This window comes from Dermacentor andersoni, chromosome 2 (genome assembly GCF_023375885.2).
Source record: "Dermacentor andersoni chromosome 2, qqDerAnde1_hic_scaffold, whole genome shotgun sequence".
NCBI classification, from domain to species: domain Eukaryota; kingdom Metazoa; phylum Arthropoda; class Arachnida; order Ixodida; family Ixodidae; genus Dermacentor; species Dermacentor andersoni.
In genome coordinates, this window is record NC_092815.1 from 56373554 (window position 1) to 56445642 (window position 72089).

A 72089-nucleotide genomic window follows, 5' to 3' on the forward strand; every position below is an offset into this window, starting at 1 on the left:
TGAATAGGCCGCGTCGGAGTTGGGCCCGAGCTAAAGCTTCCTCTTAAGCTTCACCTTTACGAGTGGAACGCGAGATCATTCGAAGATCCTTTACTGCTTCTCACGTTTCCCGCCTACTGCACATTATATAACCGTAATGTTTACTGGGAAACGCTGGCGGTGAGGGCTACGCACGAAGGCGACCTTTCAAGTAGAAACATGACCTCTTGCATGGTCCGCGGATACGCGCAGGCGAGCGCCATCTGGATGGCGTTGCAACGAACCGGGTGGGCCGCTCTATGAACGTTAGGAACGTCGGAAAAGGGTTTCATGTTTGAGTTTACGCGTAACAGGATGATGTTTCCTCGTACATTCAAATTACAATCCGACCCTATGATGTCTGTAGGTTGTGTGTCAGCCGTACTTTACGATTTATCTGTTGCATTTTACTTTAAGAAATTCAGCTACTTCAGTAATGTCTCAGCGCTACACGGAGGGCCTGCGTGATTGGGTATGAGTGGTTCGGAATCATCTTCACTGACAAGATAGTCGACGATGGACGTGGGACGCCGACACCGGATCTTCTTCTACGCGGGGCTCCTAACGCTTCGCGTCAGTGAGGGAACTTTTACACACGATGGTGTGCTTTGACGTTTTTACAGCTCCGCTGGTAGCCCACATTCACATAGTGGATAAGCTGCGACTTCTTTTCTTAAAAAAAATAAATTATGGGGCTGTCAATGCCAAAAGCCATAGTCCAATTATGAGGCCTGCCTTAGTGAGAAAGATCGGAGTAGTTTTGACCACCTGGGGTTCTTCAACGTGCAGATAATCGAAGTATACGAGCAACCTTCATTTCGCCCCAGTAGAAACGCGGGCCCCATGACTGTCTTTTCGCTTGCATCTTTGCTGGCTGAATATTAGGACTGCCTCGTAAAATGTGACGTCAAAACACAACCGGTGTGCCATGAGGCATTGCGGCATGTAGCACTCGCGTTTCGTCGACGTTGTCACACTTTTATCATTCATTTTTATTGTAAAAAATGTGGAAGCACACTAGGAAAATGAGGCTATACGGCAAAGTTGACATGGTTCTGTCTCTATACTTACATCAACGAGCCTGATATTGACTGCGTGGATTCATGACGAAATACTTTTCGATGTTTGGTATTTGCCTTTCTTGAGTTTGAGTTTTTTTTTATTTTAAACATGGCCTAATTTTTTCATCTATTGACGTTTCGCAGTGTTGTTGTACTGGTATAAATAGTATTACCGCGGCAGCAATTAAAGGGCTTGGAAAGTTGCTTTTGTGGGTCCATGCGTCCGTTCTATTTCATGCTTTATAACGTAAGTCGATAGCCACTGTTTCGGTTGTCTAGAACCGAAACTGCACATGTTACGTGTTGCGCCAGACGTGCCGAAAGGGTCAGACAAGTGTCGGGTGAACGACGTTTATTAACCCATGCTTGTGAGTTAATGGCTCGGGCAAGAAAGGGCAACGCTAGCCAGCGGCAGTTTGCTTTTAACACTTAGTGGCGCATGCGCACTTCGCAGAGTGCTCTTATCAACATGAGCGCCAGCCGACACAACAGTACACAAATAAAAAAAAAAACATTCATTGTGTCATTACCCAACATAAAAGGCAAGCTGAACAAAAAGTGACCTGTGTCAATGAAAATATTAAGTCTAGAGGCATCCCCACACTGAGACATTGTTGGTAAAACCAGCCCAGGGCTCCTTAAAAATAAGAATTATTAGACTGCATCATTGTCTTGGTAAATAAGTGCTTGCTCAGTGGAAAATTGATGCATGCTGCAATTGTAACATGTTAAATATTGGACTAAAACTGCACCAAGTGCGAAGTAATTCATTAGACTTCTTTAAAGGAAAACGATGACTTAAAATCACGACACCAAGGGACAAAACAGAAATATAATTTCAAAAGGAACCAGAACGAACCAACTAACGCGATATATTGCTCTGTTGAACTTGGTTTGACCTTGGCGTAACAGCATACCTTTGAAGCGGCCCGTACGCAATAGACGGCAACAATTCATGCATGCCCCTTAAGAACATCCCTTTAATAATTGTAACTCTGTATATATTAGTCCAGAACAGAATGAAAATACTGGGGTTCTAGGTACCACAAGCACGATATGATATGAGGCTTGCCGTAAGGGCTCAGGATTAATTTTGACCGATTGAGTGCTCTTTAACGTGCACTCTGTGCACGGCAAAGGCATGATTTAATGCGAAAGTATTAGATGTCCCACGAGACTGGAACTGTGGCGTGATCAAGTGATGGTTGGGAAAATATCGCTGATGGCGCTAAGAGTAAAAACACGTCAAAAATGCTCAGATTGACGTCCAATTTCTCAAAGAGGTTCCTTTAAACAAAGAAAATTATAGGCTCTGAAAATGAGATTAGGCACATTTGGGTCTGGGTGGGGAATTAAACCTGGATCGCCAAGGCAGCTCCACAGTTCTGGCTAACTAAGGGTGTGCCTAGTACATTCGTCGTTGCAGACGTCACATCCGGCTGCGACGTTAGAGTGGGTTAAGGTGTATTAAGGTTGGTACAAAATTAGAGCGAGGTGGATTAACGTGAATTAAGGGGGATAAAAGTGGATTGCGGAGAATTAAGGTTGCTACAAATTAGAGAAAGGTGGATTAAGGTTTGTAGAAATTAGAGTAATGTGGATTGAGGTAGAGCTGTGAAGGACACGTGACAATTTTATGACGTCACGCATCATGGACGTAGCAAATTAATTAAGTCATAATGCTTTCGCATTCAAATCACGTAAAAATAATAACGTGTTTGTCAATTTTTTTAGCAATTTACCCCCATCGAAATGCGGCCGCCACGGCCGGGACTCGCACCCGCCCCCTCGGGCTTAGTAGCGCAACGCCATAGCGACTACGCCACCTCGGCGAGAGTGGTGGTTCAGAACAGAATACTCGAGTGAAGGGACTTTGAACTTTCGTATAGTGTAATACTTTGACACGTAAATATTCGATTCATATTGGAATATTAGAATAATAGATAGTCTCAAATACTCACGCTCATCAATAAATGAATACGCGGTGATTCGTGTCCGTGTTAACAAGAATGCTTTGCAAAGCATCTGCTCGAACAATCGAAGGTAGCGATCCTGCCAGTCAGGTTCGTAAGTTTGACGTATTTAGTTAGCGCTGGCATGAGCCTGATGTCTAATGAATGCATTAATCGCAAGTTTCAATAAAGCCTTCTAAGCATTTCAGCATATTGGCAAAAAAGTCTTTTATGGAAGCAAAATTTAAAAACGCGTATGCGTTCAAAATTGATCCAGGATCGCGAAATATACGATGTCCGTCATAGATAACATGCTGCTTTCGCATACGTAAAGCTGCCGCCAGTTATTTTTGGCACCTGTACGACTCCTTAACCTAAAGAAAGAGCAAGCTAGGAACGTACCTTGCGTTAGGTAGCATAAATAAAACATTGACGAGAGGCAACAGGTGATGTACCGCCCTCTTGAAACACGCCGGAACCACGGCACGTGCCCGTACAGAGCAGCAAGAGGGCTCCATAATAACCTCGTCTTGCAGCGCATTGCGCCCTAATTAAGCTCGGCGCGCATAGCCCACGCGGAAGTTTGATCGAGCACGTGCGCTTAAAGCTACTGCCGTCGACCATGGATGATGGCACCTTTATTGCATTAAGCTAACCTTTAGCGCAATCTGGGACCTAGCGGTGACTTTTGTGATGTTTTTTTCCTTTCTTTTGCCTTCCTGCGATGTTATCACAGATAACATGTCTAACGAAAGTCTGCTATAAGAAGGCGTTTGCCGACCAAACACAGCGGTGTTCTCCCCGAATCGTTGCGCTGGTGGGTATCGTAGTCACCTCGGTGCTGTATGTGATGGTGCGTCGTTGCCACAGCGTACGTCTGGAGCTTGAAAGAACGTTTATGGGCCTTGCCGGATCCCGGCGTGTTTTCGGTGAGTGCAAGCTTCCAAACTACGATTGTGTGTCCTCGAAATAACCCGTTGAAAGCTGCTTTCAAGGCACCAGCACCGGTAGAAAGAGTGGTTTCTTTCTGAGGCGGAAGCCTTAAGTGGCTCATACCACCGATCGCCTTGAAAAAAAAAATAATAACGCGTCCTCTTCTCCGTTGGTACAAAAACAATCAGCATCACCAATGGCTCATAAGAAAAAAATGCAATGGCTCATCGCTTTCGTGATGCAGAGGCTACAAGCACTCAGCACAGCCAAGCGAACAGTGCATAGATTCATTGAAGTCGCCCATACAACACGCAGAACAGGATACGTTTTAGTACCCTGCTGAGAGGATGCAACGTAAGGTTGAAGAGAAAACGCGTTGGCGCGAGTATGATCCCGCTATACGAGCGCGCGAAGCCGCAGCTAAGCGTCGAAAACGAGCTGAAGAAGCTGAACTGCGAAAACAGCCACGCTATGATGCGAGACGGGGCATTACCAAAGTATGCAGCAGGCTTTCCCCTTCACGTGTTACGATAGCGTAACATGCTGCTGAACATTTATTTAGACTTTCCGTGATCCACGAGATGAAATAGGTGTAGCCTTCGCAAACATATTTTGCCCAGCACCCCGTTTCCGAGAAAAAAATAATAAAATGAACCATACGGACTTGGTCGCTTGAAAGGAGTTTAGAGCAGAAGTGGTCGTTTTTACTTCTACGCCAAGTGGTAATGGTGCACAGGGTTGCATCTCAGAGATGCTCGAGGTTGCACGAATGTTCAGCTCAGCTTAAAAACGAGCCGAAATGAATGTCTTGGGCGTGGTCAGTTGTCGAACTTCTTCCAATCATTGTTCGATGCCATCAAATGGTGGGTGGCAGTTGCGGCGGTTGTAATAATAATAGTTACAATTATATGCCTCTAGATATCCGTGCACAAGTAACTATAAAATTCTGCTGTGCATGCGGTCAACGTCTCCAGCCACTAATGTTTCAGTGTTCTCTTCGCTGGTCGAAGCTGCAGCATTTCTTAGGCTGTTGCATTGGTTTTGAGCCACCCTGCCATTGCACCCCCAAATCGTCAAGTGTTTCACGGTGCGCGGAGCGACGAAGCATTAAGGTACTGAAACTGTTTAACGTCTTGAACACACGTAAATGCCATTGCACACTCGCAATGGCAGCAACTAAGGCAAGTATTCCGGAATATTATTCGATGATTATAGGTGATCACTGTCATATTCTCGAGGGGTTCGCGACGCCGATGCAAAAAAAAAAAAAAAACGCACGCACTTTCCACCGGTGCGGTGCAAAACGCGGTGCCCCACAGGCAGGTGCAGCCCGTTGCGCACGCTTTTCGATCGATCGATGGCAGTAAAAGTCAAGTCGTCTGTTTGATCGAATAGCTGAGGGACCTGGGGCGTGCGGCCCTTCTACTGCAATATCGAGGCGTCGACGTTATCAGGCTCGAGAGTGCACGCTCGGCCCGCGCACGGAGGCTTAGAGCGCGGGTCTTCAGAGACGCGGAGTGTGTTTGGCTGCGAAAATGACGAAGCGAATGAAACGCACCGCAGAATCAAGCGTCTCTCCTTTCTTTAGGTCACTATCACCGCCAGTGCTTAGCTCAGTCGTCTCGGTGGCGGAGCTAGAACAAACTATCGCCTAAATTCAAGCGCGCGGCTTTGTGACATTCTAAACTGACAGCAGCGTTCCTGTAGAACTACCGTTTGTACATGCACTGGTAAGTAGAGTGGGCAGTAAACATCGTGCTAACGTTATCTCGTATTTCACGTGGAGCTGACAAACGCTGACAGTTTCCTGGTAATCTCGTCTCGGGTACTGTCGAGCTGCTGCGCATCACGCCAGCGTTGTGAGATGCCTGGTAGCTGCCAGGCAGACGGGCCTTGTTTGCCTGTTGCGTCACTCCGATATGTTGCATATGCGCATAGTTAGACCACCGCCGAGTGCTTGTGATGCCCATTCTACGTCCCCGTGCTTATTATTTTGTGCTGCCTTCAGTGTATGATGGAACCGTCAGAGGGGTTCAAGTGCGACGCTGCTGGAAAGCCAGTCAAGACGCAAACACAAAAGGCGGGCGGTGACGGACCTTTTCGGTTCCTGTGCGAGCTCGTCGTGACGCCATGTGCGTATTTTAAGTACGCGGGCGTAGTTAATTTTTTATCAGTAAAGATAGGCAACGTTGTGTTTAAAAGAAAGCTAAAGCCTGGTCTTGACAAGTTTCAGGAGCCTTTACGTAGCCACAATGACCTAAATAAAAAATTTGGAGCACGCTTAAGCCTCACATTTAAGAGTGGAACGCGATCAATCAATCAATCAATTTTATTTACCAGAAGCAAAAGGAACCGGAGGGACACTTGGGCAAGAAGCTGTCACAGCAGCTTGATGTAGGCCCAGGGTCCCTTACGTGGCAGTAGCACTCACATGATATATACACGGAAGGCTTTATATACAACAAACTTTACACATCGCACGTATGCGTAAAAAAATGACATTTTACAATTGAATGCAATATACTAAAGCGTCGTTTTAAAGAAAGTAATCACGCAAACTATTTTTATTTAGCGTAGCTGTGGGCTTATATTTTAGTACAGTCGGTATATTATGTGTTAAGACTGTAGGCGGTAATTGTTTCGAAACCATGGTACCTTCCATACCTCGGGGTTTCGTGTAGTATGTTTTGTGTGAGTGCAGAGTTCTAGCTTAGCAAATGGATGTCAAATAATTAACATATTCGGATGAGAAGTAAATTGTTTCTAGTAATCTATGTTCGTATAATTTATCTACATGGTTTAGTCTGTATTTGAGAAATATATCTGTTGGTGAAAGCTGATTAACGTTCTTTATATACCGAACGATCTTGTTTTGAACTATTCCCAGCTTTGCAAGTTAGATTTAGATATTGTAGCCCAGACAAGGTAATAGTAACTTATATACGATAAGAAGAGACTATAGTATATTTGAAGTTTGGTCTCGTAGGTAGAAATGTGCGGCAACGTGCCATAGCACCGGTAACCACAGAGTTTGCAGCAGAGATGTTTGCTATAGGCACCCCACGTAAATGAGAAGAAATACATACTCCAGGAATTTTAAACTCTACAACCAGTTAAATCCGTTGGCTCTGAAAATAAATAGCATGAGTAATGTTAATTGGTTTATTTCTTGCACGAAATATTACAACTTTAATTTTCTTTGAATTTACTTTAAGCTTATTTGTCCGCGCCCAATTGGACAAACTTGTCATAATTTTATTACATTTTTGCACAAGTATATTCGCATCAGGACCTGAGACACACAATTTGCAATTATCCTCGTACATAATGAATTGAACGTCACTGTTTATGGTTACGATATAGTTTATGAAAATTTTAAACAAAAGTGGCCCAAGAATGCTTCCTTGAGGCACACCCCATACAATAGGTAAGATGGATGAATTATGTTTATTAATAGAACCGTACTGACGTCGATGTTTGAGATATGATTTGAGTAATTCTAGCGGTTTCTCACGAATTCCGTACAAACGAAGCTTCCGAATAAGGATATCGTGATTGAGGCTGTCCAAAGCTTTACTAAAGTCTATAAAAATGCCACCTATGTAGTAGTTATTTTGTACATTTTGGAACGTACGCGATCGAGCAACCGCGGCTACGTTGGAAGTACGATGATTCAAGCATAAATAGTGGCGCCACAATCGACCCGCGGATGACATTTCGGCGAATGTTTAATTAAATTCTGGGGTTCGCGTGTCAAAACCACGATCTCATTATGAGGCACGACGTAATGACGGACTCCGAATTGTTTTGAGTCCTTGCGACTTTTCAACGTTCACCTACATATAAATGCACGGGTGCTTTAGCATTTCGTCTCCATCGAAATGCGGCCGCCGGGGCCGAGGTCGAACTTGCGAATTCGAGCTTAGCAGCGCAATGCCACAGCCACTAGCCTATAACTCCGGGTGCACCAACGACTGTGCTGGATGCTGTCGCTGTGCTTTGAGTCACATGCATTTCCTGGGCAGAATGCTCTTCCAATGAAGAGTTACATTCGCGACCGAACGTTTTGGTACTTTGTGGTTCTGTCCCGTCCTACAGCGTGAAAACTCATCTTCACTAGTTTGTCAGCTACCTCCCTTGGCGACCCCTCCCCCCCTTTACCGCAGGTTAGCAAACCGGTTATTAGAACCTGGTTAACCTCCCTGCCTTTGCCTTTATCCGTATCTCCAGTTTGCTCTGATTCACATTTACAGTGTTGATGCAGATGTAATAAACTTATTGCTTTCATTTATTTACCGGTACAAAGTGGAAAGTTTGGCTTCTGATGAATGTACACTATTGCAATATCGTAACAACGCTAAAGAGAGCTTTAAAAACCTTTTAAAAACAATTAAGAAACAATTACCTTCAAAGAACCCTGTATCCGCCCAAACGTAAAAAGGCTGTGATCAGGGTGGATCAGTTGCCGGCATTCTTTTGAATACTCGGCCAGCCTGCACGCTAAAAGCTTTTTATTGCGAAAGCAATACTGCTCGCACTTTCGGCCCATCGGTGGTCGTGACGCCTCCTTACACAGCTGCGCGTCACGTGACCGTGTGACGTCACGCCAGACCGAAAGACGGGGCCCCAGCTCGCGGTATCGATGGTGGAGGCGAAGCCTTACGCGCCGCAGCTGCGGCGCTACCGAGACAGGGCGCTCGCTGGTGTGGCGTCACGCTAGGAGGATAAATGGGGCTACAGCTCTGCTCCTCGCAGTGGTCGGCGCGCTGCCTTGCGCTATGTCGGATGATGTATAGCCATAAGTTTAACAAAGGGCAACCATGTCCACACCATCAACCGAACCAAGGCGCAGCCAAGGGTATTGCTTTCGCACTCTTCCAGGCTTAACCAAGCTAAGCCTTCAGCCAATTTTTTTCTTCTGCTCGTTATATACTTGCGAATAACTTTCTGTGGCTATGAAGGGAAAGCTGCGGAGGCAAAGCGTGCGCAAATGAGAGCGCTTCTGAAAAGAATCCCATGTTTCAATCCATTATCGTTTAGCCTGGGGAGACAGAACATAAACACCTCATTATGCAAAAAAGAGGTGAGGCGTGCAGACAGGGCACAAGAGTCTAGAAGTGGACAACACGAACGCAGACTATCAAATGAAGGGAGCACTGAGGCGAAAAAAGACACAACACTCATCTGCGCAAGCTCTGGAATGGTATCACCACGTGTCAGTCGGGTACATGTGCCGGTCTACGTAAAAGGTAACTGTTAAGGCACTTAATCTCTTCCTTATGTAAAGTAATCGAAGGCTGACTCACGCACGCACTTCCACCATTATAGATATGCCATGCCTCTACCATAAGACGCGTATCTTCATTCTTATGCCTGTACAATACCGCGCATTCATCTAACTTTGGCGTGCAGTTACAATCTTGGCAATATAGGGAAAGATTAGAAGGCGATTCACCGGTTAACGACCTTTTATGTTCCATTAGCCTCTGATTGATACACCGTCCCGTTTGCCCTACGTAGAACTGGCCACAGCTAAGGGGAATTTTAGAAACCACACCAATCCGCCAGTCAGTAAAACTGTTGTTCTTATTGTGTTTCACTGGACAAATATCTGTTCTTTTTTGCCTTTTACCTGCTTCTTTTTCCTCTGCACGGCCGTGCATATCTTACTTAGCTTATTGGGAGCAGTGAAAGCCACATTAACATCATGTCTACTTGCAACTTTTTTACGACTGTGCGACACTGAATGAATGTACGAAATAGCCACTACTCTTTTTATTATTTTTTTTGCTATTACTGCTTTCTGTAATCACGTCCATCTCCCTCGAAACCGACTTCTTTAGGCGTTCAGCCGCAGTGGCCACTGCTACATGTAGGATTACCTGCTTCTAATAGGCGCCGGACCTGCACATTAAAACTGGCGGTCATTTTGTGCATGCAGGATCTGGTGAGAGAACACTTAAGACACGACATGGCAATTCCGTTTTTTACTACTTTGGAATGCTTGGATTGAAAGTTTAACAACGGCTTTGAAGTTCTTGGGGAGTACTGCCAACAAATGTGATTTTGTTCGAAGACCAAGGAAATGTCAAGAAACTGCATTACGCGCCGCTGAGGAAATTCCTTGGTAAACTTTAATTCTCCTCCATAAAGTTTAGGTTGCTCACTTACTGAGGCAGCAGCGGAATCGACTTCTTCCCTATTGCATCATATTATGGTAGAGGCATGACATATCTATAATGGTAGAAGTGCGTGCGTGAGTCAGCCTTCGATTACTTTACATAAGGAAGAGGTTAAGTGCCTTAACAGTTATATTTCACGTAGACCGGCACATGTACCCGACTGACACGTGGTGATACCATTCCAGAGCTTGCGCAGATGAGTTTTGTGCCTTCTTTCTTTTTTTGCCTCAGTGCTGCCTTCAGTTGATAGTCGGCGTTCGTGTTGTCCACTCCTCTACTCTTGTGTCCTGTCTGCACGCCTCACCTCTTTTTTTTTTTTGCATAATGAAGCCTCACCAACTAGCTCAGCTCTCTGTCGTTCTAAGATACATAAACACGTTATTAGCAACAGTTAAGACATAATACACCACTTGGGGTAAAGGTTTACTTGTTTTGCGGCTTTTGTCTTCCGCGTCTGGGGAAACTCGAAACCCTCGCACGTGGAAGCTACGTCGATGCAGCGTCTGTTCCGACCAACTAAAAGTAAGGTCAAACGCCGCCGCACTAGTTGGCGCGGTAACAGTTGTGCAACACCCACGTGCCCATAGCTTTCCCTTCATAGCCACAGAATGTTGTTCGTGAGTACAGCTACTTTCAACAAACACAATACACCTGCACCTGCAGCAAAGCCAGTTTTGTAAACCCTGCCGAGTTTGCTGGCCTGCTTAGGGCGTTGAACTAGGGAAGCGCGGCTGGTGGCACGGAGCATATGCTGCATGGCATGCATGTGCGCATGGCACACGCCTATTGCTAGCCAGATGTGGGCTCCGCAGTCGTTTATTGTCAAGCCGCTGGTGGACCTGGCAATGTTATAATGTTGCCACAACGCTCAATTCGCAAACTCGACGCGGAAAGAACGTACGTGGAAACCGCATTGGCTGCGATGCGTGAAGCCTCGACCGGTGTCTGTATATTAATACGTGTACTTGTTTATCCTTCTCTTGGGGAATTGAAAGCTATCGCGAGGCGCAAGACGAGCCTCGATGACTTGGAACTACTCAACTGTTATCATTGATTACATCTCTTGCGTATGTTCTCGCTGAACCTTTTATAATGAGATTGTCTACACGACGCCAATTCTGTAGTACTGTCTGGAAGGCACGCGGGCACGGGCGATTACGATGGAACCTTCGACGACTCATCTATAAAGCCGAAGTGCTTCACCCGCTGATCAAATTTCGAAAATCGCAGACTATGCTCGCCGCCATCGTTGTGCTTTAGTGTTGCCTGCTTTCTGGGCACATATTCGCTCAATAAGTTAGTTTCGCGATACAGTTTTGATATGCTGTGTTCTTCAACGTCACTAGAACGTGGCAATGTCGTATAATTATTTCCCGTGACAGTTCAATAGCGTTCGCACACTGTCCTCCCATTCCGTAACTCTTAATGACCATCGGTTATCTTCTCGCCTACTTACGTGTCCTGGCCATGCCCATTTCTTTTTCTTGATTTCAACTAATATATCATTAACTCGCGTTTGTTTCCTCACCCAATCCGCTCTTTTCTTATCATTTAGCGTTACACCTATCATTCTTCTTTCCATAGCTCATTGCGTCATCCTCAATTTAAGTAGAACCCTTTTCGTAAGCCTCCAGGTTTCTGCCCCGTGCGTGAGTACTGGTAAGACACAGCTGTTATAAACTTTTCTCTTGAGGGATAATGGCAACCTGCTGTTCATGACCTGAGAATGCCTGCCAAACGCACCCCAGCCCATTCTTATTCTTCTGATTATTTCAGTCTCATGATCCGGATCCGCAGTCACTACCTGTCCTAAGTAGATGTATTCCTTTACCACTTCCAGTGCCTCACTACCTATCGTAAACTGCTGCTCCTTTCCGAGACTGCTAAACATTACTTTAGTTTTCTGCAGATTAATTTTTAGTCCCACTCTTCTGCTTTGCCTCTCCAGGTCAGTGAGCATGCATTGCAGTTGGTCTCCTGAGTTACTAAGCAAGGCAATATCATCAGCGAATCGCAAGTTACTAAGGTATTCTCCATTAACTCTTATCCCCAATTCTTCCCAATCCAGGTCTCTGAATACCTCCTGTAAGCACGCTGTGAATAGCCTTGGAGAAATCGTACCTCCCTGCCTGACGCCTTCCTTTATTGGGATTTTGTTGCTTTCTTTATGGAGGACTACGGTGGCTGTGAAGCCGCTATAGATATCTTTCAGTATTTTTACACATGGCTCGTCTACACCCTGATTCCGCAATGCCTCCATGACTGCTGAGGTTTCGGCTGAATCAAACGCTTTCTCGTAATCAATGAAAGCTATATATAAAGGTTGGTTATATTCCGCACATTTTCTATCTCCTCATTGATAGTGTGAATATGGTCTATTGTTGAGTAGCCTTTACGGAATCCTGCCTGGTCCTTTGGTTGACGGAAGTCTAAGGTGTTCCTGATTCTATTTGCAATTACCTTAGTAAATACTTTGTAGGCAACGGACAGTGAGCTGATCGGTCTATAATTTTTCAAGTCTTTGGCGTCCACTTTCTTATGGAATATGATTATGTTAGCGTTTTTCCAAGATTCCGGTACGCTCGAAGTCATGAGGCATTGCGTATACAGGGTGGCCAGTTTCTCTAGAACAATCTGCCCACCATCCTTCAACAAATCTGCTGTTACCTGATCCTCACCAGCTGCCTTCCCCCTTTGCATAGCTCCCAAGGCTTGCTTTATTTCTATGGCGTTACCTGTGGGATTTCGAATTACTCTAGACTATTCTCTCTTCCATTATCGTCGTGGGTGCCACTGGTACTGTATAAATCTCTATAGAAGTCCTCAGCCACTTGAACTATCTCATCCATATTAGTAATTATATTGCCGGCTTTGTCTCTTAACGCATACATCTGATTCTTGCCAATTCCTAGTTTCTTCCTGTGTAGAGGCAACTCTACACAGGAAGAAGGGGGCGGGGGGAAGCGAGAGCAATGAATTAGAGCATATTTACGATGCTTTCAGTGTAAAGGACCTTACGGGGAACCGCAACGAATAATGTTGAAATAAAGGCTCTGTTAAAAAGTTATTAGCTTTATATGTCGCTGCTCGTTCTAACCCGCAAAAATGAACTTGCAAGTTAAAAAAAAAAAAAGGCGGACCCTAGCAACTGTCTATGTAGAGACTGGGCGTTGCTCGGTGTGTTAGTCGTGAGGAAGCACTTAGTGACATAACGTTCAGACAGGGGGTCGAAGCAGACATCACGATGCAGAATATGACCCTCAAATTTGACTCCGACACTGCGAATGGTTTGATAAGACAACCCCTTTTCCCTCTTTTACAGTACAATGACAGCCATCTTGCCTTGTTTGTGTCTGCTGCTTTCCCTCCTGTCGGCATCGCAATGTTTCAGGAGGCAGCCTCACATCGTGTTCATCCTAGCCGACGATATGGTAAGCTCGACCGTTGTGTGCACGTTACGGATGCATATTGTTAGCACTCCACATTATATTGTACTTACAGGGGCATGCTAACAGAGATTAAACGCCTCTCATTCCAGAAAGTCGAGCAATGTGGGGGTGTTACGCGCCTGTGTGTATCGAATAATAAAAAAAAAAGTAAAACAAATGCGTCTGTGTCGGCATTCTTTACTAATTTCGGCCATGGCAATTCGGAAATGTAACAGAATTGTATCTGCTAAACTAAATGAAAGCGCTTACGTTAAATAATTTGCTTCACTTAAATTTTTTAAAAATCCAGTAACTGTCCTGGAAAGAAAAAAAAAAGAAAAAAGGCTCTTAAGCTTCGGATTTAGGAGTGGAACGCGATAGTATTCAAAGACCCCTGACTGTTTTCCACGCTTCCCGGTAACTGCAGCTTATGTAACCGTAATATTTACCGGGAAACGCTGGCGGTGAACGCTATGCAGGAAGGCGAGCTTTCTGGTTAAAACGCGGCTTCTTTCGTGGGACAATAGCGCAAAGCCACGCCAATAAATAAATAAATAAATAAATAAATGAATAAATAAATGAATGAATGAATTTGTTTAGGTTTCTGTTATTGTTTCGTACTTTTAATACTAAAGTTTGAGAAGATTTAACATAAAAGGCACACAATGCGGAGGTGAAGCAGGCGTTAAGCTGTCCCCATACGTGCGCCGATCCCGAAGATGGTGCAATGCCGGGCCGACCCTTGGCGGAGGTGAAGCAGGCGTTAAGCACTTCCCATACGTGAGCAGATCGCGATGATAGGGCGATGCCGGGCCGACCAGCGGCGGTAGTGAAGCAGGCGTTAAGCACTCCCCATACGGAGGCCGATCTTAAAAATAGTGCAGTGCCGGGAAGACCTGCGGCGGAGGTGCAGTTCGCCATTAAGGGGCCCACACACACAGCTTCGCTGGTAATCCTTCTACACAGAGTGGAAGGGCAAAAGCGTGGCAGTTTGGGCGAGTTGGTATGTCATGACTATTTTAGGCTTGTAGCGCAGCTCAGGAAGAGCAAAAAAGGAAGAAGGTAGGGGTAATCAAAGGGAACGGAAGCGCTCACTCTGTTTTCCGTTTCCTTTGATTACCCCTACCTTCTTCCTTTTTTGCTCTTCCTGAGCTGCGCTACAAGCCTAAAATAGAGTGGAAGGGCACCGACATATTTTTTCGAACTTTAAATATTTAATCCTGAGAAGATTTAACATAAAGGAGATGCGCTGTCAGTATTTTATTTCATGACATTTGTTTGTGGGCTCTCATTCTCAAAATTCCGACGAATTACTTTGTCAAGAACCTAAGACTTTAGTGATAGAATGTTGTGGCAATGTAACCCGCAAATACCACATGTCATACAACAATGCGTGACAAATACATATACCTAAACATATACACGAAAATTTTCGCTCATGGGGCCGTCGCACCGGACGGCGGCACCGCATTTCCTGCAATATGGGGGGCCTTAACGCTCTGGCGTTAAAACAGGCCGTATCTGTAACTTCTCTCACCGTCTGTGATGAAATGTGCGGTGCACTAGTGTGTTGTTCGTATTTCCCAACCCTATTTATTTGTTCATTAAAGATTTTCATTTCATGAAAAAAATGCCATCAACAGAAAAAAAGTCTAAAGAAAAATTCTGTGGTGGATTTAGCGGTAAATGCGGGAGAAATGCGTAAATTGCGTCGCACTTCTATGAGGTCACGGGTGCACGATTTAAACCACGTTCACCACAATGCAGAGTGTTCAGGAGCTCACTCGGCACACGCCCTGGCTAATCGAGGCGAGAAATGCAGCTGAGGGTGGAGAGCTTTTCTAAGCTCTCCCATTCCCTTTTTACCACGGGACCGGATTCACACGCATACCCTTTCCCACTTTGACACTGCTAACACGTCAAAAAATATTTGGCTGCTTCGCAGGTGCTCAAAGTCGGCGCTTAAGTTCGCGCTTTATATTTCAGTGTTTTAATAATTATGCACCAGTGAAACAGTCACAGTACACCCCGAGCAGCCGTTAGACCACTTAACTTCACGTACTTTCAGTGAGTAAATTATAAAAATTGTTTTATGTTTCATTTTATGTTGAGTGATTCATTCCTCTTCCACCTGAACTTTAATTCGTAAAAACTACTGCAACTTGATGTCTGGATGGAAGGTGTTGCCATCGACGTTCTGCTACTATACAACAACTAAGAAGAGTTAGGAGACAGAGTGAAAAGAAAAAAAAAAAACAAGGCACCACCAAATGCTCCCAATTTTCTGACTTCAGGAGAGAATAAAATCTCGGCTGAAAAAAGAACATCCTTTTTTAGGACGAATAGTAGGCAAGTGTTATTGCAATCTACTCTCAACATATGAATTTCAGCTGCACAATTTTTTGATACGCGCGTCTGTTCACGAGCTTACTGATATGTGTACCTTGCAGGGATGGGACGACGTCAGCTTTCACGGGTCTCCTCAGATACCCACGCCAAACCTGGACGCCCTGGCAGCAGACGGCGTAATACTTAATAACTTCTACGCACAGCCAGCCTGCACTCCTTCGAGGGCAGCACTCATGACTGGACTGTATCCGATACGAACAGGTGAGCTGCGTAACGAGGACCCCAATTTCCACACTTCCATAGCATTCCTCACAAATTTATTTTGTACAGGTGTCATCCTCTTTGGATTGGGTTAAGCTAATTTCTCTGCATTGTGCGCGTCCCCTTGCATTGGACTGAATTTTACCTCACGTTGTGCCAGAATCATATCGTATCGTTTGCGTGCCACTGTGTCCTACTGTGTTTTCGCTACTGAATAATCTCATCTCTTAAGCGCTACAAACTGCCGATTTCTTCATGCGAAAGCATTATACGCCCCATTGCGCGAAAATTCATCGGCGTGAACGAAAGATGGTACAAAAAAAGATGGCTGAGGGCGTGAAGGGTAAAGACACGTCAAGTAACCCTCCGCCTGACGTTAAATTTCTCAGGGAGGTTTCTGTAAACAAAGTAAATTAATGGCTTTAAAAAGAAAATTTGGTACAGTTCTGTTTGGGTGGTGCCATGGTCGCAGTGACTATGCTGTTCTGGCGGACTAAAGGCGTGCCTAAGGAGTGCGTGATTGTATATGTCACGTCAATGTCAATGTGTAAATGGCTGACTAAAGGTATGGCGTAGTGCGTGCGTCATTGCGCACATGACGGCGTAGTCAATGTTCAGGAGGTGGCGCACGTGATCAGTGTATGAAATGAGTATCAAATAAAGAAGTGAAGTCAGTTTCACGCAGTGAAACCTATCAAAACAGCGACGCTGGTGGTTGTTTTCTCAAGTTTGAACTCATGTTCAGCGCGATTTCCTGAAAGTCTTTTGTCTCATTATGGTCGTTTTGCTAGATTCAAACTTCGGTTGCGTATTGCGCACCCTCTTCAGTTGCGTGAGCTTCTGATCAAACCACAGTTCATCACACACCTTGCAGTTGTGGCCGCAGTCATCGTCAAGGAACATTATCTTGAACTGTCCATCGGCACTGTCAGGGGAGGAATATCTCTGTATCGACGGCTCTGCTCGTCCTCCTATTCTCGAATTGGGGGGTTAGCTTGCCTCTGCTGGCGCTTGGCTTGGGCTGCCTTCTCATGAAAGTGGGGGTCGGCTTGCCTCCTCCAGTGCTTGGCTTGCGCTTCCCGTTCTCGGTCCTCGGAGGAAGCGGCTTCCTTCCGCTGGAGCTTTGCTTGCGCTTCTCGTTCTCGAAGCTTGGGATTTGCGTGACGTCCACGCTGCCGCTCTCGTGCGAGCTCCTGTTGCCACTCGCGCCGAGCGGAATCCATGGGGTGAAAAGGCGCGCGCCGGCTAAACACCGGCTCCTATACCCCTCTCCTCCTCCCTCCCCCGGCGCACCCATCCCGGCGGGGCCCCGGATGGGTGGATAGATGCATGGATACTATGAGCGTACCCTTTGGAACAGGGTAGTGGGTTGCGCCACCAAGCACTTGTTAATATATTGCTTGGTGTCCCAGCTATATTAAAGAAGAAAAAAAAAACAATGACTTCCCATAACAAAATTTTCTGAACAAGTATTGTAAGCTTTGTAGTTTCCCTACTTTTCTTCCACCAATCTTCCAATCGCCGCTTACTAATCTCTACTGCGGACATGTTTACTTTCCCGCGGCTCTCGCTGCACCCAAGGGCTTCAAGAAGGCCAGCGATGCCTAAATCGACCGCTGGGCAGAGATATCTTCACATTCTAATAAAACGCTGCGGTAAAGCTAGGGAAACGATGGAGCACGTTTTATTAGAATGTGAATATGTGAAATGCCCAGCGGTCGATTTAGGCATTTATCTCCCTTTATGAGTGCGCTTTCTAAGGCATCCTGATCTCGCTTCGAAAAGTAATGAGCTTCCCTTTGAGTTATCATCAATTGTTTCTTTCCTGATTTCGTTTTTTCCTCTTAAGTAGTTAATCATAGCAGGCTTCTTTTCCATTGCCGCCACCTATGAGATTATCTCAGCCTCTCTGACTTTCCGCTTGATGTTCTTTGTTGCCAATTTGCTCACCATACAGGTCGCATACTTGCTGGTAAGCTTCCTAGTTCTTTTCCTCCATTGTGAATCAATGGTATTCTTCTACAAATACCTGAAAACGCTCCCAGCCGATTTACGTCCTTCCATATTCCACAGTCGCTGTTCATAATCAGTTTTACTGTGAGCTCCTCTCACTTCAAAGCTTGTACAATCCATATTACCCTGCACAGCTTCACTTGTAGTCTTCCTGTGAGCGCCCAATGCGAGGCGTCCCACTGACATTTGGTTGCATCGAGTCCTGATTATACCCTTGATTTCAAGCAAACAACTGCATTTCCAAAGTTTTGGATCCATTACACCGTCTCGCATATTCCGGAGCACCTCGTACCTATTGTATCCCTATAGCGCTCTGTGTTTCATTATAGCCGCATTTGTCTTCCCCTGTGCTGTTATTGTTTTTTCCTGTGTTTCCAGATATCTATCATCTTCGTTTATCCATATACAAAATTATTGATATTATTTTGCCCGAAGTATTTCCTGGCCCTGAATTGACATTGTCTGTTCACTGTTTTCATTGAATACCATAACACCTGATTTCTTAACGCTAAAGTTCAGACCTAAATTCTCGCCTTCCTGCCCACCGATATTAACCAGACGTTGCGTCGCTTTGATTGTTAGCAAGCAACACAATGTCGTCCGTATCAAACAAACCTGGAAGATGCTGCTCTACCACTATACCCGCCGGTTTGTATGCGAGATGGAACCCGCTATTACTTTCCTCTGGCGCCCTTTCCATCCTCGCCATGTACATCGTAAAAAGCAGTGGGGATATAAAGGGCACCCCAGTCCCTTGTTGATATCAACTTTCTCCTCGATCCTCATCCCTTCCCATTAACGCAAACCTTCCTACCTTCGCCACGCCCTCTGGCAGTGAGCTCCGAAACCTGCCCCTTATGTGACATCGGACGCCGGACGGCGAAGGCTCGACTTCGAACAGCTCCGCTGTTAAATGCCCTAATGTTGGATTGAACGCCGCCGAGGACACCTTCGAGTTATGATCTCGGCAAACGAACGCGTTGAGACTAATCCTTCCCTTTATCCCCCTTGTTTATGTCTGCGAACACCAATAAATTATTGCGGTGATTGTGAGAATGAGAATACTAACCACTGCAGAAGCGGGGGGGGGGGGGGGGGGGATGGGGTCGCGGACTACAACTGCTTGAACTAATTTCTCCTCTTGATTGACTATGCTTCAAACATGGTACACTCCCGAGAAAACTACACCATCGAGAGTGGATTGGATGTATCAACCCCCTTTTGGACGGTGACTTTCCCTGAAAATTTAGAAAATGGGTGCAGTCCTCTTAACACCTTCAGTGCACCGTTTAATTAATTTCAGGGTGCAGAAATGCTGTTTTCTGCGAATCATGCAGCTTGCCGAATTTAAGGGCGCTCGGCCGCTTGCACATTTCAAGCAAGCGAAAAAGCCACAGGTGTCTACTTCCCAGCGATTTGCGTCAAGTCATAGTTTGAGCCCATCGTATGGTCACACTAGGTTATTGATGTCAACTTGCTACTTCAGGTATATGGCGCACCAGGTGGTGAAGTGAAAAAAAAAGAAAAAAGGAAAGCATAACATTTTCTCTTATTTGCTACAATGTATTTTGCTTTTTACCGCTGGCTTCGTTTAAGTTGTTTCATGTCGGTGCTGTTTTACAGACCAGCTGCCAATTGTCAGCGAATCATAGCACGTCAGCCACAAAGGCGCATGTAGGTATTTCTTCAGGAGCATGTTCTTTCTGGTGTAGCATTGGGACTGATGCAATATTAAGGGCAGTAAGTATTGCACTCCTTCATGCAGTACCGGTTGAACTAAACATACGCAGGTGAATGCGGAGCAGTTTTGCACAGATAAGAACACATCATTTATTGCGGAGGTGGCGCGCCCTGGTCGTAAGCTTGAAAGACAATACTTTGCCCACTTCGTCAGAGCAGCTCGCGGTGCTACTGCACTCTTAGTGCTCTCTGGTGGTTGTGCTGGAACATAGGTCGAGACTATGGAGTTCCGACACTCTTTGGCAAAGTCTGATGTGTGGCAGGCACGCTGAAACTCGTAGGTCTGCGAGGTCATTTCTCTGCGAAATTGCATCGTATGTGAGTAGCATGCAAGTGGTGCCGTATTGGATGTTTTTATTGGACGTATGTGTTTATGTGTACCTGAATACTAAGTGCTGGCTAACTAGAGCCTTGCAGACCTCTACGCTTATTTTCATTTAATGAAGAAAGGAAAAAAAAAAACAATCAGCAAATTGGAGGAGAGGTAACACTTCCGAATGGAAATCTGTGGGTCCACAGTTCACATGCAGGCTAGGCTAATTTTTTATTTGCTGCATTTACTTATAACCGTCTCGAAAACACTTCGGGATTGCTTCACCAGACGTAAGAAAGAATATGCTCCATTTCAGACATCAGGTGCTGCTGTGTGGAAGCTGCGAAAGAAGTTCGGTCACCAAAGTGTATCACTCCTCCTTCTATGCTTCACTGCGCGCCAGCAGCGTTTGCTCGCGCTAGCATGCACGTGAGGCTGCGGCAAAGGGCTGCAAACATTAATAAAGAAAAGAAAAACAGTGGAAAGCACATTGTTCTGTAACAACTTGTTGGCAGTCGTATAGGTAAATTGTTTGTTTCTAAGGGTGCAATCTTTTTTTTCATTAGAACTGAGTCGATATAAGCAAGTTTGACAATACGTCGAACATGGCCAGGATTTTGGGACATGTACGCGTCGCACCATCCCATTCAGTTACGTCAGGGCGCGCGGCTTCCGCCGAGAGATGGCGCGAATGGTACATGCCACGAAATCCTAAGGATGTTATTTTTAAGCGAGAACGCTGCCAGCGCAATAAGTCGCTGCAGTCTCCCTACCGTTCCACCTGATGTATAAAGCAGTGTATGTATTGGGGGAGAGCTCCACCACTGGAAAAGCTGGCGCCCCCGTCGGCGTGACGTGGCATGAGGGATCACGGGGACACAGAGGCCGCGTCGGCTGCTACGGAAGCGCCGAAGCGAGCTGAAAACGAAAGTTTAAAGTCACACCTGCTCTGCGATTCTTATTAAGTGGTGAGGCTTTCCCGTCTTGGGTGTCTGCTTGACAGCATTTACAAGCACTATAATAGGTGGTGCCTGCCTTTGGAGGCGTGCAGCATAGTAGGCTACTGCTCGGTGCCGCGGTGACGGACGTACGCAACGGGGCCTGGTGTCAGCCTTATTCACACGTAGCCGCAGAACATGGAGCCGCGTGAAGCTTGGCTCTCGAAACTTAGAACCGGCAGACAGCCCTCGGCTACAAACCGGGTATGCAGCAAGCACAGATGCGGGGAAGTTTTTGCTACGACGCCGGGACTGCAATGTTCGGTGAGTAGCAGAAAACGCGCACTGAGGCGCTCGCCCGCGCCCGCTACCCGGCTAATGTCATGACGGTTTGGTCTATGAACTTGTTGATGCTACATACTGGCAAGTTCACTGGAACGGAGAGGGAGCGGCAAGACGCACATTTAAAAAAAAAGGCATGGCATATGGTCATGTTTGTGTTATGAATTAATGCACTGAATTACGAAAAAGAAGCAGAGGGAAATCTAACGCTGAGAAGACCGACAAACATACAGTACGATGCAACTTGAGAAATAATATTGAAATGTCCAAGAATTTAGGACACCCGCTGTGGTTGCTCAGTGGCTATGGTGTTGGGCTACTGAGCACAAGGTCGCGGGATCGAAGCCCGGCCACATTTCGATGGGGGCGAAATGCGAAAAACACCCGTGTGCTTAGATTTAGGTGCACGTTAAAGAACCCCAGGTGGTCAGAATTTATCGGAGTCCTCCACTACGGCGTCCCTCATAATCAAAGTGGTTTTGGCACGTAAAACTCCATAATTTAAGAATTTAGGGGACAAGAAAAAAAAAAAATATTGAATCGTCGCGACGGCACATCACAGCTTGTCGCCGTAGTCGTCGAAGACTCTATAACGAAATTATTTTTGAACAGTTCTGTTAGCGTTCACGCAACAATGGTTGCTAGTGTGCTGTCAAATGCTCATATGCTGCGGCCTAAAGCTCACGGTGCCGCGCGAAAACGCGCTCACAGCGAAAGCAAAATATTGTGAGCGGACATGCATGCAGACGCGCAGTCGGTCGCTGTGAACCCCTGCGATCGCTGCATTGAGGCTTCATTCTGCTATGCCCCATTTGGTTATACAGACAGTCACATAGCTTACTCTCGACGTTTGCCTACCTTTCACTCCATCACGGGGAGCGTGCGTAGTGGCGTTCACTTTACGTATTCGGTAAAGAGATAGCGTCTGTAAATGATTCTGTGCTGCCAATTTGCCGAAGATTTTTATATCGAGAGTCATAAACTTCCCTCGTTTTCAGAGTACTTACATAAATGTCCAGGAGAGATGCCACATGGTGTTCTTATTGAGCCCCGTAAGTGAAACCTATGACGAGCGCGCCGCGTGATCCCTCATACTACGCAAGGGCGGCGCTTCCGACAGATGACGACTCCATAAGTCCTCGCCCCCATTGCGGAGTGCTTCGTTTTCGTGTTTTATAGTTATTTAAATTCGGCGGGTAAAACTCGAGTTGCCTATTGTAAGAGAAAAACCAAGGAGATATCGGAGTTTTGCTGTATAACACGAAACCAGGAACAAATATGGTACTTGTTTTTTTGTCTGGCAGGCGAAACTTTGGGATTTTCCTGGTAGCATGCAAAGAAATGACACAAGCAATGGTCTTTCTTTGCAAACAAATGTTCTAATTAAAAAGCGAGATCACTCACGAGAACAGTAATTGCAAAGAGATCTCGCTAATCTTGGGAGCATTTCCGTGTCCATCATTGAGCGGGCGGGCGGGGGGGGTGGGGTGAGAAGGAGCTCATCTGTCGGTGCTGTAGTCCTTGTTTATTGTCGTCCTATTTTATTGGATACCAATATATGGTCTTCCAACAAAATTAATGCAATACCAACTGTACGAATCAGCCATCCTTCTTTGAACGTGGCGTAGTTTCATGAAGTGCTCTCAACGTCGCAGCTACCATTCGTAATGCAGAGAAACTTCACCGCTTTGTTAATTCACCTCCTAGTGCATTATCACCGTTTACATGTAGGAAATGCAAGGCATTGCGTCATTGTAATATTCATGTAAACATGGCTAACAAAAAAAGCTTTCGTTTACTCAAAGCCGGCAGGCACTGAATGTACGCGTACATTATTTTAAGTATGACCGTATTCGCTTGCATAATATCCATGTTGATATATCAATAATGTTATATTAAGTACCTTTAACACTTGCTCAAAAAAGGTGGACAGTTCTGATAGTTTTGTAACACGTATCTTTATTGTTATTCGATATGAAAAGGTAGATTTCGGATAGAGTTCGGGTCTAACCCGGTTTTCGCAAGTTTTCTTTGGAGTGCGAAAATCGGGCGTCATCGTGTCCCCCCCCCCCCTCCCGAAAACGACGGACGCGAAGTATACAGTATTCGTAAAATAAACGATAGCGGCAAAAAAGTAAAACTTAGGCTCCACTTCGGCAAAACACACATTCGGAGAAAAGCTACGATTCCTTTACATCACCTTTCGAAATGGGTAAATAACCTTTCGAAATGGGTAAATAACCTTTCGAAATGGGTACATCACCTTTCGAAATGGGTGTACTGAATAACCTAAATGCCCTTGCCTTAAGAGGGTGAGTGATAAACACGAGAAAACACCTTTAAGAGTGCAGTTTTCCTTAGCGTGCTGGTCGCAAGAGAGTGTAGAAAAATATTGTTTAAAGAAGTTATCACTAGTAGCGTCATGGTGAAATTTGCGAAATGGTTGCAGTAAAATAATGAACTATATCCTGTGACCTGACTAGTGGTAATTCATAACAACACTGATTTTGGAGCGCAACTGATTTCTTTTCTCGCCCAGATATTGTCAGATCTGGTGCTCAGATATATATATATATGTATATGTATATATGTATATGTATATATGTGTGTGTGTATGTGTATATATTTGTGTGTGTGTGTGTGTGTATATCGTATTTTCACGGTGGCGGTTGTTAGCGCTTGTTTATTTTTCGGTTTTTTTCTTTGGTTATGCATCTAGGGTATAGGCGATTCTTGATTCTTTTTTTACGACAGCGTTCCTTGTACTTTATGTACAGTTTGCAACATGACTATCGTTCTCTCTTAACTTCTACGTCGCCATTGCAATGTCATTTATTTCTTTTTCCATCTGCCAGAGGACTACACCGATCCCATGAACTAGGCTCATGAAAGTTCTACACGTAACGTTTCTTTTATAAATCCTTCCCCAAACTGTGATTCGGTTCTCGCCTTTCCCATGAAAGTCCTACTGTTACCTGCTTCAACACATACTAACAACAAGATCTTTATAACTATTAAAGCGACCTGTCCTTGTAGGTCTATATTACGCCTGCTATTTAATTCTTGGTCCCGTGACCTTTTGAGACGGTATCAGCGTGCTTATGGCTGCTTATTTTGCTAACCACATGGGTCTGAAAGTAATTAGGTGCATATCAACGCTGGGTAGTTTGCGAAGCGGCAGTGACGCTGTATGCCTGCAACATGAGTATCTATTGAAATGCACATGTCCGTGCTTTCTTTAACTCTTGCATATACATTTTCTTTTTCTGGATCTGGGTAGCAGTGTACAACAGTACCTGAGGGCGCCAACATCTCTTTCGGGTTCATCTATAGCGCTCTGTAGCCAGACATACACACATTATCTTACTTTTGACATATAACGACTCAACCACTTGCTCGCCTCTTTGCACCTGTCATCCAGGATTGCAAGGGCTGGCGCTTGACGTAGCCGATCCATGGGGGTTGCCGTCGGACGTACGGATACTACCTCAATACCTCAAAGACCTGGGATACGACACGCATCTCGTCGGAAAGGTGTGGCTTCCTTATAACTGCGCCGCCGACGGCATTTTCCAAATTACTGGTGGTGAACCCTACCTCCCGGAGATCGTTGCACTTTTAGAGGTGGCGTGTTATCGCAGCTGCACACGTTCATCATAAACACAGCTTGGAAACAAGTGGCGCAGCCTTATGTGAGGAAACGGCATGCCATTCCCAAGCACGGTGTAGCTGCTGAGTTGTTCATTTCGTAAACATCGTGCACGCACGCGCAGCTCGCACAATTTCAAAGCCCCGATGATGACAGCAGCGGATACGCGCTTCCTCATTCTCTTACGGCATGTAAATATATCTTCCATTTGGTAATCAACGTTGCGCTGTCACCGGACTTCTTTCTCCCCTTCTCCCATGACAGTACGCGCTTTCACAGGTAGCGAGCCGAAGTGGGTTATTAGAGAACAGTAAAATAGCCCTTAGAATTGTTGTGAAGGCAGGTTTGCTCGGTTTCAGAATAAATGCCGTTCCACCAGCCCAAGCGGACGTCTCGGTTTGCTCCTTTGCCAAACGTCATAGTGCACCTTCGTTTATCTTGTGCTGCTTTGTTTGCAACTTGGAGAGTGCTCTTGAAGAGAGTATTTGTAGCGCGATTAAAGAAGAGATATGAAGGCGCGAATGCGATCCCATAGATGAGATGAATATATATATATATATATATATATATATATATATATATATATATATATATATAGAAAACTATCAGTCATAGCTCTCGTAGTATAGCCCTCTGGGCCGTTTCCTTTTTTTTTTCGAAAGTAGTCCTATTAGGGTTATTATAATTACACGAAGGTACTTCGCCCTCATCAGCAGCAGTCCTTGGTATAGTTATTCTGGCGGCTAGCTTCCCACGCTATGCGTGCCGCCATCGCACCTGGTTAAGCTTTTCCTAGACGCTAGAGCTATGCGTTGTCCGCGCAACCTTGAGCGATCGGAAAGCACGTTTCCCCCTCTTGGCCGGCGGAGAAGGGATGCTTCGTTCCGGCCGCGAAGCTCTCCACATCTCTGTAAGGTGCCTTGTGGATGTCTCGCGCTGAAGATGCCCTCTCGGTGAGCGCATATTTCACCCCTCATCTTTTAAGAGGTCCAATACATACGAGCATTTGTCTAGCAAACCAGATTTTTTTTCAAGGGAATTTTCCACGTCTCAGTAATTTCTCTCGTCGTATTCGAGTGCTGATTGCCGTGTTATAGTTTGTTAACGAAGCTTTCCCTCGAGTCTAAATATTTTAAGGCAGTTTTCCTAGCCTCTAAAGCCGCTCGAGTTCGCTCTTCTCCTTGAGCGGCCATTTTTCCTAGAAAGTATGCCTTCCAACTACTCGGAATCAGCAAAAACCGACTATCGCGGACAACATGAGTCTCTTTCCACGTAAGTGTGAGGCTCAGAGGAGGAGCTGTGGCGCTTGAAAGTAGCCTGGGGCCTGACGAACCAACCGACTGAGCTATCTTTCCGGGCAACATCGAAGGGTCACGAGTTCAAATCACCTGTTATGTTCCGTTTTTTTTTTTTTTTTTTTTTTTTCCGCCCCTTTTTATTTCTTTTTTTTTTCTTTCTTTTAATGTCTTTTCCTTTATTTTATCACTGTACGGGAACCCTCCTTAAAAAAAAAAAAAAATATATATATATATATATCTTCAAATATGTAAGGCCTCACATGTGCAGGTCATAAATACGAGGTTCTCTAGCCGAGTGCCATCCATGCGGTATAACCGAGCTCAGATTGGTCCACCTTGACTGACCAAGTAGGGCACCACTGTAGGTTAAATGAGGCGTACAACTCCTGCGGGACCCGCCGTGGTTGCTCAGTGGCTATGGTGTTAGACTGCTGAGCACGAGGTCGCGGGATCGGACCCCGACCACGGCGGCCGCATTTCGATGGGGGCGAAATGCGAAAACACCCGTGTACTTAGAATTAAGTGCACGTTAAAGAACCCCAGGTGGTCGAAATTTTCGGAGTCCTCCACTACGGCGTGCATAATCAGAAAGTGGTTTTGTCACGTAAAACCCCATAAATTAATTTTTAATTTAACTCCTACGGGGACGGTAGAGTATCCGTCTCCAGTGCAAGAGGACCGTGATTCAAATCCCGGTGCCGCGCTATTCTCCACCGGAAAATACAAAAAAAAAAAAACCGTGTGTTGAGAAAATTGCACAAACAGGCCTGGAGTGCGGCCTGATCCCGGTGACCAGAACCGGTAACGCACTCTCTCACCAGAGCAGGATTGGCCACCCTGGTGCAGTACTTGGCCACAACCTCCTATATGAATACAACAATCGAACCCCGGCCCTCAGTCCCCAGCAGCCGCGAAGCAACTGACCACGGCGGCGGTCAGATCTGTGACGCTGCAGAGGGTGCTAAGAATACCTGGCTCCGGACAGGCCGCCATTGGAATCTGAACCTGGCAACGTTTAACGTTAGAACGCTATCTAGTGAGGCGAGTCTAGCAGTGTTATTGGAGGAATTAGAGGGTAGTAAATGGGATATAATAGGACTCAGTGAGGTTAGGAGGACAAAAGAAGCATATACAGTGCTAAAAAGCGGGCATGTACTGTGTTACCGGGGCTTAGCGGAGAGACGAGAACTAGGAGTCGGATTCCTGATTAATAAGGAAATAGCTGGTAACATACAGGAATTCTATAGCATTAACGAGAGGGTGGCATGTCTTGTTGTGAAACTTAATAAGAGGTGCAAAATGAAGGTTGTACAGGTCTACGCTCCTACATCTAGTCATGATGACCAGGAAGTCGAAAGCTTTTATGAAGACGTAGAATCGGCGATGGGTAAAGTCAAAACAAAATACACTATACTGATGGGCGACTTCAATGCCAGGGTAGGCAAGAAGCAGGCTGGAGACAAGTCAGTGGGGGAATATGGCATAGGCTCTAGGAATAGCAGAGGAGAATTATTAGTAGAGTTTGCAGAACAGAATAATATGCGTATAATGAATACCTTTTTCCGCAAGCGGGTTAGCCGAAAGTGGACGTGGAGGAGCCCGAATGGTGAGACTAGAAACGAAATCGACTTCATACTCTGCGCGAACCCTGGCATCATTCAAGATGTAGACGTGCTCGGCAAGGTACGCTGCAGTGACCACAGGATGGTAAGAACTCGAATTAGCCTAGACTTGAGGAGGGAACGAAAGAAACTGGTACACAAGAAGCCAATCAATGAGTTAGCGGTAAGAGGGAAACTAGAGGAATTCCGGATCAAACTACAGAACAGGTATTCGGCTTTAACTCAGGAAGAGGACCTTAGTGTTGAAGCAATGAACGACAATCTCATGGGCATCATCAAGGAGTGCGCAATAGAAGTCGGTGGTAACGCCGTTAGGCAGGAAACCAGTAAGCTATCGCAGGAGACGAAAGATCTGATCAAGAAACGCCAATGTATGAAAGCCTCTAATCCTACAGCTAGAATAGAACTGGCAGAACTTTCTAAGTTAATCAACAAGCGTAAGACAGCGGACATCAGGAACTATAATATGGATAGAATTGAACAGGCTCTCAGGAAAGGAGGAAGCCTAAAAACAGTGAAGAAGAAACTAGGAATAGGCAAGAATCAGATGTGTGCGTTAAGAGACAAAGCCGGCAATATCGTTACTAATATGGACGAGATAGTTCAAGTGGCTGAGGAGTTCTATAGAGATTTATACAGTACCAGTGGCACCCACGACGATAGTGGAAGAGAGAATAGCCTAGAGGAATTCGAAATCCCACAGGTAACGCCAGAAGAAGTAAAGAAAGCCTTAGGAGCTATGCAAAGGGGGAAGGCAGCTGGGGAGGATCAGGTAACAGCAGATTTGTTGAAGGATGGTGGTCAGATTGTTCTAGAGAAACTGGCCACCCTGTATACGCAATGCCTCATAACCTCGAGCGTACCGGAATCTTGGAAGAACGCTAACATAATCCTAATCCATAAGAAAGGGGACGCCAAAGACTTGAAAAATTATAGACCGATCAGCTTACTGTCCGTTGCCTACAAAGTATTTACTAAGGTAATCGCAAATAGAATCAGGAACACCTTAGACTTCTGTCAACCAAAGGACCAGGCAGGATTCCGTAAAGGCTACTCAACAATAGACCATATTCACACTATCAATCAAGTGATAGAGAAATGTGCAGAATATAACCAACCCTTATATATAGCTTTCATTGATTACGAGAAAGCGTTTGATTCAGTCGAAACCTCAGCAGTCATGGAGGCATTACGGAATCAGGGTGTAGATGAGCCATATGTAAAAATACTGGAAGATATCTATAGCGGCTCCACAGCCACCGTAGTCCTCCACAAAGAAAGCAACAAAATCCCTATAAAGAAAGGCGTCAGACAGGGAGATACGATATCTCCAATGCTATTCACAGCATGTTTACAGGAGGTATTCAGAGGCCTGGAGTGGGAAGAATTGGGGATAAAAGTTGATGGAGAATACCTTAGCAACTTGCGATTCGCTGATGATATTGCCTTGCTTAGTAACTCAGGAGACCAATTACAATGCATGCTCACTGACCTGGAGAGACAAAGCAGAAGGGTGGGTCTGAAAATTAATCTGCAGAAAACTAAAGTACTGTTTAACAGTCTCGGAAGAGAACAGCAGTTTACGATAGGTAGCGAAACACTGGAAGTGGTAAGGGAATACATCTACTTAGGGCAGGTAGTGACCACGGATCCGGATCATGAGACTGAAATAACCAGAAGAATAAGAATGGGTTGGGGTGCGTTTGGCAGGCATTCTCAAATCATGAACAGTAGGTTGCCACTATCCCTCAAAAGGAAAGTGTACAACAGCTGTGTGTTACCAGTACTCACATATGGGGCAGAAACCTGGAGGCTTACGAAAAGGGTTCTGCTGAAATTGAGAACGACGCAACGAGCTATGGAAAGAAGAATGATGGGTGTAACGTTAAGGGATAAGAAAAGAGCAGATTGGGTGAGGCAACAAACGCGGGTAAACGACATCTTAGTTGAAATCAAGAAAAAGAAATGGGCATGGGCCGGACATGTAATGAGAAGGGAAGATAACCGATGGTCACTAAGAGCTACGGACTGGATTCCAAGAGAAGGGAAGCGTAGCAGGGGGCGGCAGAAAGTTAGGTGGGCAGATGACATTAAGACGTTTGCAGGGACAACATGGCCACAATTAGTACATGACCGGGGCAGTTGGAGAAGTATGGGAGAGGCCTTTGCCCTGCAGTGGGCGTAACTAGGCTGATGATGATGATGATGATGATGAAGGCATCCGTATCATGTATATTCGCGCAGAAGACACTCGGTTTTCATAAGAAGTTTACCATTAAAGGGGTGATTAGGCATTGGATAGCCTCACAGGGTGCCACGACGCTCCCGTAGTCAACAAATTGCGAACTGTCTATTTTCATTTGTTTTTGCCCCCAATCGATTCCTGTCCAAAGGAAAACGGTTCGCAATAATACCACACAATACTCACGCAAACTTTTCCACAGCTCCAAATGTTCCACACGTTTTTCTGGAAACTGGAAAAATGCTAACATTTTTGCATTCGAAGGCATTTGAACCTATGCGAACCGAGTCAGAAAGATATGACCCGGCTGAACACGTTATAGCTTTCACTCCGGAGCTGAACGTGAACTAAACAGAAAAACATGACCGTGAACCCGAACCGATCCCCCCAAGATTTCGCCTCTGTACTCTGCAGGAAACACTGGAGTGTTCATTATTCGTGAACATTGACAAGGTCTAGCCTTCGACAACGAGGCACTGGAAACAATGAAAGTTCTGATATGAGTCCTTGTTCTGCGCATAAATAACTTTACCAGAGGCCAAAGTTGGGGCATCAAGATGTTTTCCTTCCCTTTCGTAATTCTGCAGTCTATATTCTCATTTTTAATGAAGTATTCTCGTTAGTCTGGTTTCAGGATCCATCGTGGATCGTGTATTTTTTCGTTATTCGCATATTCATTAACACTGAACATTAACAACAAGCATACAGAAAACGAAGCGCTGAGCTTTAAGGGAACCTCATGTGAAAATGTTTCAGGTAGCTTGGAATCCAGTGGCAAAGAAAATAGAACATATAAACGAAGTTCGATTTTAAGCACTAACGCAAATAAAACAGAAGCGTTACCTTAAGCGTTATACATAACAATTGAATATAACTGCAGAGCACAACCAAATATAAACATAGTCTGTCGATACCAAAATTAAAAGGGATAGTACAGGCCCAAGGTAATATGAAACAAATTGCCCTGCATTTGCTGCTCATTGTCTGTGTGCTTGGAAAGATTTAGTCAGTGTTTGAGCTATGAAACTGGCGCCACTAGTTCTGCTGTCAGGCTGCATGAACAGAGTAGGTTAGAGCCTGCCAAATGTTTCGGCTCCATGACCCGCCGGACTAAACATGCCTGGTCGGGAAAAACTCAGCCAGGTTTCAGCTTGCACTGCCATCTACCAGAGTATGCGGCATATATCCCAAACGCTTCTTCAGTCTTGCATTGCGCTTCAAAGAATTGTGTGCTTGCATGTTTATTTTCAACAATTGCTTGGGAGTCGTTTAGGTGAACAGCTGTTGCAAACCGCATTAAAGTGCCCAAAGGCTCTTCATGACAGCAAAACAGTCAGCGTACAGGAAGGGAAAGTACGTATTATAGCGCATATATTATATAAAATGATTTGCACGTATAAGAATTAGCTTGCGTTAAGGAAACACCACTAGTATCGCAAAATTAACGAGATAAAAAAAATTAAGCAAGCACAATATCGTTTCATACCACGACTAAGCAAAGAAATACATTAGGCTTATAAAAGGCACAATACCACAAAATTGTACGACTGTATAACATTAGTGAGAATCCATCCACAAGTTCCCACGTCCAGGTTTGAATAAAAAAACACTTCTCGTGGAACATATTTTGACTTCGTTTCACTAATATAGTCCCTATTTATCGCTTCGGGCATGTGTTCAAACAGTATTCGACAGTTGTTTCGGAGATATTACGAATTCTTTCGCCATTGTGCTTCAGAGTGTAACGTTCACAGTTCGTGTTGAATCCGCCTATTTATGAAACACCCTCGCTAACTCATGTCTAGACAGGCAGACTCGTGCCTCCTGTTTTCATTCAGCTAGTCCGCTAATTAGTCTGTTCTCAGCGCCGACGCTACGGCTACGTGTAATTAAAGATTGTAATATCATCAGGCCGCTCCACACCTCGTTCTGACCTCTAGCGCGCAAGTATCACGGAATAAGAAAGAGGAAAAAAAATAAGAGGACCGTGGACCTTATGATACTTTATACATTCATCTACAGTCACCTTGAGCATCGAGAACAATCAACCGTCTTCTAAAATACATATCTTTCTTTACTCGTCTGCAGATAGAATACAATTTACATACATATGCTGTAACTAAGAATGAGCAGAAATTAGTTTATTGATAAAATATCCATTGCAATTGTGTTGCAAAGAGTATCGAACCGTTGGTAAAAATGCAGCTGCAAAGCTGACTGCAGTCTTTCATAACGCTCTTCTTTCAGTACCAGTTGTACAGCACGTTCATATTTTTTGTGTGCAGTGGGCTCTTGGCTACTACAACACGAGCCTAACTCCGACTTGCCGGGGCTTCGACAGCTTCTACGGCTATTACAGCGGAGAAGAAAACTACTACACCCACAGCGTAACATACGTACGTGACCTTCCGAATGTTGCACGTAACCGAGCCGGGTATATTAAGGCGAAGCTTTCGTTGCGAACTCTCCCGTACTCACCGGGGCTGGGTGATGCTTTCTTGCCCATTAGCTCATACGCAGGACGCAACTATCACTTGTTACAACCATCACAGGTTCCTGGCTTGCTTGTGTTGTTTTCTGCAAGATTACGCCGTGGTAAAGCAAATGATGCCTTAGTATCTTCGTTACAACGAATATACGTCGTCAAGCGCACAATTCTTTCAGTAAAGTAAGCAAGCTTAGGGTTTGCGATTTCGATTGGCTGGTGTTTCGCCGAGTAAAGTTAACTTTACCGCAACGTTTCAGTGCCTTCTGGATCGGCGCGCCGACACTGTATACAGAGTCATAGCTGAAGGGCCCAATCCCGGATACCGTACAATGCACACCACCTGGGTCGCATGGTGCGAAGTCTCCTTGTCTTCACTGGCAGGCAGTTAATACCTACGGTGGAAAACGTTGCGCAGAAGATAGCCAGTTGCATGCCATTTATTTACCCGTTTCGCGAAAACTTGGCTTCTCATATTCCAGCAGGTGGGTTGGACCTGCATATTTATTTCGTGTTGAATACAGGTCATACCTGAGTACTCGACAAACTGTGTAGAAATTGTAGTGCCATCTGCATTTTTTTGTCTAGAAAAACCACACCGGTCAGGATTTCTGGCTCAACATGGATCCTTTATGGTCTGCATACGGCTCCTATTCTACGACGCTGTACACGCAAAGAGCAAAACATCTCATCCGCAGCCGAAATAAGTCAAAGGTAAGCGTATGTAGATTAGATTTAGCTGGGGGATCAAATGGAGTGGTTGAAAAAGCTTGCTTCCGGTTACTGCATTTGATTGATATGTCGGCTACGGCTCAATGGGTGCCAGTAATGCGTTGAAAAAAAATGCTGATGGCCATAAGTAAGAAATGAACCACCTATTAGAGGACCTAATTGGTCATACTTAGGCGCGAAGCATAAAAAAAGTTGTGCAGTCATGTGACGTTCATACGACACAAGAAATCGGAGTAAGCTAATAAAACAACCTTAGGTTTCTTGTGAAACCATAACTAAATACTGGGTAATTGTACGAAATGTTCAAATGTCAACGGGTAAGGCAACAACCTCCGAGAAAAGCCATTTCGTTACCTCGTTGCGTGTGCATGTCAGTCGTGCCCCGTATGCTAGCGCTTGTTCTAACACGGACAGTGAGTGATATTTCTCATGCCAAGGAATTATTATATTTCACTGTAATGCTGAAGAAACTCTGCAGATGACTGAAGGGTTACGAGACGGGGACAACCTCAGGACGCAGACAGGAACGTCGAGAAATCCGCCAGTCTACCTGACAGATAGCGATTTCCGTTTCTTATCCCAACCACAAGAAAACTGACAAAGCGAAATATTTTCATTTGAAGTTTTTCATCCCCGCAACATGGGTTTGTACGTGTAGTTGTACATATACGAAGTAAGTTTCTAGTTGTTCGATGTGTCCTCGAGTGGCTATATTTGTCTTCATACAGCATCATGAGCGACAAATAGTGCTTTCTTTAGTTGTTTTAATGCTGTGGTGCTTAGCTTCCTTTGGTCCTCATGTTCGCCTGCTAATTGATCGCCAAACGCAAATTGTTCACCAAATTACAGACGCATAAATGTTTTAATTGAAAAGAAAGATTGTAAAACAAGGAATGGTTGCTGCAGCAAATGTTTCAACAAGGGTACTTGCCTTCTTGAGAGCAGTAACTAAAGACAAGTCCCTATGCCGAAACGCTGTATTTCCAGCTATATTTCTTTTTCTACAACTGTTTATTACTTGAAGCCTCCATCGTCTGGTGAACTTCTGCTTTGTGTGACATTGGGCCGCAAAACACCATATTCACCATAATTTGCTTTGTGTGAATCACGTGGAACATGCAACTCCTAATTCATCTTGCAATCAACTAAGGACTATCTGGTTGCATACACCTGAGACGTGCTATAATTTCCCGCCATTGATTGTCCGATGCACTCTCCCATATTGCGTGCCGTTTCTGTTTTCCCATTCCCAGCCACTTTTTCTGCTGCTGAGTCACCAGTCACCGCACGGAGCAGGAGAGCCTGAGCCATTTCAGGCACCGCAGGAAAATGTTGACAAGTTTCCTTACATTGGAGAAAGGAATAGAACAATATACGCAGGTAAGAGATTGAATTTTGCAATGAGAAATTAAGCAACGAATCGGCTGGAGCTGAGAATATGCACACCGTAATTACCGTGGTCAGCCGAATGCACTCGTCCCTTCTAGACTGCATGCGCAATCTGCAACAGGAGTTTCATTTTTAAGTGTTCGAAAAGGCAAATCATCGAATCAAACTGAATACGCACATTCTAGAAAAAAATGAAATTTGAATATCGAATTACACACATAACTTTTTCAATTTCTGAACAAAGTAAAATATAAAGTGCTTTAAAATGGAAAACTGAGCTAGTTGGTAAGCGTCCGTGGGGAAGTTTCTGCAGTGCTCAAAGTTGAACGATGCAGAAGTCCAGTACACAAGACAATATATTGTGTGGAATGAGGATTGTGAAACTAGCTTACTTACGTTATTGGATACCTGTAATACCATTAACACCTATATTTCAGGTCGTCTAAGGACCTGTAAATGATAAATAACTGAAAGGGGATCGTGTATCGTGCCCCACGACAATGAGAGTAATAAAACAAAGCAAGAGGAATGCATTATGATAGCACGAGGAATGCATTATAGTGCTGGGATAATTGAAGTAGCACAAAGATGGTGGGACTAGCCAAATAAATTGCTTTGGTAATACCTAGACAGCAAATTCGCTGGCTTTCTAAGACGAAGAGTGTTAATTTAACTACTGGGAGTTATTCTACACTAGTGATCTCGTCCATATGTTCTCTAAGGAACTTGCACATCTGCGCAGCAACCGCATTTCGCATCTTGCAGAGTTGTTCAGAAGAATATCTACTTGCTTTGTCCTTTCTCGCTGTAGACTGCCAATATTATCCATCACAGCATAGGGGTATAGTATAGTATCATACCTGCGTACTTTCCCAAATTTCTCGTAAAGTTAACAGATTTCAGCTCTTTCTACAATTTTGCGAATATTGTGTCAAATTTTACGGGTAGTTTTCTTCGTGGGAAGGTTTCGCTCATCGGTATGTGAAGCCATATTTCGAAATCTTCTGATCCTGAGGGCACCGGAGTGACACCTGCTTCGACCAAGGTTATTCAGACAAGTTTACACAGCAGGTAAAATCAGCAGCAACAAAGTCACTGCAGCATTGATACTTAAGCTCAAAGAAACTGGTTGTGTGTCATGAGTCTGTGGTCTCCCACATTCGTTGCTGCTTATGTGCTGCGTCATAAAGTAAATTGTCGTTAATAAAGTGTGTTTGTATCCGTCAAAAGATATCTGCTCATGGCAAAAAGAAATTGTAATGTCCTTCCCTCGTGGGGTGCTGGGGGGTAAGGGAGCTCTGAGGTTGGCAGGTATAGTAGTATGTTTATAATATTGATAACGTCCTCGACCTACGTTGAACGTAAGAAGAGATGTAGACCGTTATTCGTCGCTATGTTTCTGCACGTAGGAGCTTATGACAACGTTGCTCATACATGGCGCCATACTTGATGCTATTGAATCGGTTGACCTTGGTTGTAGAGTGTACTGTGGAACCCGCAGATACTTGCACATGGCGTCTTTCTTCTTAAGACCAATAGCGGTCAGACCTCTTTATATACACCTCGCACACCATGGTGTTCCTCAAGGTGATATCTTGTGCCCCACACTATTCAACCTTGTTCTTCACCATCTCGTGGAACGCTTACTAAGTGAAGCGCATACTAAATGCCAATGTACGCCGTTGACATCTGCATGCGGACGTGAGGTGTAACACGGCCTCAGGTACGCGCGCGATACTTCAAACAGCCAAGTCGTCAATATCGGCGTATCTTAGCCAAAAGACCTCTGAATTCCAGATGTGAAAGGTGCGTTTGTTTCGTTTACGCTGCAGCCAAGTACGTCGTACACCATAACTGTCAATGAGCAAAACCTTTGTTATAGCAGGACCATCATTGTTACCTTTGTTATGGGCCATCATTGATCGAGACCTCAGCTGGAGTCCCCATTTGGCCTGCCGGAAGAAATCCAAGCGGCCATTTCTACCTTTTCAAATTCTTTAGAGAAAAAACGTGAGGTACGTCAGTACATGTGATGTCAAAACTCTACAGGACGCTGTTTCTCAGATATGCGAGATACAGATTAATTGTAGTGACCAATACTGTTAGAAGTAACATTCGCACAATCGAGGGCATTCAAGTGCAGGTACTTAGAATTTTTCTTGGAATGCCACGCCACACATACACAGTGGAAATAATTGCGATAGCCAATGATTGCCCAGTAGCAGCCCATATGATATTAGAAGTGCTCAGAGCAAACATCAGGCACATTGGCCACGCCCCTTCCTACCACCTCGCCTATCTGCCAGAAGACCGGTCCAGTACGTCCTTTTTCCAGGATATATCGGTGCACCATGACTCCAATGGTAGAGTTTATACGCCTGACAAGAGACTGTTGCCACCTGCTTCGTGCTTGGCTCGGCCCCATGTGCGAGTCTTGTATCCAGGAATTCAAACGAAAGCAGGATTTTCGTCGACAGCACTCAAGCAGTTATCTCGGCTCATGCTGCATGTCACACAAAACGACCATATTCAGAAGGACCATCTTCAGATTCACTCTGGTGGTCTGACAACTGTGGGCGGATCTGCAGGAGCTGGGATCTTCCCACCAAAGCGGTGACCATTAGGCTTAAAACCTCTCGCCGGACTGTGTCTCCTGCTAAGGAGGTTATCGCACTTCGCATGATTCGTGAAGAGCTATGACGAAAATTGAGCATAGTTACCGATTTCAAGGCATCTCTGCATGGCCTGCTATCCGCTCTAGGTTGTAAGCCACAAAGCTAAGTACTGCTGCAAATAAGATAGCTACGTCACCAAATAGCACAGAAAAGACATGACATCACTTCAGTGGGTTCAAGCAGTTTCGGCATTGTGGGCAACCAACATGCCAAAGAAACTGCTAGGAGGGCTCATGAAGATGCCGTGAAGGAACCCATCCCGCTGTAGAGAACCGCTGCAGTAACAAAACGTCGCATACTCGCAGGTGATGTCACACGATCCATGTATAACATGCCAGGTTTGCGGCATAGTCGTTTCGAGGCATCTGTTCTCTGCCAATTGCGACTTGGAGTATCTTTTACGACTGCACTTGCTTGCCGTTTCGGAATCGCTGAGAGTGCTGCATGTGGCAGTTGCAGCACTGAGGAAACCATGGAATATGCCCTCTTATTTACCGTGCTACAACTCTTATTTACCGCACCGCTTGCAAGCGCACGACTGCAAAACTTGGCTGAGATGTTCACAACGGCGTATGCTATCCGCCAACTGTCTTTTCACCAAGCCCGAGGGCCCTTTTAAGTCAAGCGTGTCAAGTTTGTTTTGCCCTTGAAGCAGGACATACGCCGTGCCACACTCAGTCTCATTGTTGAACTGCAGGTGCCCGTCTGACCCTCAGGGTACTCTGATCATGGCGCGCATGACCATTCAAGTCAGTTCCGTGCTTATGCGGAATCGGTGACACTGAAAGTGAAGCAGGACTTTCACCGGATGTTAGTTGAAGTTGACCCTTTTGCCAAGAAGTCCTTCAGCGATGGAAAGCATTCAGCATGCGATGATGCATGGCACACTACCTAAAGCTTGGCGGACGGAAACTTCTTACAGCTTCCTGACGTGGTATGTACTAAACAGTCCGTTCCTTGAGAATATTCCTGAGGACCAATACCACGTCGCCGAGTACCAGGCACTACCGGACGAGTATATCGTACATCGATAACCTCTTCGCCAGTTTCTGTAGGAAAGTGAGCGCCGTGGCACGGTGGTTGACATGTAGGTATTTTCGTTATTTCCACTCGGCTTGTTGGCTGAAGCTGACCACTTTTGGAAGATCATGACAGGAGAAGTTGTACGGAGTGAGAGCATTGCAGGATTGGTCACAGCCAATTGAGCGTTCGGGTCTGAATCGTCAGTGTTTCTTGACTGCGCCGTATTCAAACACGGCGCTGGCTCGCCTGCAGGCGAAAAAGCCTCGGGGGTGTTTCATCACTGAAGAGCACCTCTGTATTCTGCGAGAAAATTCAGCAACGACGTAGTTTGGAGATGATTTGAAGAGGAACACCACGATCAAGAACTTGAAGTGAACGCACTGATATTTTCACAGTAACTCCAACCTTGTTCGGACAGAGGGCACAGCAAAGCGCTCCAATCTAGTGTCCCTGTATATGCTCCCCAAGAACGCTACTCCGCTCCACCGAGCGAGACATCGTCGAGCTAAAGCTCTTCGGCGCTCCTCTGCTGTCTCCGCACGCCCGCTGGGACCACTGAACCGTAAACGCGCTCAGCTATATATAACTCTCTAATAACTGAAATTGAAGTAGAGTTGAAGGTTTAACCATCCTTGTGGCTACGCGAAGCCATGAACAGCTTGGATTTTTCCAAGTGTTCTGCATATGAGTCCCTTGTACACTTCGCAGCACCATTGACGTGTTTAATGACAGGTACAACGATGTGCGGCCACAGGAAGAACAGAAATAATTACTTGTGAACAACCATGATGCGGCGTTCACTTGCTTACAGAGAGTGGTGAATGCATTATGGATGTATAAAGGGTTACTGAATCGACTATCTATATCTGTATTTATATAGATATAGATATAGATATCGATATATATATATATATATATATATATATATATATATATATGAATTGGTTGCCAAATATTGTTTATTTCTTTCACAATTGCGAAGATTCTGACATCCGTAGTTCCCGTTTTTTTCTTTTGAGGCTCCCATAATCCAAAGGCTTGTATGGGCATGTGTACATGCGCAGTCTAGCTGACGTAACGTGGATCAAGTTAGAAGAACATTGATTGCAATTCACGTTTGCCGAAAAATGATGCACGTGTTTGTGCTGGACAAGTTGGGCAGCAGATTTAGATATGGGAAATGGGGTCAATAAAGAACCGACCTTTCAGCCGATATCGCGTTCACTGCAGAAGTCTTCCGCACTGGAATCTGGAGAGTTTCCATGCTATCGGTTGCGCTGTTGTAAGGACAAGATGTTTGTATGGGCAGTAGTCGAGATACCATCCACGACAAGAGCTGAATCACCGGAAGATGGCAAGGCAGCTGGCGTTTGTAATCTCAGCCATGAGCTCGAGTTACGGCCACAAGTGGCAGGACATGGGAGGGGGTGATGTGTGTACTTTTATTGTATGTGAAGCAATAAACAATGCAATGGTCTACTGAAGTCAACATATACAACCGTAAGCGGACATTTATTTCATGGCATCGTGAGAATGGTGCTATATTGCTGTAGTATTCTGGCGTTAGATGGCGACTTTAGGAAGACGGGGGTAGCTTCTCAGCGCAGTCTTCACAACCCTTTGCTTGATTTCAAGTATGCTTCATTTTTCCACGGTGTGAAATTGAATAGCGAAGAATTTCGCCACCGAATTGGAGTGCGTGTTTCTCGAAACTGCGACGAAGCAGATTTTTGCTGGTAACCTGATGGTACGTCATTACTGTTCGTCTTCAATTTTCCTACTGCGCCCTGAACATTAAAGTGAATAATTAAAACAAATTACCGATGATTACGATACTCCCTAATGCGAAATTTGTGCGCCGCTCTATACATGTCTCCATTTCGCGATATATTGGCTGGCGCGGACAATCTGTCTCGTGTGGCACGTTGCAAACGGAGCGAAATGTGGCGCACCTGCCTCGCTAACCGCAAGATCGAGAGAGGCAGCGCGTGGGTGACGCGTGGGCGCGATTCACAGCAGCTGCCATAGACCGACTTACGCTCATGCAGCACTTTGTTTTCATATACGGTGTCAGTGGACGCGCTCGCTGCGTGCCTTATCGGTGTCGTCATCAGTAAAGACTACGCGTGCTACACTGGCGGCATCTCGTTGCCATCGTAACCGCAGAACATGTCTTGCGTGGTACTACGCTTTTCTTACGCTTTCGCCATACGCTCCTCCTCCGCATTACGCCTTATGGTACCGCTGCACATTCCTCCTCCGCTTTCTTCCTCGCACTCTCTTCTCTATCGCAGTCTTCCGTCGCTGTACCCAGGCATGCGCATGTTCAACGCAGAAACGGGTGCCTAAGAGCCGCGCTCCAACATGGCTAGTAAAACATGGTTAATTACTTAACAGTACGTTTATTTGTCATGCTAGTAATGTCCGCCTCTTCAAGCAACACAGTTGATGCGCGATGATTCAGTTATCTGCTACAACTTCAATTTCTTTATTAAATCGTGCAGGTACTATAATATATTGTACTCACCTGAAGAGCGTCATGACTTCCGTGTGTTTATTTCATGTTCTCGATACGCACGCCGTTGAATGCCACGACTTTAAGGGAGCTGCTGGTTTGCGAGAAGCAGTGTCTGTGAGCTTCTTGTCTAGCACTCCTGCACAGTTCTATATCTATACGACACGTGCAACACGTCTGAGCACAGCGACATGTTTAATGTAGCTGCGATTAAGTGATTATTTTATCACGTTTACAGGCATGGTTGACGCACTAGACCAGTCCGTCGGCGAAGTGGTCAAGGCTCTGAGCGACGCTCGCATGCTGCAAAACACCATCATCATCTTCTGTAGCGACAACGGCGGACAACCCTGGGGGGCGCACACAACCCGCAGCATCAACTGGCCGCTCCGCGGGTCCAAAGGCACGGTCTGGGAAGGAGGCACCAGAGTTCCCGCTTTTGTCTGGAGTCCTCTCTTGTTCCGCTCTCGAAGAGTGTCCCATCAGCTTATGCACATCACGGACTGGCTGCCTACGTTATATTCAGTTGGAGGTTGGTTCGCTATACTTGTCCTATGGTATATTGCTTAGAAGATCGAAGGAATATAATGGGCTAATTAAATGTTTCACGTGTTCAATGAGGACAATGGCTATTGAAGAAGTATGGGAAGTAGAAGTGCAAATGATTTTATCTCTACAAAGAGATTATTTTCGTGCTCTTCATAAGTTTACATAGAGAAAGAAAGTTGCAGTTTGAAAAGCCGCATGTCTGAAGCAAGCTTATGCTCCCTCTCTTCTTACAACAAATGAAACACTTGACTGCACCAACAACTAACGACGCCTCACTTCAACCTGTTTTCAACTGACTTCAATTAGCGATAACTTTCTTGGGCTACAAAAGTACACAACTCAAGCTATCAACAACCCAATAGGGTTTTTGCCAGATGGAGTGCAGAAGGGTTCTACTTTGCAAAAATTATTTCAAACCAACTAGCCCAACCACTTACTATTCTAACCCAATAAGGGCTACGAGTAGAAAAACAAACGCAATTTACATAGGAGAGCATCAGTTTTCGTTCTGTTATTTTTTGTTCAGGATGCACAATCGCCAATAATGCGAGTTAATAATAAGCACGTTCTTCCTGCTTCTCATTTACATGTGCTCTCGTTATATTGCACAAGTGTTTTATTTGTTACCTTGCTTGTTTCAGTGTCGATTTGTGTTAGCGTGTGCAATCCGAAGCATAAAAAATGGTACTTTTGCTGAAACCATCTCTTCGCGAGTAGTGGCGGAAGAGTTAACAAGCACAATGCCGGATGCATTAAGCACAATTCCCTCATTATCATGAACGCTAAAGCAGCTTAACAAGAGATGCTTATTTGTGCTGTGGGCTCGTCATGTAACGCTCTTACTGACCCCTTTTTGCATTGCGGCGCGCGTTTTTAGGAGGCGACGTACAGACGCTTGGCAAGCTCGACGGCTACGATATGTGGCAGCACCTGTGCTACGGACTGGGCTCACCTCGAGTAGAGATGCTTTATAACATCGACTACAGGTTCTTGAACTCCGCGGCGTTGCGACTGTGGCGCTACAAGTTAGTACTAGATGGCACAGGGTTCATGAGCGAGCGGTACCCGAGACCTGGCGGAAGCCGCCCCAGCCGCGACCTCGACAAATTGCTCGACCAGTCAACGGCAGCCAAAGTTCTGCGTGGCTTTTACAAAAGAGACCGGCTCAGATTTCCTAAATATTGGCGGGAAAGCGCAACATTGAACTGTCGTGTGTCACCATGGGATCACTTCCACCACAAGGACTCCGTCCACCTTTTCGATATCGTCACGGATCCGTGCGAGCTGAACAATGTGGCCAGCTCGTACCCCGAGGTCAGTATCGACAGTTCGGTCGCTTAAGTCGCAAACAAAGGTCTTAAATATGCCAAGACTGATGCTTCATCGGAAAGAAATGAGCCTTAAATGTTTCTTGGGCCATAGCGGGGAATAGTGCTTAAATCTCTTGACTTTGTTGCTTACAATTTTCGAAGGCCAGCAGCACCGCCAGCCAGTATAAGCAGAGGGTATAGCGTACTTCCAAGCATGAGAATTTCTACATTTCGAATGTCTGCTAGCAAAGCCTGCTATGTTCATGTTTTGTGTGGTAATATCATAATTTTCGTTCATTACAGAGTACAGCGGGCATTGAACTTGTCTAGAATGATAAAGCGGCCAGCTACGGACTGCGTCAGCGTCGCCTAGCGGTAGCGCTTGAATACAACATCTATTGGTTACGAGCGCATGAACCTCGCATGCGGCACGACCATGCGAGGACTTATTGTGGTGTCGGCCTGCACTTTCTTCGCGAGCAATGACCACCGAATAATGCACTTGACCACACTGAATGACTGATTCACATTGCCTAATCTCCTTTCTTCGAAATGCACCGCTGTCTCGCGCGTTGAAATATTATACATGTGACGCCTCTTCAGTTTTACTTCACAGGAATTCATATTTCCCAAGTCAAACGAGCAGGAGCAACTATTCCCTAGTAGTAACACTTTATCTTTCATGCCAATGCACGGAATAACTGATGTCAGATGAATAATGAATTCGCTGCGATTCTTACGATACTTTGGGAGTTTGCTCTTGAGAAAAGATTAGAAGACAGCAAGGAATAATTCAAATACAGGAAGGCTTAAACCGACTGCTTGCCTGTATACTGTATACTGATGTGCATGCCTGAAGTCTTTGTTTTGATTTTAGTTCTGAATTATTCCTTTCGATATGAAAAAAAAATTGAGTCCACATTTACGTGGTAAATATGTATCTAATGTGTCCAAGGGTGCTATTTATTTTTGTCAGCATTGATGAGTGTTTCGTGTTGGCTGCACTGCAGACTTTGCAGATTCATGTACCCCATCTAAGTGCTAGCATCTTTTCAACCATCGATATCTTGGGCTGATGGAAGAGCAACATACGTTAATTATGCCTCTCATGCCTGCAGATCGTGGCAATCATGAAGAAGCGCATTGACGCCTACCAAGCTATGGCGATGCCAGTGCAGTTTGAAGAGAAGGATCCCGCAGGCTTTCCTGAGAACCACAATGGAACTTGGGCCCCATGGGCAGGGACGACGTGCTAATATTTATTCCTTTTTATGGGTACTGGCTATTCGACCGGACGCGTAGCCAGTTTTCGTGTGATGGTGGGACATTTCCAGAGAACACGACTGACAGGCATCATGTCCCGAGAAATTGCCTGTGATGGCGCCTGTTTAGCGACGTATAATTTCGCGTTTGTACTAAGCGCTTATTCGCCTTCGTAGATAAAAGGCTACCATCAAGCCTGTTTTTACGATTCTCTTTAGCTAGATTCTTGGACAGCGGGAGGCATTCTGTAGCGATGACTGTTTCCAAGCGATAATATTTATATATATTCTAACACGCGTGCGTCGGTACGTGCCAGATATTTATGCTAAGACGACGCAACGACCGTTACAAATAGGACAGGTAATTTTAAAACGCAACAAGGACTGCCTCTTTGAGACGATTGTTTGGTGGAAATGATTGTTTCTCAGAGAAATTAACTAGAATAAGAGATGAGAGAACTGCTAAATCGACACGAATGAAAACTTATTTATTTCAAGACCATGGCGCGCTGTACAAAGAGAATAAATTTTATTTTACGAAGATATATTCAGCATGTTTGTTGTTTCTGGATGTGGGCGCTTCGCCAATATATCGCACCAACTATAGCCACAATATGGCCGCAATTATGGCCGGCAAGACCGTGGAGGCTTTGCCCATTCAATCCAGAGTAGGGACGTCAGTTTGTCCGGGAAAAGTTTGAGTTTTTTGTTTTTGACGGGATAAATTGTGATACTATGAGGGGTTAAGAAACACGCGACGAGAAAGCTTGAACGAAATCGAAAGCTGTGGGAGTAGAAGATATCCACTTTCCTTGGGGTTCCAATTGCCATGAATTAACCCTTACCACGTTCTTCCTGAGTGCCCGAAGTACATCATAAGAAGAACGTTAACAAGAACAATAATTCGCACATCTCGCGTGCTAGGACAATCTGCGTATGCAAAGCTTTCGTGAGCCAGCAAGGCAGAATGGCGCATTACGACAAGAGGCACGCTGCAGACTTCAGTTACGAACGTGCCTTTCAGCAACCAAGGTTGACCATGGAGCCAATCCATCATAGGCAGCCACCATAGAGGAAATTGAGAAATAAGATGTGGTTTCGATGATGGTTCTACATAAACTCGGTAGTGCTTTGGCCACGAAGTCGTGTCGTGTTCTGCATACTTCAAATATAGCATTCCATGACGGTCACCTTTGACGCATGAACTAGGGGTGGGGGACAGTAGACCATACACACGAGCGCTTGTCTACCTCCTATCATGAAAGGCTACAAACTCTCCTCAACCAGTACCCCACTCATTTAAAAAGTAGAGCAAGTTCATAACACTTGCGGTTAACGAGCATTGTAGAAAACATTAATTTCTTGTCTTAAGGATGCACACCGATGCGAAATCAGTGCCATCCCCACGCATAGTTTTCTCCCTCGGAGCTGTACCTGTGTTGAGACGTTGTGCATCAATGCTGACATCGCAACCTCGATAATCTATATTCATGTATTTGCTTCGCACGCCAGTTACAGAAGACCTGCTTGAAGCAATTTCGGCAACCATGGACCAGGTTCGTCATTTCGCGATGTTTTCGCTGCGTGAGGTTTCCGCACTTACTGCCAAGCTGGGTTACTCGGTGAAGGTGCGGCTAGCTTACGCCGATACAATGTTTCACGTGGTTTCCTCGGGGTTATCCACTGCCCAGTGTAAGCTTTCGTAGTACTATATAAACCCTGCAAATATCCCGGCTGGTTTAGTGTTGTACAAGTGTTTTCCCCAGGGGTGTGTGGAGGAGCACACTTAGCCGCATGAAACTGGAATCTCGTCAAGTACGGTGGATTGCGGTGCATGCGTTGAGAATGCGCCGAAGTATACATTTGTCAAACCGGCCGGCACCATTACAATCGCCAATGTCCAGGAATTTTAGACATTGCCCCCTGCGGTTGTCTGTCGGCTTTCGAAGCAGGCACTAGCGTAAATAAATTGACAGCATTAAAAAAATGAAATTTCAATGACTGATCGCTATTTCACTACTTTTAGTTGTCGACGCTGAGGGAGTGTCTTTTCACTCATAAGCGTACTTACGACACTTAGTCGTAACGTGTTTATTGCGTTATAGCAGAATTATGGTCAGGATAAAAACACTGCTATTAAGCATCAGGAAAATTTCGAACAGTGCGGCAAATACGCACATTGTTAGAAGGACCTGTCCTCTCTACGCTGATAAATAGCAGGTGTTGAAGTTCAGGTGGCCTTTTGAAATATAAGTTTGTTATGCCGCACATTGAGTTACACTGTCGCATTCCGGTGAAGTTCGACAGATAGTCGCCGGAGCAGTGTCTAAAACTCCTGGGTACGGCCGCCGCGATGTCCGGACGTGGCTCCTCTGCATATATATCCAGACATGATTTTCTGAAGGTATATTGCGCGGGCTCAATTCCACCCAGCAACGAATAACTTTTTTGTCACAAATAGTAGCGGATACCCAGTAGTACATATTCATGGACCCAAGTTAGCACCAAAAAGGTTCATTCAAGAGCGGTACTTAGCCACTGGCCTAAGTTTGCGTCTAGGAGGTTCACTGAAGGGCCGCACATACCCAGTGGTACATACCCTGCGACCAAGCTTGGCATCAAGGAGGTTTGTGGCAGCCCCACTCGGGAGGTTAACCTCTCTACCTTTCCCTCTTCGTTCCTCTCTGTTTCCTGCTCGGGACGTGGGTGGGAAGCAGGGAGGGAGGACTAGCTCAGGGAGCATGAGAGGCACGCGAAAAGAAAACGAAGTAAGCTCTGGTACTGTGCGACCACAACGCAGGCACCGTCTTCTCCATTTCTCCTCGGACGTCATGCCCTGCCTCGGAAGCCTTGATTAAACGGGAGACGGTCTGACCGACGTCGTCGTCTCTACAGGTTCATTAAAGAGCGGTGGATACCTAGTGACCCAGGATGGTCCGACATTTGGTTTCGAACCAGTTTTTTTTTTAGCGGAGATGCACAGTGTTTTAATAGTTCACTAGACCATGGACTATCCAGTGATCCATGTTGACCGGAAAAGGATTCGAGGCCCACACAACGAAACAAACAAGCAAAAAGAAGACATCGGGAGGCGCATAATGTATTCGTTAAAGTTATGCGGATCCACAGCACACATTGAAATATATTGGAAGCAAAGCTTTCTAGGAGCAGTAAATGAAATGCTTTAAATTTGCCCATTTCATTCATTCATTTATTTCATTTCATTTATTAATACTGTTAGCCCATCTTTGGGCCGTTACAGGGTGGAAAATATTTGTTGCAATGCAGTAAATGCATTGGCAATCACAGTCTTGCAGACATGCAAATAAAAAATAAAGTTAGCGCACACAACCTGCGGTTCACAACAAAATACAAATGCGGTAGCAGAAGCACACACAGCAACATTCATATTTTCAAGTAGGTGAAATGTGCTAGAAACGAGCTGTCGTGGTTAATTTGGTAGGTCAAAGTAAAGGTGTATTGATTTTTCAAACAAACTGACAGAGTCTGTTTGCGTTATGTGCTGTGGCAACGAGTTCCATTCTTCAATTGTTCGTGGGAAGAATGAGTACTTGAATGTGTTGATCCGAGCTTGGAGGGTTGTAAGTTGTTCGTTGTGACTGCTTCTTAATGTTCGGGCCGAGCGCTTCGTTAAGTACAGTCCGGTGTTTATGTTAAAGAAGTTACCCCGCAAAAGATAGAGGAACTTAAGTCGAGCAACTCTTCGCCGCTCTAGCAGTTGGGGTAATTTAAGTTCTGACAACATCCCCGAGACTGAATCCGTGGACTTATATCTAGACAGAATAAATCTAGCCGCCCTTCTTTGCACTTTTTCAATCCTTGCTATCTGGTTTTTTGTGTAGGGGTCCCACACGATACAGCCATATTCCAAAGTTGGTCTCACAAGTGTCAAATAGGCGGTTAGTTTCACTGTAGTGGTTGCCTGCCCAAGTTTCCGGCGTAAAGTCCACATTTTTCTCTCGGCTGCACTACATAAGTTATGAATGTGCCTATCCCAATTTAAATTTTCATTTATTGTTATGCCTAGATACTTGAAGTAGCTTACTTTCTGTAATTTGTGTCCTTCAATTTCGTATTCAAATGGAAGAATATCTTTTATTTTGTTTGTTATTCTTATAAATGACGTTTTGTTATGATTTATTTTCATTTTCCATTTTGAGCACCAATCATGGATACTAGTTAATGCCGAGCTTAAGGTAATTTGATCTTCTTTGGATGTTATATGTGAGTAAAGCAGGCAATCGTCTGCGAATAACCGAACCTTAACACCTGAGGAAACTGTCTCTGCAATATCGTTGATATAACACAGAAATAAGACGGGACCGAGCACGGAGCCCTGGGGAACACCTGATGAAACACCCTGCGTCTTCTGTGTAAAGAAAGTTTGCGCACGTGCCTGTGCGCCCGCGCACTCATACTACGCAATGTGGCAAACGCAGCGGTCATTTCAAACAGCTAGTTGGCGCCGGCACGATAAGAGTATGCGTACTATTGTAGTCTAATAGTTAGAACGTCGGGATGCAGCACTGGTGATCGATGTTTGATCGCATAATTGGAAACCTAATTCAACGCATGAAGTCTGAGCTATTCGGTCAGACAACAGTGGCAGCCCCTGTGAAGAAAGTACGGGAGGGTTGCAAAGAAAGCTTCGCTCTAAAGGTTGAAAACACCTGTGAATTTTAGCATGCCTGAAAGAAGATAGAGTAAGAGTATCATTATGGTATTACTAGCAAAAGAGTATGCAAATTGAACGCAAAAGGGAAGCTCCTATAGCCTCACAGAAAGCTAAACATTATCATTACCTGTATCAGTCATAGGTCTGCTTTTCTTGACAGGTATTTCTCGGGTTGCACGCGTGCTGGCCATACCAATTAGTATCGCCTTGTTGGGACACAACGAATGCTTTCGTCATCGGAAACTCGTAGTGCAACGGTGAATGAGCAAAAACTTACATAAGATCTTCGACTATTGTAGGGACAAGGATTGATGTGCTTGTCTCGAAATATAGGCGGAGAGATAAATCATCGTTGGCAATGAAATGTGCTTCTGCTCAGTTGATGATATGTGACGTAGTTCGGCAGGGCTAGGCCAGAGCATTCGACATGAAGTGTTCTTGACGGCGTTCCCGTGCTGTTGAAGTCCTGTCTCAAAGTTATCAGTCTCGCATATACCCACACATGGTATGACGTATATACGACGTCTGGGAACTTGTCGTTGTTGAGGTGGACCGTCACGTCGACTGGCTCACGTCTGAGTTTCAGGGACGGCACGGGCACTGCCTGCGGGTACTTACGTAACACAATCAACTTGCAGAAATTTACTGCTTGGCCTGTAGTTAGCCTTCCATTATTAAAGCTAATAATCATAACACTGACTGCAGCCAATGCCGTATGTGTAAAAAAAAAAAAGACAGCATGTCGAATGCTGTTTCTATCAAAATTTGTGTAAATATTTCGAATGCCAACGTCCGTGACGCCAACGTAGAGCTCACTCACTCTTCAGCACACCATTTTTCGCAAAGGCGTCTCAGGGACTCATCAGTACATTCGCTTCTTTATTTCAACTCCCCACATATGTCACGTGCTCTGGCTTCACTCTGCCTGGTTTCAGAATTCGAACTTTGGGCTTGTTTACAACTTCGCGCGCGCTTCCGTTTGGCTTCTTATTCTTTTCAGCGATAAATTCGGCGCTTGACTACTTTAAGCCCCTCAATACTCAAAAGCAGAACACGATAGCATGGTGGTAGTGAGGAGGACACAAAGAGTTTCAGACTGGTGTCACTAGAGGGATATCTGACAATAGAGGTCAACGCGCACGATCAGTATGAAAATAAAAGTAAAAATAAATTAAATTATGGGGTTTTATGTGCCGAAACCATGATCTGATTATGACGCAGTCCGTAGAGGGGACTCAGGAAACTTAGATCACCTGGGGTTCTTTACCGTTCACCTAAATATAAGCGCATGGGTATTTTCGCATTTCGCCCCCATCGAAATACGGCCGCCGTGGCCGGGATTTGATCCTGCGACCTTCTGTTTAGCAGCGCAACACCGAAGCCACTAAGCAAGCTCACGGCGGGCAAAAATTATTTGGCTTGATTGGCTGAACATGCTGCGTTTGTGTCACATGCGTAGCCGGATACAGGGCATGCTCCGCGAGATTCAGTGTGAACCTACACTGAGCATTCACCAAACACTCATCTCTGATAAGCCAAGGAAAAAATGGTGGCCTCTATGTGATGGCCTCTATGTGAACTCGTTGTTGTTCCTGAATTCTGTCGTTCTCGACGAAAGCGATTACAAAAGTGTTAGCTTTCGGCCTTGATGGCATGGCATTGTAACAACTGCAGATCGCTTCAAAGACTTCACATTACAAAGAACATTACAAAGAGAGATTATTTGAATATGAAAAAGTGCCTTCGGTGGCAGTTACTGGTCATATATTGAACAACTTATATTGCTCTCCTGATTCAATAAATGGGCCGTAGTACAGTTTAAAATGCTGTGAGATACTGTTACACATACATTGCATTGATGCACGCGGCCGTCAAATTAAGTGCTCATTTCAGAGCGATATCTGCAACAGGTACTTTCTAGCATCACTCTTGCAGCGGTTGTTTCCTGTTAATTTTCGTCATGTTTTCATCATGCCAATGATAAAATTTAACAGTTGACTTCGAACCTGCAATCTCGCCTTCGAAATCTGCTACGTGGAGCCATCCTCTGCAATTGAGAGGAATGCTAGGAGGACCAATCATCTGAAGGGAGTAATCATCTGCGGCAACTTGTAGAGGAGCAAGCTCTGGGGTGCTTACACGCATGGGCGAGCCATTGATTTATCGGAACCGAGTGCAAACAGATGGTTGAGTGCGTGGACGAGCACAGCGCTTATTTTGTTCCATGCAAAAAAATAAAAAATAAGAAATAAAAGAGAGTTGCCGAGCGATCATTTTTTTTCTCCACTTGAAGTTATTTTCTAAGTCCTCGCTGCTGTATATGTTCTGCCGTAAATTATAGACTTTAAAGTACACCAAATGAGCGGGTATACATAGCAAAGGATACTTCGCATGCCTGAGAATACGAGCAATGGTCATATTCTTACTCGAAGTTGACATTTGTGATGATCGTATTCTCCGATCCCCGCGTCAAACCTGGATGCCGTGGCTGCAGACGGCATCATACTCAACAACTACTACACTCTGTCACCCTGCACGCCTACGAAGTCGGTCCTCTTGACCGGACTTTATGCTAATCCAACAGGTAACAACAGTAATTTTTTACGCTGTCGCTCCGGCTGACTAATCGGAATGAAAGGAAGAGAATGTAAAGGTTTGGTAAGCATGTGAAAAAAAAAACAAGATTTATTCATTTTCTCATGCACAGGCTACCCGGGCTTGCATAGATGGAAGTGTGCGGAAGAAGAAAGAGTGAGAGATAAACGGGCTAGGAAAGGCAGGAACGTTAACCCGAAGATATTCTGGTTTGCTACTATGCACTGGGAGAAGGATGGGGGGAAATGAAAGGCGGGAAGAACAGTGGAGAGAAAGCAGAGCCACGAAAAATATAGAGGAGGTTGGGAACATCTGTGAGACGTATAGTCTCCCTAATGGGCCACTCTAGCGCAAATGTATCAAGAGTGCCACAAGTGTACGGAGTTGCCGTAACCGACTATTGCGGTTTACCTTTGGACTTGCATCTCATGACCCAGTACTTCAATGCCATCGGATACGAAACACATCTCGTTTGAAGGGTATGTCTTTCTAAAAAAAAATGTCGCATTTCCGCGCGTAAAGTGAAGCGTCGATTAGTAACGTGAACAGCTATACGAAGCAAGGATAGCAGATTTTTTACGCGTATAAACTTGCAAACACTCGCTTACTAACTAAACAAGCCCGGTGTCACGTCGGCACCTGTAAACATGAACGGATCTCACTCGATGACCACGGAAACTCGCTGTCAAAACGCTGCAAAGTGGAAGCGCGACAGCAGCACGCGAATTGACCTTCGTGCTGCCACTAAGCGGTGACAGTACAGCGCACACGAAGCTACTAGCACTCGACGCACTTTTTCAACATCGCAGATTGCCTTTAACATACGACGCCCGCATGGCATCGCCGTACGCAGCAGCCGCTGGAGTAGAACTCCCCCTGCGTTCCCCCCCGCCCCATTCTTCCGGTGGTTCGCACGCGACGGAAGACGGTGTGCTTCCTCCCGCCCGCTTTCCTCCTTTGCCCGCGCAAGATTGATCTGTGATCGTCGGGTGACCCTCGCCAGTTTCATTCGCACATACAGCATAGGACGCGCCGCGACTTCTGTCATTCCCGGGGTCAACGTCCGGCAGCGGAGGCAGCATTTCGATGGGGGCGAAATGCAAACACGCCCGTCTATCACGCATTGGCTGCACGTTAACAAACTCCAGGTGCTCAATATTTGTCTGGAGACCCTTAATATATGATAATTATTTTGTGGTTTTTGTAAGTAAAACGCCAGAACTGAATTTTTGAACTTATCCAAATTGGAGGTGCGCCCATAATCACACCGTTGGCGGAAAGTAATGCCTCAATCATTCACTGTGAGACTGCCAATAACGTCAGACTGCGATAAACTTTCTTTACATATGCATTTATTTTGCACCTTTCTTAGCGGACAGGTTACACGAAATATCTGCACTGCACATAGGCAAAATATAAATCGGCTAATACAAGCGTACCCAGCGACAGAGCAGGACTTCCTCGAGGAAATCGAGAAAAGATACATCTCGCAAGCGATGCCTGTCATACACCCGACTACACAGGGCAGGTAAATGACGAATTAGACAACAAAATGGGTCAGTCAGAGGTCAGTGCAGCCCTACAGAAACTCAATACCAAGTCGGCACCCGGACAAGACGGGATAACGAATAAAACGCTAAGGAACTTGGACGAAGGGTCTATCACTAAGTTAACAGAATATATTAACGCATGCTGGGCGGTAGGGCAGATTCCGCAGCAATGGCAGACCACACAAATCGTGTTAATACCTAAACCGGGCAAGCAACTGCAGCTTGAGAACTTGAGACCCATATCTCTCACTTCTTGCGTGGGGAAACCCATGGAGCACGTGGTCCTAACGAGGCTAGCCACCTACCTCGAGGACTGGGACGCGCTCCTACCCACGATGATGGGATTCAGGAGAAATATCTCAGCACAGGACGTTCTGTTACGACTAAAACAGATGATATAAGATTCGAGCAGATCGACAAAGGCAATTCTCGGGTTGGACCTAAAAAATGCCTTCGATAACGTAACACATGCAACGATACTAGATACAGTAGGAGAACTAGGACTGCGGAAATGGACGTACGATTACATACACAATTTGCTAACGGGCAGAAAGGCAAAGATCACGATAGCGGACCTAGTTTCGGAGGAGATCGAGATAGGCAGCGCCGGTACGCCACAGGGCTCGGTCTTATCACCGATGCTATTCAATCTGGCGCTAATCGAGCTGCCACCCAAGCTACAAGAAATCGAGGGACTCAATCATACCTTACACACTGACGATATCACCCCATGGGCGAGAAACGGAAGTGACGGACAAATAGAACAAACGCTTCAAACAGCGGTCGAAACCGAAACAATCGAACGATATCTAGAGGGGACAGGGCTAACCTGCTCGGCAGAGAATTTGTATCTGTTGCTGTACAGACCGACTCGCAGAGGTCACAAACCAAGCAGCTACAGCCAAGATCTCACCCATAGAGAGGAGATACAGTTAAAGACGGCCGATGGGAAACCCATACCCAAGGTCGACAGGATCAGGGTATTGGGGCTCCTCATCGAACCCAAGGGGAACAATGAAGAAACGATCAGAAGACTGGAAAGAACTGTAGCTCAAATCATGAGGCTAATCAGAAGGATAGCAAACAAACACAGCGCGATGAGAGAGGAAAACACGATCAGGTTAATACAGGCCTTCGTAATAAGTAGAATAGTATACGTAGCGCTGTACTTGAAATGGCAGGTCGCGGAAAAGATCAAACTAGAATGCCTCATTCGGAAAATATGCAAACTAGCCATAGGGCTACCGATCAGCACCAGGACGGACAAGTTGCTACAATTAGGCCTACACAACACGATAGACGAGCTCATTGAAGCGCAATGCACGGCACAATATGAACGCCTCTCTAAGACTAGAGCAAGCAGACACATCCTAAAGAGACTATACATACGTTACCATACACAGCACGGTGCCAAGGTGGACATCGCGAGAGAGACGAAGGAAACAATGGTGATACCTCCCATACCAAAGAACATGCACCCAGAACACAATAAGGACAGACGAGACAACAGAGCGACGCAGATACAGAAGAAATTCGGCAGCGACAAGGACGCAGTCTTCGTAGACGCGGCTCGATACTTTCGCAGACGGGGGTTTACGGCAGCCGTAATCGATAGCGAGAAACAGTGTAAGACGTGCGCGACGATACGCACCACAAGTAACGAGATAGCGGAAGAAGTAGCCATAGCGCTCGCAGTAGCTCAGTCTAACGCAACTGTGATAGTCAGCGACTCTCAGACGGCAATAAGAAACTTCGCCAACGGCTGAATCTCCCCGGAGGCACTACGCGCTCTTCTTGCAGGAGGTCAAGATTGCAAAAGAAAGACATACATCACACCCTCCCGCAGAACGGCAACGACGAGACGGCACACGACACAGCTCGAGGGCTTACGGACCGAGTCGCAGTCGCAAGTGACGCCCCGGCACACTCGGGACGTGATGGTGCGGCAAATGAGTAGGAGTGGGAGGACAGAATGACCACATATAACGACATCACGACACACTGTAGGTCGACCTCGCGCAAGATTGACAAAAAGCAGTCTGTCGCATGGCGGCAGTTACAAACTAGGACGTATTCGAATCCTCATACATCATATATCCATCATATATCCATATCATATATCATATATCTCATATTCATATGACATCATATATCCGGATATATATCGAATGGACAAATGCAACACATGTGAATCCATAGCAACTTTGGAGCATATATTATGGGAATGCCGAGGGATATATAACAATAACGAGAACGCGGCCTCTAGCAACAGCCTTCGCACGTGCTGCTCAGCCGCGCTGCTCAGCCCCGCCCTCGAGGATCAACTATGGGCCGTCTAGCGGGCCGAGGATGACGCCCGGACGCACGAACTCCTGGCCGTCACCTAGGCGGGGCCTTTGGCCCTCCCTACCTACTCGCAGGGCACGCAATAAAGTTATTTCCTCCTCCTCCTTCGAACTAAGTGCCAATCCCCAGTAGTGGATACGTGCGTTTGTTTACGGAGGGAGCAGGCGAGCAAAATTATGCGAGTTCCTTTGCGACACGAAGAGAATACTTCATTAATTTACTGATTCAATATTTATTAATTTCAAAATTCCTATTTCAAATAAATACATTTGTTACCTTCTAGTTTGCTCTCCTTTTAAATAGCGCACGTTTTCCTCCAAGGAATAAAGTCTGTAACATTAGCGTGTTTAATTGTATAATTTCAACTGTTCCCTCACATATGCTTTTTCCCTGAAGTTTTCTCCCCCCGCCCCACCCGTTCAACCACCGGCTTCTCGGCCAATCTCCCGTAGTGGGTACGCGCCATAATAGTAAGAAGGAAGTAAAGAAGTAAGCAAATCTAGTACATAGCCACTGTCTGGGACACAAGACAAGACAAGACATAGCACCGTGCCACTCTGCTCGTTACATTCGACGTAGAAGAAGTCATGGCCGCCGAGGTAGATGCTCCCAAGTCCGGGAATTCAGAGCTACTCACCAAGACTGAAAGGCGAGATTCAAAACTAATTTTGCTCTGTGCTTCTCTTACTTCAAAAGAAACCGAACTTATGTCACCCTTCACTGCCTGATTTGCGATATTGCAGTTGGCCCCGATTCCAATCGGCCCGCCAACCTTTGGTTATATTTGGACCCCGACAAAGCGTCTGAACTTAAGCTCAGAATTGCATTTGCGGATGTTAGCACTGGCACTATTACTTCTTTTTCAACACCTCGCACTATCTCATATTTATGTACATCCAAAGTTCTTCATGTTTAGCCGTTAAAGGAAGAGACATATAAATTCCCATAAGAATGTTTATTTCTTACCTAAATGTGCATCATCAAGAATAAGCATATGAACAAAACATATTTTGCGGAAATCTTTTCAGCAATAAAATCAAATTATGGGGTTTTACGTGCCAAAACCACTTTCTGATTATGAGGCACGCCGTAGTGGAGGACTCCGGAAATTTCGACCACCTGGGGTTCTTTAACGTGCACCTAAATCTAAGTACACGAGTGTTTTCGCATTTCGCCCCCATCGAACAGCAATAAAATAAAAATCGCAGACAGGAAACTGGAAGTGGGCTTTATCCCTAGCTACCTAAGGCTTTGTTTTCAATTTGTGTAGATAGCTGTTGTCATATGCGGGGAACCATAGGTGTAAATTTCATTTGCTTTATATCACATATGTCACATATGGTTAATGTCACATATGGTTAATGTTAATACGCCTAGGCGTATATAGTTTCGCTGTAAAACGAACGAACACCTTTCTGCTAGAGACCAAAACGATCATGAGGCACGCTACCAAATGAAAGTTTATTGAACATGCCGAGTAAATGCTGGTTGACAAGCCATAAATCGAAGTTACAGAAAAAGGAGAAGCAAGAACTGGTGTGTGTCCATACAGATCCCAACAGGAAACGCATCCATCTCTGAAAGCGTAAGAGAGGCCTTGCTGACACAAGATTCTCCAAGTGTTTCTATATCTACAGCTTCCATAATGTCTTCAGGTAGCCGATCTGCACAGAATGCTAGCTTCTTCCTCTACAATACACTCTCGACATGCATTGGAGGAAGAAGCTAGCATTCTGTGCAGAAAATTATGGAAGCTGTAGATGTAAAGACACGGGGAGAATCTTGTCAGCATGGCTTCCGGTAGAGATGGATGCATTTCCTGTCAGGCAACACACATTAATTTTTGCTTTTCTTTTTTTGCGTATGTTCGGTTTATTGCTTGTCAGCGAGCATTTACTTGGCATGTACATTAAATTTCCGGTTGTTAGATCACCTCGGTTTTCTGGTTTGTCCATGTGCTCTCTGGTGCCGTTTGCAGCCTCGCTATCCCTTATTTTTCTAGACTGCAAGAAGTCATTTTAAGAGCCCTTATGATGATTCTGTGTGCCTTATAAAATTTTTAATTCGGGCAATGTTGCAAGGGCGTACAGTGTGAAACAGTAAGAACAGAGTACGCTAACTTCTAATTAAAAGGTTTATTGTGAAAATGCGGTGATTTATCAAGGTTACCAGAATGTAGTACAGCAAGAAAGCCTGATAAAGACTAGTGCTTCACGAAACCAAACACAATAAAAAAAAAACGCCCAGGGAAAAAGAAACATTGTGGTCATCATTGTGTCCATTGGAATAAGAACAGTGTTTATTGAAAGGTGCTGGCATGCACGATTGGCGATTGTAATGATTTTTCTCCTGCACTTCGAATTTTTATTTGTATTTTCTTTCTGTAGCGTTCTTATTTATTTAGTCGCATTAAACACCAATTTCTTATCTAGGCTTCAAAGCTGTCTTTTTTTTTCTGGTAAACTATAAATTGCAATATTTGTACAATAAACCTTAGTTGGAAGGCAGCCCCTATGCGTGTGCGTGTGTGCGTGTGTGGCACAATGGACAAGAACGAAGTGAACACGCAGAGCGCTTCATTCGTGTCCGTTGTCTATCTGTTGCGCTTTAGTTAATAATGAATACACACCAACTCGTCCACTTTTCAGTCCTTATGTCGTGCTCATAAGCTCGCTTGCGCCCTGGAATATATGAATGGCTATGTATCCTGTAATTCAATTTTTGGCCATGTGCTTGCAAGTCGCGTGCAAATCTCCTGATTCTCCTGTGTAATGTGCAGACCCCGACAGTTTCTGGTGAATCCATGCAGACATGCAGGATGTTATAGTCTGCAAATTTGCACTGCAAGTGCTGCTTTGATTGCTTTCAGTTCAGCTTTTCTGGTGTAGGATATCCTGGAATGGTCCCCATTGGTATGGTGCTTAATTTTATGTAGTGTCATGCTATTGTTACACTATTATTGGCACAGCAGTTTACTATATGTGCCTGATTGTTTGTATCTTCAAGATTAGCAACCTCCTTTGTGTGTTTGGAAGTTGCATATAGTCTCCTGGCGTAATTTTTTCCCTCCATATTGCATGGTATGGGCCTGTTGTGTTTCAAGTTCAGCTGCTCCCAAGGCTGCGTTTCTGAAGGGAGGGGTAGACATCTTTGGGCATCTCATATGTCATCTGGTATAGTATCTTGGGACCATGTTCTGAGCTCTCGAGGCAAAGAATTTGTGCCGCAGACTGCATCTATACTCTGTTTAAGTGCTTCTTCATTTGCTCTTTTTCGTAGAGGCTTTCAAGCATGGTAAAGTTGGAAAGACCTGTCAGTATCCGATGCCTGTATTCAATGAGTTGTCTTTTTTGTGCGCTGCTGGTAATTCAAAACCACGGATACGAGTGCAGCATCTGCGATTTTCTATGGCATCCGTTCGTCCACCTTCTATGATTCCTAGATTATTCTTTCCACCAGGTGTAGAATTTGTGTCCAGGCATGACATAATTGTTTCACCCAGTGCTGGCTCTGCCGTCTTGGTCTTACACTAGCTGAGGATTTTTGGATGTTCACTTGCGGGCATATTTGTCCAGCTATGTGGAGCATAATGTGCAATCTGGGGTAGTTCTTTATTCTAGTCTTTTTTCTGACGTCGATGTACGCGGACCTATCAGAAAGCGAGAAGCCAGACCGGCCAAGAAAGTCTACAGTGTTGTCATGAGCTCGCTGCATGGTTCTTTATTTCTGTATAAAATAGATTTTCCGTAGACTGTAGTACACCATGGACTATAGTACTTCTTGTAGTATGCCTGTGTTGTTGGTGTGGGTGGGCCAAATGTACCGCCAGCTCTCACCTGAAATTTTCTGTCTTTCAAAAAGTTACGGTTGAACCTAAGTGCTCTATGAGAAATTTTCTTGCTCATCGTTCCTCTCATTAGAGTAGCATGATGTACTGTATTAAAAGTCTCTTCAGTCTCTTCATTCTATCATAAGCAGTGTTACAAAATGCCCTGTAGTAAAGTTCCTGCTGCTCATGGCCGACTGATATCCGCCAGAAGGGATAACTCTTCAAAAATTATTTTTTTTCGGGCTGTGTGCCTGATGTGGTATGAGTATTTATGTCTTGACGTTTATACATCTGTAGAACCATCTTACGGTAGGGTACCTGCTATGCACGATCATGCTTATTTGTGCAGTGCTGTTGAACAATACATATTGATTCAATAAACGTTTACACACTCGAAGTATCAGGAAAGATGCTTGATTTACAATTGTGCCCTTTGCTTTCCATTGCTGTTAGTATTGCTTGTTAGATTTAGCATAAGCACGCCCCCCAACAGTCTTTGGACTGTTGGGGTTGAAGTTGTAAGGGTTGAATAAATGATGAAGAACTAAATCTAAGTGCAAGACCTTTCTTTACCTATGAGTCCCATCGAAATGCGACTGCCATGGCGAGTAATTCAACCCCTCGCCTTGTGTTAGCAGCAGAATACAATTGCCACAGTGGCAGGTGAATAAAGGAACAAGAATTTTGTTGTCGACAGATTTGTTTTTGTTTTCTTGCCTGTATGTAGGTAAAACTCGCAATAACTGTGTCATTGCAACAAAGCTCCTTGTGGTCCTTTATTAAATAAACCGCGTATTGTGTATAGTTGAAATTCAGAAATTTCTTTTAATATCCCAAGGTGATATGTTTTCGCAAGTAGCACGGTACTTCATTACTTATAAATGTAGCAATCTCAGAGGATATCGTTAACGGGTTTACACATTGATAAATGGGATACCAAACTTATTAGAAACTATTATTGGAAACATATAAGGCATGGATGTTTCTGCACACATTATCAGCTGTGGACGTGCAAGAACCGTTTGTACTTAAAAGATTGAAAGACTCACAGGAGGGGATGTAACTGGCTGACTTCAATGCACAGTTTTGAATTACTTTCCTTTAACATGTCGCCTTTACTGCTTCATCTCCCCAAGAAAAGGCTGTCTGCCTGCTTTTTGCATTGTTGCAGGAGTGTTATACGTCGGTGCAGGCGGGTGCGTTGTCACTGTGCCACTATAGGAGGCGAATAATTTACTTAATTAATTTACGCAATTTATTAGGCATCGTGACGACCGAAAGAATCAAAATAATGTGTTCACTTCATTGACGCTTGGTTGCGACTCTTATCCGAGTCTTGAGTGGTTATGATCGAACACGCGGACCAGGAAGACCTTAAATGACCCCTCGTTGGCTCCTTGAGGGAATCCACTGGCCAGTCACAAACGCCCAATCGTTCAACACCTCTGCCGCCCCTCACTGCTCTACAATGTGTGTTCTTGGTGCTGTCAGCGTGCTGCTCGTGGTGCTCATGTCTTCTATGCGCTGCTCATTGTGCTTGAACATGGCGCACCTGTCTCCGACGTGGCACAATTGGAGGCAACCACAAGTGGTCGGCACTTTCCCCCTATAGTTTTCGACGAGGGCCCTTTCACCGATGAGTGGCCACTTCGTGATGGTCAGAAGGACGACGTTCAACTCTTGAAGAGAAATGAATGATGAGGCGTTAACATCAACCGTGACAGCTGCGTGTTGCTGGTGGGGCATCCTTCCGTCAGCAGATGTGGTAGTCGATGGCTTCTTGGAAAACTTAGGTTGATCATAACAGTATCAGAACGGGTCCCAACCTATTGACGCATTTTCTGATTCGGCAAAATATTCGCTTTATACGAGAGAATTTCTAATCCAGAAAGTGCTTTCTCCAGCTTGCGCCGCAGAAACGCAAGCTTTTGTGAAGCCGATGCACAGACATTTGATATGTCTGTGGACATGAAACAGTGTTCGTGATGGTCCCTCTTATTTGTATTCGTTCAGTTCTGGAACTAGTTTTACGTTAAAGCAGTATGTTAATTTAGGGATTGTTATTTCTTTGGAACGCGCATAAGTATTGTTTTATCTCAGTTTAGTGACTTCGATGATCAGGTACACCCCTTGCTCATTCTGGTTAAAGCGGTCTGCTTTAATTTGCCGAAGGCCTGCCTCTCTTGACAGGTGTGCATACATTTAACCCAGCAGGAGCCGCCTTTAGGCTGAATATGCGGGCTGGCCTTGCCAATGTGGATCGCCTCGTTAGGACATGCGGATCTTATATCGGTCACTAATTCTCAGATCGCAAAAAATGAATGAGCGAAACAATTGTTTAAAATCGTTAAAGATCCTGCGCACAGATGTCCTTGTACTAACCTCTCCCTCCTTGCCCCCCCCCTCTTCTTTTTTCTTTGCAGTACCACAATGGCTGGCGTAGCATTGGCTGGAATGCTTTGCATTGTACTCTTGCTTTTGCTGCTGCCAGCGGGGCGTGTCAAACGGCAGCCTCACATTGTGTTCATTATGGCAGACGACTTGGTAAGTTAATTGTTGTAGATAATGGTGTGTGTTACTTGTGATTTGGGTAACTAGAGTCCAACATGTTAAGAAGTGGCACTCAGAGAATTGGTGACCTTTTTTTTACCTCTAAATCTACACAACAGATTCTGTGCGTGCACCTTTTAGGAACTAGCGGCAAGCCCACGCTAAATATCATTGCAGAGTTGAAATGCGCTTTTAAAATATTGTTTGTTATTTCCCGGAAAGGGACGTGGACATATGCAGCAAAAGCTTTTCGTTGGCGATCGAGGTGCTCTAAAGAAAAAAGAGATGTACCACCTGCAAAACCAAACAAAATACATTTGTGGGAAAGTGTAATTTAAAGCCACTTTTTGATAACTAGATAGTGAAAGACTATGCCCCAGATTAAGACACCCTGTTAGCATAGCCATAGGAGGAACACTTCCCGTCTTTGGGATGTGCTTCGCACGAATAAGTACCGCCGGCCGCTGCACGGCATCAGTAATACTTGCTGTGCTCCAGCACCACCCTCATCAAGTGATCCTCCGCATGGACATTCTACCTGCCCACTCCGCCATTATTGATTGTGGAACTTGCCGGCTTCACTTTGACCTACCACGCTACTATGACGCTCCAACCACACGTCGACTATGTTTGTGTTCCGTGTATTACATTCATCTAGCATGTGAACCCAACGTCTCTTCCTGCTATTCCCAATGGAGATTACCCCCGAACTGCGATTATTGACGTTACACTGGCCAGCAGTGTCACCGTTACCCATACAATTACTACTCGCGCCTGCCTTCGTATCTTGAACTTAAGCGGATGTGTGAAACTTATCCCAGACGGCATTACTCTGGCCATCATCTATTCTATCGATGAGCCTGCTGTTTCTGTATTAGCGGCCGGCGATGTGTCGTTCCCCGCTGCATTCCCGACTTCACGTAGTACAGCCGATCGAAACATTACGAAGATAATCGCGCTTGGCCTCCTTCCAGCACATGCGACCAATATTAGGCACATGTTCATGCCTTATCTCGACTTCTTTGACTTGGATACCGGATCCATACTGGAGACGCCAGCCTCATCAGACGACGTCCTTATCGCGTGTCCCATGGTGAACGGCAAGTGATGCAGCGTGAGGTCGAAAAAATGCCGATGAAAGGCATCAGTGAACCTTCCTGCAGTATCTGAGCGTCACAGGTCGTACTAGTAAAGAGGGAAGGCAGCTGGAGCTTCTGCGTAGACTCCCGTCACGCTAAAAAAATTATACGAAAGGACGTCTAACCTCTGACGCGAATTGACGGCGCCCTCGACTATCACCAAGGGTCTACCTATATCTCTTCCATTGACCTACGGTCAGGATACTGACAGATTTCTGTATATGACTTGGACCACAAAAAGAAAAAATTCGTTAAACCCGATGGACTTTTTTCAATTTAAAGTGATGCCCTTCGGCTTGTGTAGTGGCCCAGCAGCGTTTCAAAGAATGATGGGCTCTCTCGTGCGCGGCTACAAATCGTCGACATGTGTTTGTTAGCTAGATATGATGTCATTTCTTCAACGACATCTGAGAGCTACCTCACAGGCCTATCGGCAGTTATTGATGTTTACAGACGAGCTGCCCTTAAAGTGAACTCTTCAAATCACCGCGTATTTGCTGTCGTAAAATCACTGTTGAACGACATCTGAGAGCTACCTCAAAGGCCTATCGGCAGTTATTGATGTTTACAGACGAGCTGTCCTTAAAGTCAACTCTTCAAATCCCCGCGTATTTGCCGTCGTAAAATCACTGTTCTTGGCTATTTTGTCAGTTTTCACGGCGTACAGCCAGGACGCCGGAGACAGTATCGTCCTGGCTGTGACGACAATCAGGAGAAGGAGCCACAACTTCTCGCCGCCGATATCAATCAGCCTTATTATCTCTAACAGCATAGGCGTATTTCTCAGCGTTAGTCCGAATTGTCAATTCTACTGTCTTGGCGAAGTTCCTGTTTTTAGTTTGTTCAAACGGCCATTTCATCGGAAACTTGTTATATCGGGATAGCTAGTCATATTTAACCAATTAATGCTGTAATTATTGCCTGTTTTTAGAACTTTACAGAGATATATGCCCTGTAGATGCAAAATAACTTGCCTGCGGCGGCTAATGTTGGCCAGATATCGCGCAGGTTATATTGCTCACCTGCTTGAATAAATGTGCCTTACTATAGTTTAAAATGCTTCGAAATCACAGTACCCATAAAAAGGCAGCTAAATTGAGTGCTGCTTTCATAGCGACAGAGTTATAGGTACTTTCCATATAGGAGCATCATTCTTGCCATAGTGGCTTCCTGTTAACGATCACTATTATTTCGAAGTGGCACTGCTAAAATGAAACAGTTGACTTTGAACTTGGAATCTCCCCTTCGAAAACTGACGCTCCCCAACGAGATTGGTGCGGTGGGAGTACTAAAGGAGCAATCCACTGTGGGACTAAGAGGAATGCTAAGAGGAACACGGCTCTGCTGGGCAGTGGCGTAGCTAGGTCGTCTGGCACTCGGGGCCCATAGGTATTCTGTCAGACCCGCCCCCCCGGGTGTAGTCAAGGAAGGCAAGGATATAGACAATTTCCGGGTGTCTTCAGACGTATATGACACCCCCCGCCCCCCACTGGCCCCTTGCACCCGGGGCCCACGGCCCCCCCCCCCCCCCCCCCCTCCGTTGCTACGCCACTGCTGCTGTGATTGCTAAGAGGAACAAGCCCCTGACGAGCTCACAGCTATGGACGAAGCAGCCATAAGGCACAAACAAAGTGGCGTGAGCGAACGTACACTAACGGGGCTAGCTACTTGTGTTTCTATTAAGATCTCTTGCTGGATACAGAAAATCTTCATTTCAGCGTCTCTTTTTTTCTGAGCTGGAAATAATTGACTAAGAGGTCATTCCTGTAGATTTTTTCCCCATAGATTCATAAATTATGAGATATGCATAATCAAGGCTGCCGTATACATAGCCAGGAATACTTTGCTAATGCTTGTTTGGCGTGCATGTGGGTATGAGCAGCAGTCATGTTCTCACTCACCGTTAACGTTCGTGATGATCGCAGGGATGGGACGACGTCAGCTTTCACGGGTCCTCTCAGATTCCCACGCCAAACCTGGATGCCTTGGCTGCGGACGGCATCATACTCAACAGCTTCTACGCGCAGCCGTCCTGCACACCTTCGAGGTCGGCCCTCCTGACCGGACTGTATGCCATACGAACAGGTGAGATTTCTGTTAAAAAAAAACAAGAACAAGTAAGATGAATGGCATATGCATGCGCACGCGTCTGTGTTATGCATTAGCGCGTATGTATATATGCGCGAGAGATTGGAAAAAAGATGCAGTGATTTCACAAAACCATTATCCTGAAACAATTATTCGTGACACCGGGTTCTCGCCTCTCGGTATAGCGAAGGCGGAAGTACCGTTTTACGCGAGTAATGTTTCCCACGATGCGACGGCGTTGCCATCCCTTTACATGTGGAGAGCGCTAACATGATTTTGGGGTTACAAAACTCATGGACAATTAGTAAGAATGTTAAGCCACGTGGGACTTTAGGACTAACTGAAAGAAAGGAAAGCCTAATAATCCGTGATTACTGAACAGGGGACGTGAAAAACGTATATATTTCGAGTTTTCTGAACACGACAAGAATGTTACAGTTCTTTTTGTTGCTCTTTCTATTTCTCCCCCTGTGGTCTAGCTGACCAACTGGAATGAAAGAGTGCGAACTAGCGATCCGGTAAATGTATGAAAACCAGCATGTAAAATCTATTCACTTACACACTGGCCCCCTACCCGTGCCATGCAGGGTTGCAAGCGTTCACGTTGGACGTAGCCGACCCATGGGGCTTGCCTTTGAACGTGCGCCTTCTGCCCGAGTATCTCAGGGAGATCGGATACGAAACTCACCTCGTTGGAAAGGTAAGTTTTTTTCTTTCTAAATATAGCTCAGTGAATCTCTTCCTGACATTTCTGTTTTAATATTTTCTTTCTGCTCTCGTCGTTGCATGCGTACTTGACCATGGCTTATTGAGCACCCAAACTGGCTATGCCCTGCTAGCCAGGTGACCCCAGACAGAAACATTATTTGAAAATTTTGTGCCTGTGTGCCAGCCAAAAAAAGAAAAAAAACAAGAAAAAGCTCAATCTCGATTTGACTAAGTCACCTGGACGTAACTATAGTTGATAACGATGTAGAAATGATGGAGCCCGACTCGACCGTTTTTGCCAAAACTTGTCTCTAGCAAGCTAACGTGAAAGTCTAAGCTCCCGTCCCTTGGTCTCTTATTCGCGTTAAAGTCATTCATCTGATATTATTGAAGTGTAAAGCAGCACAGATTCACTATGCTCCCGCCATCCCTATTCAAAAGGTTTCCGATGAAATATTGTCCATCTTCTCAGCAGTGATCGATTAGTTGCGCAGCTGTAGTAGCCATTCTCATTGTCGTCGGTGTCAATTTCGCTGAACCTGGCACAGGGCAGTCAGCGTCGGTGCCAGATGCGAACGACGGCAACCGGCAAGACTTCCTTTCGCGATTGAACTGAGAGATACCACTGCTAAACGGTCCTGAAATGATTAGTTCTATATGTAAGTTTAAAAGGCGGATGAAGAATAACGAAAGGGAAAGTGGACATTTGCCGGAATATAGCCCGAAGCCACAAATGAAACCCCGTACGAATACGTGACGCAGAAAGGTTCAAGCTCAATAAAACTTCGCTGTGGTATGGTGTTTAAAACTGGAATTACTGCTATTCATAGTCATGCTCAAAGCATAATCAAAGTTTGTGATTTGTTGTTGCCCGATGATATGTTATGATAAATTCAAAATTTCAGAGGCCCTTAGAAGGCATCTTCTGCAACACATATGCCACCGTGTATGATGCAAGAAGATATCCACACATATCCGCGTGTACAGACGATTTGTGGCGACAAAATATCGTGTGAAATTGCCGTAATAGGTACCTGCATTAAAAATCCTTGGCAAAGCTGCTATGTTATGTTCATGGTGATGGGCTGAATATTGAATATTTACAATTGAATATTTACAATTATTATTAGGGTTATAATTATATTCGAGTGCTGATTGCTGTGCTATCGTTTGTTAACGAAGCTTTCCCTGAAGTCTAAATATTTTAAGGCAGTTTGTCGTGTGCATATCATAGCCACGCGCGCTTATATCGCCTTCCGTTTCTCTACCACGGGTGCGATTTAAAACCACGGCGCTGCAGTTTTGCTTTCCTTTCCTTCCTTCTTCTCCGCCCTTAAACTGGCTCTCTTAACTACTACACGCAGAGACAAAGCAACAGCGCTCGCATTAGATCCCATAGATGAGATGAATATTTACAATTATTATTAGGGTCGTAATTATATTCGAGTGCTGATTGCTGTGCTATCGTTTGTTAACGAAGCTTTCCCTCAAGTCTAAATGTTTTAAGGCAGTTTGTCGTGTGCGTATCATGGCCACGCACGCTTATATCGCCTTCCGTTTCTCTACCACGGGTGCGCTTTAAAACCACGGCGCTGCAGTTTTGCTTTCCTTTCCTGTCTTCTTCTCCGCCCTTAAACTGGCTCTCTTAACTACTACACGCAGAGACAAAGCAACAGCGCGCGCATGCAATCCCATAGATTAGATGAATATATATATATATATATATAGAAAATTATCAGTCATAGCTCTCGTACTATAGCCCTCTGGGCCGTTTCCTTTTTTTTTTCTTTCGAAAATAGTCCTATTAGGGTTATTATAATTACACGAAGGTATTTCGCCCTCGTCAGCAGCAGTCCTTGAGATAGTTATTCTGGCGGCTAGCTTCCCACGCTATGCGTGCCGCCATCGCACCTGTTAAGATGTTCCTAGACGCTAGAGTTATACTGTGTTCGCGCAACCTTGAGCGATTTTCCCCTCTGGTCAGCGGGGACGGGAGGCTTTGTTCCGGCCGCAGAGTCCTCCACGTCTGAGTAAGGTGCCTGGTGGTGGTCTCGTACGGACGATGCCCTCTCGGTGAGCGCATATTCCCCCTCATCTTTTAAGAGGTTCAATACTTACAAGCATTTGTCTCGCAAACCATATTTATTTCAAGGGAATATTCCACGTCTCAATAATTTCTCTCGTCGTATTCGAGTGCTGATTGCCGTGTTATAGTTTGTAAACGAAGCTTTCCCTCAAGTCCAAATATTTTAAGGCAGTTTTCCTAGTCTCTAAAGCCGCTCGAGTTCGCTCTTCTCCTCGGGTGGCCATTTTTCCAAGAAAGTATGCCTTCCAACCAGCAAAAACCGACTATCGCGGACAACATCAGTCCCTTTCCACGTAAGTGGGAGGCTCGGAGCAGGAGCTGTGGCGCTTGAAAGTAGCCTGGGGCCTGACGAACCAACCGACTGGGCTACCTTTCCGGGCAGCATCCAAGGGTCACGAGTTCAAATCACCTGTTATGTTCCTTTTTTTTCCCCCTTTTTCTGTCTTTTTTTTCTTTCTTTCGGGAACCCACATAAAATAAGAAAGAAGAAAGATATATATCTTCAATTATGTATGGCCACACATGTGCAGGTCATAAATACCAGGTTCTCTAGCCGAGTGTCATCCGTGCGGTATAACCGAGCTCAGATTAGACCACCTTGACTGATCAAATAGGGCACCACTGTAGGTTAAATGAGGCGTACAACTCCTGCGGGACCCGCCGTGGTTACTCAGTGGCTATGGTGTTAGACAGCTGAGCACGAGGTCGCGGGATCGGATCCCGGCCACGGCGGCCGCATTTCGATGAGGGCGAAATGCGAAAACACCCGTGTACTTAGATTTAGGTGCACGTTAAAGAACCCCAGGTGGTCGAAATTTCCGGAGTCCTCCACTACGGCGTGCCTCATAATCAGAAAGTGGTTTTGTCACGTAAAATCCCATAATTTAATTTCTAATTTAACTCCTGCGGGGACGGTAGAGTATCCGCCTCCCGTGCAAGAGGACCGTGATTCAAATCCCGGGCCGCACAATTCTCTACCGGAAAATACAAAAAAAAAAGAACCGTGTGCTGAGAAAATTGCACAAACAGGCCTGGAGTGCGGCCTGATCCCGGTGACCAAAACCGGTAACGCACTCTCACACCAGAGCAGGATTGGCCACCCTGGTGCAGTACTTGGCCACAACCTCCTATATGAACACAACAATCAAACCCCGGCCCTCAGTCCCCAGCAGCTGCGAAGCAACTGACCACGGCGGCGGTCAGACCTGCGACGCTGCAGAGGGTGCTAAGAATCCCTGGCTCCGGACAGGCCGCCATTGGAATATGAACCTGGCAACTTTTAACGCTAGAACGTTATCTAGTGAGGCGAGTCTAGCAGTGCTATTGGAGGAATTAGAGGGCAGTAAATGGGATATAATAGGGCACAGTGAAGTTAGGAGGCCAAAAGAAGCATATACAGTGCTAAAAAGCGGGCACGTCCTGGGCTACCGGGGCTTAGCGGAGAGACAAGAACTAGGAGTCGGATTCCTGATTAATAAGAACATAGCTGGTAACATACAGGAATTCTATAGCATTAACGAGAGGGTGGCAGGTCTTGTTGTGAAACTTAATAAGAGGTACAAAATGAAGGTTATACAGGTCTACGCCCCCTACATCCAGTCATGATGACCAGGAAGTCGAAAGCTTCTATGAAGACGTGGAATCGGCGATGAGTAAAGTCAAAACAAAATACAGTATACTGATGGGCGACTTCAATGCCAAGGTGGGCAAGAAGCAGGCTGGAGACAAGGAAGTGGGGGAATATGGCATAGGCACTAGGAATAGCAGGGGAGAGTTATTAGTAGAGTTTGCGGAACAGAATAATATGCGGATAATGAATACCTTCTTCCGCAAGCGAGATAGCCGAAAGTGGACGTGGAGGAGCCCGAACGGCGAGACTAGAAATGAAATAGACCTCATACTCTGCGCTAACCCTGGCATCATACAAGATGTGGACGTGCTCAGCAAGGTACGCTGCAGTGACCACAGGATGGTAAGAACTCGAATTAGCCTAGACTTGAGGAGGGAACGAAAGAAACTGGTACACAAGAAGCCAATCAATGAGTTAGCGGTAAGAGGGAAACTAGAGGAATTCCGGATCAAACTACAGAACAGATATTCGGCTTTAACTCAGGAAGAGGACCTTAGTGTTGAAGCAATGAACGACAATCTCATGGGCATCATTAAGGAGTGCGCAATAGAAGTCGGTGGTAACGCCGTTAGACAGGAAACCAGTAAGCTATCGCAGGAGACGAAAGATCTGATCAAGAAACGCCAATGTATGAAAGCCTCTAACCCTACAGCTAGAATAGAACTGGCAGAACTTTCGAAGTTAATCAACAAGCGTAAGACAGCTGACATAAGGAAGCATAATATGGATAGAATTGAACATGCTCTCAGGAACGGAGGAAGCCTAAAAGCAGTGAAGAAGAAACTAGGAATTGGCAAGAATCAGACGTATGCGTTAAGAGACAAAGCCGGCAATATCGTTACTAATATGGATGAGATAGTTCAAGTGGCTGAGGAGTTCTATAGAGATTTATACAGTACCAGTGGCACCCACGACGATAATGGAAGAGAGAATAGTCTAGAGGAATTCGAAATCCCACAGGTAGCACCGGAAGAAGTAAAGAAAGCCTTGGGAGCTATGCAAAGGGGGAAGGCAGCTGGGGAGGATCAGGTAACAGTAGATTTGTTGAAGGATGGTGGGCAGATTGTGCTAGAGAAACTGGCCACCCTGTATACGCAATGCCTCAGGACTTCGAGCGTGCCGGAATCTTGGAAAAACGCTAACATAATCCTAATCCATAAGAAAGGGGACGCCAAAGACTTGAAAAATTATAGACCGATCAGTTTACTGTTCGTTGCCTACAAAGTATTTACTAAGGTAATTGCAAATAGAATCAGGAACACCTTAGACTTCTGTCAACTAAAGGACCAGGCAGGATTACGTAAAGGCTACTCAACAATAGACCATATTCACACTATCAATCAGGTGATAGAAAAATGTGCGGAATATAACCAACCTTTATATATAGCTTTCATTGATTACGAGAAAGCGTTTGATTCAGTCGAAACCTCAGCAGTCATGGAGGCATTGCGGAATCAGGGTGTAGACGAGCCGTATGTAAAAATACTGAAAGATATCTATAGCGGCTCCACAGCCACCGTAGTCCTCCATAAAGAAAGCAACAAAATCCCAATAAAGAAAGGCGTCAGGCAGGGAGATACGATCTCTCCGATGCTATTCACAGCGTGTTTACAGGAGGTATTTAGAGACCTGGATTGGGAAGAATTGGGGATAAGAGTTAATGGAGAATACCTTAGTAACTTGCGATTTGCTGATGATATTGCCTTGCTTGGTAACTCAGGAGACCAATTGCAATGCATGCTCACTGACCTGGAGAGGCAAAGCAGCAGGGTGGGTCTGAAAATTAATCTACAGAAAACTAAAGTAATGTTTAACAGTCTTGGAAGAGAACAGCAGTTTACGATAGGTAGCGAGGCACTGGAAGTGGTAAGGGAATACATCTACTTAGGACAGGTAGTGACTGCTGATCCGGATCATGAGACTGAAATAACCAGAAGAATAAGAATGGGCTGGGGTGCGTTTGGCAGGCATTCTCAGATCATGAACAGCAGATTGCCATTATCCCTGAAGAGAAAAGCTTATAGCAGCTGTGTCTTACCAGTACTCACGTACGGGGCAGAAACCTGGAGGCTCACGAAAAGGGTTCTGCTGAAATTGAGGACGACGCAACGAGCTATGGAAAGAAGAATGATAGGTGTAACGTTAAGGGATAAGAAAAGAGCAGATTGGGTGAGGGAACAAAAGCGGGTAAATGACATCTTAGTTGAAATCAAGAAAAAGAAATGGGCATGGGCCGGACATGTAATGAGGAGGGAAGATAACCGATGGTCATTAAGGGTTACGGACTGGTTTCCAAGGGAAGAGAAGCGTAGTAGGGGGCGGCAGAAAGTTAGGTGGGCGGATGACATTAAGACGTTTGCAGGGACAACATGGCCACAATTAGTACATGACCGGGGTAGTTGAAGAAGTATGGGAGAGGCCTTTGCCCTGCAGGTGGCGTAACTAGGCTGATGATGATGATGATGATGATGATGATGATGATGGGCGAACAATATTTTCCGTCCAATTTCGAGTCTAGATCGCTCATTGTCAGGCCAATCCATTTTCGCGGCTCTATGTACTTGTACTGCCCTTATACATTATGTATATGG

General features: G+C 45.2%; 2 protein-coding genes across 2 annotated transcripts in view; both read left to right on the plus strand.

The window, feature by feature from the left end:
- The first annotated feature begins 3446 nt into the window (after positions 1-3446).
- LOC126542262 (arylsulfatase B-like) lies at positions 3447-44826 on the plus strand. Its single transcript, XM_055077129.2, has 10 exons — positions 3447-3960; positions 13469-13577; positions 16025-16184; positions 24952-25064; positions 32627-32737; positions 33415-33540; positions 34812-34938; positions 41399-41692; positions 42587-43023; positions 44138-44826. Exons 2-10 carry the CDS (start codon positions 13473-13475, stop codon positions 44273-44275), a joined length of 1611 nt encoding a protein of 536 aa, XP_054933104.1. The 5' UTR covers positions 3447-3960; positions 13469-13472; the 3' UTR covers positions 44276-44826.
- A 16901-nt stretch (positions 44827-61727) lies between these two features.
- LOC129387811 (arylsulfatase B-like) overlaps positions 61728-72089 on the plus strand; it is a 24598-nt gene continuing 14236 nt past the window's right edge. Inside the window, exons 1-3 of the mRNA XM_072286128.1 lie at positions 61728-61841; positions 64912-65071; positions 65662-65774. Coding sequence (XP_072142229.1) covers positions 61728-61841; positions 64912-65071; positions 65662-65774 — 387 coding nt within the window. The remainder of the gene's footprint in view (positions 61842-64911; positions 65072-65661; positions 65775-72089) is intronic.

What these genes read in the sequence shown, in the direction of transcription:
- LOC126542262 (XM_055077129.2), top strand. Translation starts at nt 13,473, where the DNA reads ATGACAGCCATCTTGCCTTGTTTGTGTCTGCTGCTTTCCCTCCTGTCG. An exon ending in ACACGCATCTCGTCGGAAAG is followed by an intron (nt 25,065 to 32,626) that starts GTGTGGCTTCCT and finishes TTTTGTGTGCAG; the next exon opens with TGGGCTCTTGGCTACTACAA. An exon ending in TGGCCAGCTCGTACCCCGAG is followed by an intron (nt 43,024 to 44,137) that starts GTCAGTATCGAC and finishes TCATGCCTGCAG; the next exon opens with ATCGTGGCAATCATGAAGAA.